Genomic DNA, 72,089 nt, shown 5'->3' on the forward strand with positions numbered 1-72,089 from the left:
CCGACACCATAAGTGAACAACTGTGACCAAGAGGCTGCCCATCCACAGAGATGGGATCAGAGCAGACACACAGAGAGAGCAGAAGACAGCACGAGAAGGCGACCGGGAGGCTCCTGAGGAGAGATGAGAAGGAGCAACTCTGGGAGCTGCCTCTTCCTTCTGAAGGAACTTAAGCAAGTCTTTGATTCTTGGAACCAAGAAAGCTGGCCTGTAATTCAGAGACAGAAGGAACCATGGAGGCTGTAGAGGCTCCTGTCTGGAAGGCCAGGAGGACACGGAACAGGCGGAGGGGCTGGAAGAAGGAGAGGGCAGTCACAGCGATGGGAAAGCGTGAAGAGCCGAGGATTAACAGATCAGAATTTGGAAACATTCAGAGAGCTATATTGTTGTATCAGTTAGATGGTTTCAGTTGCAGCTAATAGAAAACCCAACCAAACCGGGTTAAACTCTAACAGGAATGGACCGGCTCACATTTAGGAGAAGTCGGCAGGTGTAGCAGGCCTCAGTCAAGGCCCAATCTGGAGTTCAAAGGCCACAGTAAGGACGTTGCAATTACACCTTTCCACTCTTCTTCTGAAGGAGGCTTCATCCCAAGCCCACCAGCCTGCCTCGAAGTCAATCTGCCAAATGATCAATTTGCCAAAAGCATAATTTAAGGAATATTCTTTTTTAAAACAGTCAATGAAAATGCATATGTTTTTAATTTGATTCAGAAATTGGCTTTCAACTAATTGGCTTTCAGAAAATTGTTTTTAGGCAAATTGCCCTGCTTCCAGCTGTTCTTGAGAACCAAGATGGCTGGCAGCAGCCCCTAGCTTCTCTATTCATGTCCAGGAGGAGAAAGGGCCTCTGTGCCCCAGCCTGACCAGCAGAAGTCCCAAGGTTCACTCTGGTGGGTCATCTGGGCTCACATACCATCCCCTGAGCCAATTACACTGGCCTGGAGAATGTGCTGGCGGGTGTGGACCTAGCTCAGTGGCTTCTCCTGAACCAGTCACTAGGGCCAGGGTGATGGGATAATGTGGTGGGCTCAAACCATGTGAGCCCCACTCCTGAGGCTGGGGGTAGGTGAAATCACAGCCTGGGAACATGGCTGGGAGACTCCATGGAAAGACCTTGGAGGTCACAGATGCTGAAAAGGCAATTAGCAATGCCAATGACAGCTGGGGACAGTCTTGAATAGCCAGCCGAAGGGTTTGGATTTTATCCTATAGGCAGCCAGGTGACACTGGAGGTTTTTGGATCTGGGATGTAACCTCTTCCAGGTTTTTAGGTATTTTAGGAAGATTAGTCTGACTGTAGGATGGATAGGAGGAGGGGAGAGTCTGGCAAACCAGTGGGGTTATTAGAGAACGCAGGAGGTTAGGCAATGAGGACTGAAACTGGGGAACTAGAGTGAGAAAGGAAAGAGAGGGGCAACTAGGAAGTATTTTGAAAGAAGAAGTAAAAGGAATTAGTATCTTATTAGACATTAGGGAAGTGGGTGAATGGTGACAGGGGGAGGAGTCGAAAATGACCCCAAGGCCTCTGACCTGTGTGAAATTTTGGAGTATCTGCCCCACATCCTTAACCCCTTTCTCTGAGAGCTGTCCCCTCATTCACTGGGAAGGGTCTTTGTCCTGGAGCCTTGTTTTGGTGGCACTCCAACACTCCCTCCATTTCTAGGAATGGACTCTTCCCTCCTTCTGGGTATTGCCCACTCTCTACCATCCCTCCATGGTTATTGTGCAGGCCACTGTGCTAATACACAACCCCTGTCTGGGGTACCCGACCCAAGGTGGATCAATGAGAACTCTTCCTCAACTTGGCACTAGAACTGAGAAAGTGATGTCTGTCTCTCTCTGGGAGGTTGAAGATGGGATTGGTGACCTGCTACTGGCCTCCTTCTTCCACATGGACCAAGGAGCAGAGGAAGCCAGTCTGCAATATGGAGAAGAATGAGGCACATGCAGACACGGCTTCCAAGAGCAAGCCTGGGTGGGCAGCTGTCTGGATCCCCGAAGGCTTTCTGCATGTACATCCTGTTCTTGGGTTCTGTGAGGCACCCTCTAGCTTCTTCATATACATTTTAAGCAACTACTTCTGAAGTTGGGAAATCAGGAGTAGCCGCTGATTCTAAAGAGAAGCTACATCAATTTGGAACTTTTGTACACTACCAGTGAGTTTACTGGAGGTAACGAAGCTGGACCTCACTTGGGGTTGTCATAAAGAAATGCCAACACTTGGTGAGTAGACTCCTAAGTAAAGAAGGAAGCCGTGGGAGTGGGTAAGATCTCCCAGAGAGAAAGTATGGAGAGAAGTTCAGAGGAACCTTGCAGAACAACACATTTAGAGATTAGTTGGAAGGTGTAAAGGCGAAGAGAGGGATTTACCAGAGAGTTGGGGAAGCTAGGATGGTAGTGTCCAAAGTATCCAAGGGAAGAGCAAATTCAAGGATTTTAATGCACATGGAGATATGGGTGACTTTGGGCAGGCTTTGGGGTTGGTTGAGTCAGCAGCTCAATGATGCCACTTAGAACCCAGGTTCTTTCCACTTCTCTGCTCTGCTGCACTCGGCACTGGCTTCATCTAAGGGTTGACTCCTCCCTTGGTTGAGAAATAACTGCCAGTAACTGGCACGGTGGAAGAGAGATAGTGAATGTGTTCCCAGCCATGGAATCTAAACTTTCTTCAATCTGATTGGGCCACTTTAGATTGTGTGCACACCTCTAGCCCAGTAAGGTTCACAAGAGAAATGCCATTTACTGATTGGCTTAGACCAGTGAGGAGCTACTCCTTAAACTAGGGGTGGGATCAGCATCCCCTGAAGTGTAGATGATTGTGCTCCACCTGAACGTGCTCAGGGTTCTGTTGGAGAAGAAGAAAGGGGACTGGAAGCATCAGAGGCAATGAACAGTCCTGCACAAGGACTGCATGAGCTGGTCCTGCCTCGCCCAGTTCTTGCTCTCTGTCTTTGTAAAGTTCTTAGAATGGACTAGGTTTCTTTCTCCCTCTGATCTTCTCATATGCTGATCCCTCTGTGGGGAATAGTCTGCACAACATTTGTTGCCTAATTCCAGTTCTTATATTAAGTCTCACTTAAATATCATTGCTTGAAGAGAACTTTCCAATCCTTATAAACTAAATCAGGTCCCCCTGCACCCCACGACTTGTGTCCCGATTGGAATCTAATTTCCAGTTGTAATTATGTTTCTATTATGTTCATTTGTAGCTCTGTGGGGCAGGCGCCATGTTTGTTCTGCTCACGAGTGAATCCTCAGAGGTTGGCACACAGCAGATGCTCAAGAAATATTTGATGAATGAATAAATTAGATAGTTCACCCACTTCTTTTTCTAACTTATACCTATTGTTTTTTTTAAGCTCTTGAAATATCTTTGGAGGTTACTTGAATGCAAATATTTCTACAAAACAATATCTCTTCCAAAAGAATGATGACTTTAAATGAACGTAAATAACAGGGGATGCTTTGAAAGCTTACAAAGTCCAAGTAACGGGGGAGGGAGGTATTTTTATCATGTTCAAGTAATTTATGCTTCATGTCAGTTAAGCAGATAAAGATAAGACTAGTGAAAATTGGTGAACTAGTTAAACGCGGTCCTTGTTCTACTCCCTACCTCATTAGTTAATTACATTAACCGTTTATTGAATGCCTCCTCTGCACCAGCCATTGGGCTGGGTTATAAGACTTGGCCTTGTTTCATGAAAGTTTACCTTAGAGTCATTCTATCAAGTAAGGCGAGAACCAAATGAATACATTTTAAGAATGGTTTTCTACTACAAAGATTACAACAAATAAGTTTTCCTGGTTAAACTTTAGATAATTCAATTAACTTCTATTACCCAAACATTCTGGTATGCTTTGCTAGTCAGAGTTTCTACACAGGAGGGGCTTGAGGGCCAGCAATCTATCAGGAAGGGAGGCTGGAAGCTCATCTTGAAATCATGTTAACACAGCGAGCACGCTGTTTCTGCTCAGACTGTATGGATATTTGGCGTGGCTAGAGTGGCTTTTGGAAATTCTGGGATAATTCCACCATCGCCTCCTCCCAACCACCCCTTGGAGTTACCACCGATCCTAGTTAACTGAAGCATAATTGTATTTTGTTTCTCAGACTTTCAGATATCCCAGGCTTCAAAATCCACTAAGATTTCAAAAAGAAAACTTCAAAGGGAGGAAGCAGCAGTAGTCTGCTCTGATAACTTGTTTATTAATTTATTTTCCAATTGCCCTGTCCTCTTTTCTCAGAGGGCTACATGGGTAAGAACCTGACTCTCAGGCTGATGTCCATGACAGGCTATGAGATAGAGAATATGTAAATCTTTTTGGGGGGGGGTAGTTTTTGGCCTTGAAAAGAAAAAAAAGGAAAATGATTAGAATGCCAAGTTAAAAATCTGTAAATTAGCAATATGAAGCATACATTTGCCTGCTTTATAGGGATGTCATGCCAACAAAATCAGAGGAATGTGCTGTGCAAATACAAAGGATGTAATTTAATAGTTTCCAAATGGCCTTTCTTGTTTTATTATCAACCATCCACTCTTCACACATCAAAAAAAAAAAAAAAAAGACTAGTTTGCATTTATCCTCAATTATGCTGAATGAACACATTTCACTCAAGAAAGCAAAACTAGACAGGCCTGGTTTACTTGCACCATCAGATATTAATACACTGTTTTTGAAGATAAATGCTTTATGACCTCAGAATGAATCAGCTCTTGGGGCAAGGAGATGTTGAACGCACAGGCGGGAACGCCTGCCCTCCGCTGTACGTGGTGTGCTTGTAGCACAGAGGGGCTGAGCATCACGGTCACGCCATGTCTGTACAACATATAAGCTGGATTAGCAGGACTGTGTGAACTTGGACTTCATTCTCTTTCTCTTTCCTAAATTCTGCTCAGGAAGCCAGGTTTTGTGGTTATACAGTCCTACTGGGTGGAAGCTCATAATGATAATGACACTCCTAATAATAGCTAACAGTAATTGTGTACCTATCATGGGCCAGACGCTGGGCTAAATGCTTTTCGTCCTCATCTTTAGAACCCTCCCAACACCATTATGAGATATATTTTATCATCTTGTCATTTTTCTCATTTTGCAGGTGAAGACATGAGCACAGAACAGTTCAGTCACATGCCCGAGGTCACAGCTGGGGTTTAAACTTAAGTGTGCCTGGCTCAGAAGGAGATCTTCTGAGAAACTAATGAGCTGAGGTTTCAGGGCCCTTCACTTACATGGCCCCTTGCTAAGCCCCGTGCCTAATTTTGTGTTCGTAATTTTGTGTTCCTTTTCTTAAAGAATCCCCCCACGCCTAACCCCTACAAACTGTGTTAGTTGTAGTCCCCACAAAACATGGATCCAACCCTGGCTTGATTTTAGAGGCTTCATTCTTAATCTCCAAACCATAGTTTCTAACCAGTGATAAATAATCTGAATGTCAAGGACTATCTTATTTCCAACACAAAGTAGGTGCTCAACTCAACTCGAAGGTTGAATGAAACACAGATGACTGAATAAATGTCCTACTTGAAAACCCTGCTGTGGACTGATCACTACTGTAGGTCGAACACTGTGAGATGGATTAGAAAGCTGGGAAGCCAGGATGCCTTGTAAGGCCTTACGAGAAACTGGTTCTTTCCTGACATAGGGCACAGAGTAGCAGTCGAGCTTTCTCCAGCATATAAGAGCAGACAGAAAGTGTAGACTCTTCTCTGTGTCTGTCTACTATCATGGAGAATGCCACGTTGGTGAATTTGCAGTGACTTCCTCTTTGCAGGCACTTCCATAAGAGAGACCTCATTTCACTTGGCTTATCCAATTAACAAAGGGAGACAAACAAATTGAAAGGAAGTCCCTGAGGTGGCTGAGTCTCAGTGTGCTAAGCGGATAAACAACATAATTGGAATCGCCTACCCTGATGAGAGCACTGTGCTCAGGGCTGGCTTTGAACAAGTAGTTCTAGTTTTGCAAGAGCCTGCTAGTGTCATTTCAAGGAAAGGCTAGGAGGAAATGTGTTTAAAATGTGTTTAAAACAAGAGTTTTAGTTAGACACACAGATGGTGAGGATTGATACGTACTGGAAGTAACTATTGAAGGAAGCTGGAGAGTGCATATTCCTCATGCCGAAAAAGTAGTTGTCTCCAAGCAAGGAAACTGGGGAGTTCTCCAGGACTCTTCCAACCTGGAAATTCCAGTGTCCTACTGGGATGTGTTTTCCCCATGATTTACGCTGAACTATGTGTCAGAATGAGGAGATTCTAAGGAAGGTGGACCGTCCTTGAGAGCAGTTAGTGGTGGTTACCAGGATCACCTATGCTTTTCTGCACCTGACTCCAGGGTCCCCTGCCCAGGTTTCATGCGGGTATTCTCACCTGATTCAGAGGAATTTGGCCCACCCAGATCTTGATGCTTTGCATACAAAAGAAATGACTTGGTATTATACAAATTAAGGCCAAAGGTCCTTGCTCTTCTCTGTAACAGTGGAACAATTAGCAAAGTCACAAATTGTCTGTTTGTCAGATATTAGGGCTACTCATGGTTTAGTTTTAGGAACTAATTGCCTTAGTAAGAGGTGTCATGACTTAAAATAGGCGGCTTTCTGCACAAATCAATCAACAAATTTAATGCCACTCTAGTCAATATCCTAATGGGATAACAAGCAGAAGGAGGAAGAAGAGGAGAAAGAGAAGAACAAGAAGAGTAATAAGGTAATGAGGCAATTGCTTTCCTTTTCATATACTAATACACATTACAAATGTTCAGGTATATACATAGTAATTAAAAGTATGACTCAGAAATCTCACTACTAGGTATTTATCCAAGCGAAATGAAGCTGACGTTCACATAAAAATCGAATATTTACAGCACATGTATTCATCATCACCAGAAGCTGGAAACAAATTAAATGTCCCACAGCTGGGGAATAAATAAATGAACCGTGGTACATTCACACAGTGGAATACTACTCAGCAGTGAAAAGGAAGGAACCATTGATACATGCAACAACTTGGACAGATCTTAAAGACATTATGCTGAGTGAAAGAAGCCAGACGCAAAAGGCTACACACTGTATGATTTCATTTATAGAACATTCTGGAAAAGGCAAAACAATAGGGACAGGAAACAGATCAGTGGTTGTCAGGGGTTAAAAGAGAGGGGAGGTTTGGCTGCAAAGGGGCAGCATGAGGGAATTTGGGGGAATGAGGGAACTGTTTTCTATCTTACACAACTCTATGCATTTGGCAAAACTCAGAAGTATACACTCCAAAGAGTGAATTGTAGTGTACGTAAACCAAAAAATACAATAAACCAGTGTTACACTAGTACAGGTATAGACAGATCAACAGAACATCATAGGGAGCTAGAAATGGAATGAAGTATAAATAGTTAATTAGTTTTGCTAAAGATCGCATTTCAAACCCATGGGAAACGATGCATTATTTAATAAATGGTGCTGGGAAAACTGGTCTTTATCATTAAAAAAGTTACCTACTTCACACCTTAAATCAAAATAAATTTCAGAAGAATTAATTAAAGATTTAAATGGAAACAAAAATGAGAATATTAGAGGAAAATACAGATTTTTAAATAATCTTGGAATGACGAAGAACGTTTTAAGGATAATATAAAAGTCAGAAACCATAAAGAAAAAAAATGAATCGATTTGACATGAATCAAAAACTTTTTAAAAACTTGGTAAATGCTGGCCCGGTGGCGCAAGTGGTTAAGTGTGCGCGCTCTGCTGCGGCGGCCTGGGGTTCGCCGGTTCAGATCCCGGGTGCGCGCTGATGCACTGCTTGGCAAGCCATGCTTTGGTGGCGTCCCATATAGGGTGGAGGAATATGGGCATGGATGTTAGCCCAGGGCCAGTCTTCCTCAGCAAAAAGAGGAGGATTGGCAGATGTTGGCTCAGGGTCGATCTTCCTCTCACACACACACACACACACACACACAAAAACTCGGTAAAATAAACAAAGAATAAATATTAACAAGTCAATAGACAAATGACAAAGTGGGAAAAATATCCACAACGCATATGATAGTCAAAGATATCTGTAGTGGGTGCTGGGGTGCACCACCCAGATCCCACCTTCAATACTGGAGTGTTAATCCTCCAGCTGTTGGGAATGTTGGTGCTAACAGCTCACAGCTGGGTGCCTCTCCCGCAGCTGTCCACAGCTGAAGAGGGCCACTTTGCCCGAGGTCATTCCTCCTCCTTTGGGGCAGCCCTCATCCAAGGACTGGTCAATGAAGGGGTATAAAGGCCTGGCCCTCTCACCTCAAGGCAGAACTGTAAAGGGTCATCCCAGCTCCAGGGCTCCCCATGGAGTCAGCTGAGTGAGGCTTTCTGCCCAATCCTTTTTTCACTCCCCCTTAGGTGTTGATACCAAGTGTGCTCCCCCAATAAAGTCCTGCATGAGTCTGTTTCTAGGGAACTAAACCTAAGATAATATCCTTAATATGTAAAGAACTTTTACAAATCAACAAGAAAACAGAAGAATGGGCAAAAGACATAAACAACCAATTTTTATATGCACTATAATTAAAATTACCTGTACCTTTTGTTATAGCAACTTCACTTCTGGGAATTTATCATAGAGAAATAATCTCACAAATGTGTAAAGCTATATAGTCAAGGCTGTCCACGGAAGCACTGCTTATAATAGTGAAAAATTGGAGACAGTCCTAATGTCCATCAATTGGTTAAATAAATGTCACAATATGCAGTTATTAAAAATAATGACAGATATTTGTAAACATGATACAGTGTTCAACATACAAATATATTCCTTAAAATACATTCTGTAAAATAGATTGCACAGTAACACATGTTTAAAATAGAAAACCAGTCTGGAAGTTTATAGCAAATATTTTAGTAGTTAATATTTTTTAGGATTATAAGGGATGGTTATTCTCTTCCTCATACTTTGCTGTATTTTCTGAAAAAATTTTATAACAAGTAAGTGTTACTTATATAACCAGAAGAAAAATAAAGCTATTTTTAAAAGGATATTATTAGATAAGGCTTTAGTATGACATTCAAGCATACTGATTGAAATTCAAGCATATTTTCATTTTCTCATTTCCAATTATTTCAATTAAGGCAAAATAATTAACCTCAAAATTAACCTTAACAGCAATGTATAAAGAAAATCTTTATGGCTTTGCTGTTCATATTAATACATGAAAGTCACATATTACCTGTGTTGAACACCTGCTGTTTCTGTGTTTGTTTTGCCTGAGCGGTATCTAGTCTCCTTCTTCAGATAAGGGGTCCTGGGTTGTCTTTGGAGAACCATCCCTCTCTCTCCCGAGGCTGTGAGGTTCCTGTGAGGCTGACCGCACAGACCCTGTGAAGGAGCACATAACCCAACCACACCTCCCATCTGTCTGGCCACAAGGGCATTCAGGAGGTGCACATGTCCCAAATCAGTCCAGTGAGAGTCAACTGCAGAACTGTTGCTGCAACTATTAGGAGAGCAATACTCTCTTTCAACTGGGTTGCTAAGCTGGTCAAAGACAAGCTTAGAGAAATGCTGCTGAGTATAGAGTCAACACAGAACAAAGCAGAGAGAAGACATGGAGAAAGAGACATTCCTAAAGACAGTGTAGGTTCCTTTTAATCCATCTGTGCCCAAAGATTAATTCCTAGACTTCTCAGTTACGTGAACCGATAAACTCTCCATTTTTGCTTAAGCGTGTTTGAGTTGGGCATCCTTTGCATCTCAAAGGATGTGCTATTATACACATCCTATTACATCGTCATGAAAAGCAAAACCTTATTCACGTTTTCAATTTTTCAATCATTCAATTAAAATGTATTGAGCACTGTCTTAGCTCAGGCTGCCATAACAAAATATCACAGACTGAATGGCTTAAACAATGAGAATTTATTTCTCACAATTCTGGAGGCTGGGACGTCCAAGATCAAGGTGCTGGCAATGTAGGTTTCATTCTGAGGCCTCTTCTCTTGGCTTATAGGTGGCTGCCATCTCACTGTGTATCATAGAACCTCTTCTTTGTGCATGCTGAGGGAGAGCTCCCTGGTATCTCTTCTTATTAGGGCACTAATCTCACCATAAAAGCCCCGCCCTAATGACCTCCTACAGGCTCCATCTCCAAATACCATCACGTTGGAGGTTAGGGCTCCAACATATGAATTTTAGGGGGTCACAGACATTCAGTCTATAACAAGCACCTAGGAGCCACTATATGCCAGTAACTAAGCTAATCCTAGGAATACAGGGGAGAAAGACACAATCTCCACCTTTAACAGGAGGCATACACTTGATGGGAACTCAACCCAGACAGTGGTCCTCCGGGGTGCCAGAGTCTCTTCCCAGGATCCTTCCCAGCCTCTAAGCAGGAGGTGGACCATCGTATTTTTCTCTCTTTGGACACTCTCTCCTGCTGGAGAAGCAGTATCTGCCTTCTCTTTGGCTGTCTCTGGCATTCTTTCTTTGGACTCTTCCATTTGTCTGTCAAGTCAAAAAGGCTACAGTAGGTGAACATGATGTAATCTAAGCAGAAATAGAAGTATAATGATGTACACCTGAAATTTATACAATGTTATAAACCAATGTTACTGCAATAAACAAAAAATTTTTTTAAAAAGTGAAAAAATAAAATAAAATAAAATTGTTAAAGAAAAAAAAAAAAAAAAGGCTGCAGTTGCCCCCATCAGGGAGGCCTGGGGTGGGCAGTCTGGGCCAGCTCTGCTCCTGGTAGTGACACAAATGCCCTTTTGTCCCGGTATCCTGCTTCTTGTGCTCTCTTCTTGTTGCCTGGACCTTCCTCTCCGCTGGACGGAGTGAGATCCAGGACTTGGAGGTGGACTTAAAGAAAGAGGATAAAGGAAAAAAAGCTACCTCATGCCTAAGTCAAAGGGGTTCTGCATGAGCTCCATCCGGCCTAGACCATGGGCTCCACACTGGAGATCAGGGCCCATGTCTCAGAGTCACAGTCTTTGCCGTCACTCATTGTTCTCTGAGCATGGTTTCCCTCGAGGACCTCATGGAGAGGGGTTGCTGACCTGAGGACAGGGTCTGGGCCTTCCTAGGCTTCCTGGCCAAATACTATCTTAGTCTCACCACCATTCTCAACACACAGATGTGTATAAGATCTTCTAAGGGAAGTGCTCAGAATGAGAAAATAGCTGTGAGCGTAACTCCTCTTAATATAACCAGCTCAGCCAGATGGCTCTCTCAGAAGTCCCTCTTAGAGAATTTACGAGGTTGTAGATCACATCTCCAGAAGGGGAAAATAAGCACCCTCAGCAGATTCCATTAGAATAAGGGTAACTCATGAGGTCATGTCTGGTAATTATAGAATTATCTTAATTATTTTTTAATGTATTCAAGGCTTGAGAACACTGGTATTTTCATTATATAGTATAAACTTTCAAAACCAAGCCCAAACACTACTGGAGAAACTGCACAGATGAGCAGTGAGCCCCTGACCACACTTTTGAGACTGAGTGCCCTAAACTGGACTAAGTGATAACTGTTGACTTTACGGAGCTACCGACTGAATTTTTTTCTTTCCTCTCAATCCTGGAGAATCATAGAATTCAGCAACCTCTTAATCCAGTGGTTCTTCTTTTGGTGTACACATCCGAATCTCCTGGGGAGCTTTTGCAAACTTCACTTGTGCAGTACCCACCTCTGGAGCCTGGTTCAGTAGGTCTAGGGGAATGACCACTGATTAATCTCTAAATTAGCGGATGGGGAACTGAGACCCAGAGAGAGAAAGCAATTTGTCTAAGGTGACAATGAGCATTTATGAAAGGGCCAGGACTAGCACCCAGGTTTCCTGACTCTGATCTAATGTTCTTTTCACCATACAAGTAGAAGTGTAAAGAAATAGGTATTCTTACCCAAACTGCCTAGTTACCCTAAATTACCCAAGTGCCCACCTTGAAGAATGGAATGTGGCTCCCGTCTGTTTGGGAACACGGCTCAGTGATTTATACCGCTGCTAAACAGACAAGCCTGCTATTTGTGTAACAGCTGCCAGACATATCTGTCCTTCATTTTCAAAGACAAGGCCACTTGGCCTTTGTATTCCACTGTAGTAGATGAGATAGTGAAATGTGTGACACATGTCTCCCCGTTTCCTGTACATGTACTCTTAATGCCCTGTGGTTTGTGGTTGTGGTCGCCTGTTTACAAAACCTGGCTCTCAAAGTCATGGTCAGCCCAAAGTCTTTGTTGAAGAAGAACTCACCATTTATGTCATACCTTCCCAGAGGGGCCTCTCTGCTGCTGTCCTTTTCTAGTCGTTTCTCCCAAAGCCATCGAGTTTGAATGTGGGCATTTTCATTGAACGCAGGAGATACACCTCACAACATCAGTCGAGAAATAATTATTTGTTGGGAGATTGTACATACCCAGCATCATGCTTATGTTTAACTCATGCTGTAGTTAGAAGGCATTTCAGGGTGTTGGGGAAAGGAACGTAAGCCACCTCAGAACTCACTTTTGGAAAAAGAAGGTATTCACAGCACACCTAAAAGAACACTAAAATGCATTACTCCTGCAGGAAAACATCCTTTGGACACTCTGGGAAACTTCTGTCCCATCTCTCTACACTGGGCCTGTCCATAGGAGCTTAGCCACACAACATTATTGACCATCTCAAAAGTGCCACCATATTTGGCACAAATCTGGCAACTGCGAGTCAGATAGCTTCCTGGACACTTGGACTTGCACCCGTTACAACCACCTGTGTTTTACAGTTGAGGAAATCTGGAGATTGAGCGATTAAAGCCCAGCCAAGGTTACTCACATGGAGTTCAGAGTTCAGCCAGTGCAGAGGGGAAACTCGCCGGGTTTCTAGAATCAAAGAACACTGTAGCTGGAAGGGATTTCAAGAGGTCATTTGGTTCACTTATTTCACTCCAGGTGAACAATGAAACTGTCCAAGACTAATGATTGTCTGGGGACAAAGGCTTCTTAATGCCTCCAACCTCTTGGTTCAAGTTTGTACTTCCCTGCAGTTCTCCCTAAAGTCTAACTGAACTCTCTCTTGCTGTTACTCTGTCTACCTTCCCAACCAGTGTTTAATGGAAAGAACAGTGTTTCTCTATTGTGAGGACTCACTTGTTCTATTGAAGAGTCGGCTCCAGGGATGTCTTGAAAGACCCACTCGGAGAGGCTCTGTGGGGAGCTTCAGCAGGCAAAGGCAGACTATTCTGTATTTTTGGCTCTTTTATGCCCTGCCTGAATGCCAGGCAATTGTACTTCCCTGATCCACCCTCTCCAGGGATTATTTTCCCTGGAGGAGAGAAGGCTGAGAGACAAATCAATGGAATGCAAATATAGAAGATGTTGAGCAACAGCATCCATGACCATAGGAAACTGCAGAGTGAAGGCTTTCAGCTCAGGCTGATGGAAGGGATTTTTCTGATTCTGAGGGCTATTATTGAAGTAAAATCTGATGTAAAGGGAGGCTGTGGTGTCCCCTCCCCAGGGTGACTTACAGATGGGAGAAGGTCTCACCACAGGGATGATTTCCCTAGGCTCCCCAATGGGAGAAGAAAGATGGAGAAACTTTTCTTGGACTCTTCCCAACTTTGCAGTAGCTCTTCCCTTGGTCTGAAAAAGGACCAGTTCTAAGCATTTCGAAAGATCAGTGTGTGTGAGGAAACTAACAAGCTAACGGCAGCTCAATGAGATTCCCTTTGAATTCGGCTCTTGCCCTGCGTTAAACCAGCATGGACAAGCCTAAAATGAGATGCTTCTTATATGGCTCCCTGGGCAAAATTTTGAAAGCTAACAACTGACATATTCTTCTTGATATTTTCCCACCCTACTGCCTCCTTCAATTAGACTGTGCAGTGGAAGGAGATGCAGAGTTCTGAGATTGTTCCCATGTAGATAGGATTTCATTTCGTTAAGTCTCCTTCAGGGGTAAACTCTCTACTAGTATTTACATCAATTGCTCTTGAATCACTACCTACCATGAAATGCTTCAGTTGGGAGAAGAATTTCTCTTAAGCCAGTTCTCCCTAAAGGTAAAATGAGATATTTCAAACTCTGTGCAGAAGAGCTTTAAAGAAAAAAAAATGACAAATCTACAGCCTGTAGATCAACTTTGCGGAACACTTCACCAATCTCTTCCGATCTACCAACAAGCGTGTCCATCAGTTAGGAAGCATTGACTGAGCCCAGCTTTAGGCCAGGCAACGTGGGGTTTACCCCAAAGTATAAGGTTTAGTCTCCACTCTTAACAAGTATCTAAGCTACAACACTAACTCAGGCTAATGCAAGGAAATACACGTTTCATTGCTAAGTGGTGTTAGTGGAGTAAAGTAGTCGAGAGGCTTTTATTAAATGGTGCACAGCCTAAACTGCCTTTCAAGAAAGGGCAGATTTGGGAGAAGCAGAGTAAAAAACAAACAAACAAAAGGAAGCAAACAGGAAAAAAAAAAAAGTAGAAAGCAATTTATGAAAATTTAAACTAGCATCTAAAATTTTTTAATTATAGATTATAGATTATTTCAATCATATAAAAATGTGCAGAAGCCCCATGGACTCATCACTCTGCTTCAAACTTTACCAATTCATGGCCAATCTTGCTTCATCTATCCCCCCATCCACTTTCCCAACATCCTGGGTTATTTTGAAGCAAATCCCAGGCACTGTATCATTCCATCTGTAAATATTTCAGTATTTTAGTAGCATTTTGATGTAAGCAGGATCAAATTATACAGGTCAGAGCCTGTTTCAAAAAAATCTGAAAATCTTAGCACAATAAAAAGATCCCCCAAGCCTCAGCCAATGGCACGTTTATTCCCAGTTCTAATATCCCAGCACATCAGAAGAAACCTTGACTCTTTTTTTTCAGAGAAAATTGAAATAAAATATATATGTCCAGGGCCGGCCCCGTGGCTTAGCGGTTAAGTGTGCGTGCTCCGCTACTGGTGGCCCGGGTTCGGATCCTGGGCACGCACCGAGGCACCGCTTCTCCGGCCATGCTGAGGCCGTGTCCCACATACAGCAACTAGAAGGATGTGCAACTATGACGTACAACTATCTACTGGGGCTTTGGGGGGGGGAAAGAAAAGGAGGAGGATTGACAATAGATGTTAGCTCAGAGCCGGTCTTCCTCAGCAAAAAGAGGAGGATTAGCATGGATGTTAGCTCAGGGCTGATCTTCCCCACAAAAAATAAAAAAATAAAAAAATAAAAATAAAGACATCTGTAAGAAATCAGTCACTTCAACATAATCTTAAAAATAAAATAAAATATATATGTCCAGAAATACTCGCTTTTTGCTATAATGCTTGGACCTTAATGGAATGTCAGAAGCTTGTGGACAAACACTTGTCCCTGTACATCTGCTGCAACTTAAGTATATTCCTTTATTCTATTTTCAACATAGATCAGAGTGGTATTTCAGGAAGACACGCCTTTCTTAAATCAGGGTCCAACAAAAGTGGCCAGCGGAATCTGAGGATGGTGGGACAGTCTGGGGCCAGGAGGTGAAAGTGCAGCTGGGGAGGGGAGAGAGCAGGGTGGAGTGGGGGGCGGAGAGGGCACAGAGACTCTCAGGGCTCCGGCTGGATGCGAAACCGAGTGGGAGGCAAAGAATGAAAGTGGAGCATGTTAATCTTGGAACGAGGATGAGTCATGCAGAAAATGAGATGCTTTCCCACTGATGCCTTGAATAATACCACTTGACTGGGAAAAGAAGCCAGATGAATGCTGCTCTTGATCATGGTGGAGATGGAATGTGGCATACAGAGTGTGTAGGTCAAGGCTGGGCATCCTTCCTAGCTCTTCCACTCTTCCTGGGTGACCTGGAGCAAGCCAGCTAACCTCTCAGGATCTTGGACTCCTCATCTTCCACAAAAGGCAAGCAGAGCTAGGTTATCTCTGGTCCCCTGGAGACCCAGGATTTTCAACAATTCGGTTAACTGAAATGTATTGTAAAAGGGCAGATAGATACGAATTTGGGATGACCTCTGGATGGTGGCTGCTGGCAGTGGTAAACAGCAGTAGCAAGTGAGACAACCCAAACCATGTATAGCTCTAATATGGAAAAATAAAATAATGGCACTAGCCCACACGTACCAAGTACTTATGTGTCATTTACTCTACTAAGCAGTTTATATCATCCCATTTAATTTTCACAACAGCCCTATGAGATAGGTTCTCATATTATCACACAATTAGGAGGACGCTGAGGCACAGAGAGGGTAAGTAATCTGCCCAAGAAACACTGCCAGTAAGTAGGGAAGCCAGAATCGACCCCAGATCTGTTTCAATTCTAAACCCTTAACCCCTGTATGACATGCTCTCCTATTATGTTAGAGTGCACAAAATAATTATTAAAGTCTTGTACGCTATCTCTCAATTAAAATTCAGAAACATTCATTAAATATCTATCTGACACAGGAACCAGCTTGAAGAGGGTGTCACTGGCTAAATCTGGGACAAATTCAGCACCAAAATTAAGTACAGCGGTGAATTATAACCCACTGAAAAAATAGGATTCATGAGTCCCCTTACTGATAATATTATCTATCGATAAATAAGCAGAACACCGAGGGTTGACTGGTAAATGTGGAGGGACTGCTGGAGCTGGAAAACCATCATCTGGTAATCATCAGAGTCAAGATGAGATCAGGCAGGAACCATCAATGGATGCTAAACTTAAGGGGGAAATGTTAACAAGCAAGATATTCGCGAGGTCTTAACGTATCTTTCCAAAGACTGCTTATTAGTTCAAGGGAAGAAAAAAAATTAATTATACAGTGGAGAAATTGGGCAACACCTTGAGGGGTGAGAAAAATTTACATTACCAATAAGGGGCAGACGGATGTTGTGTGCCTCCTGCTGTGACACCCTTAGAAGGACAAAATGTTAATTTTGTAATATCCCAGCCAAGAATGCATAAACAAAACATCAGACAAATGCAATATGGGAATGTTCTACTTAAAAAAAAAAAAAAAACGGAAATGGGAACTGTCTTGAAAAACCTCAACATCATAAAAGACAAAGAAAGGCTGTGGAAATACTCCAGCTTAAAGAAGGCTAAAGGGTAAGACAATTAAACGCAAGCCTGACCCCAGACTTGATGCTGTGCAGGAGGCGGGAGTGTGGACAATGCTACAAAAGACATTGCTAGATCAACCAACAAAAGTGGAATAGAAACAGTACCAATGTAAATTTATAAAGTTGATAAATGTACTGTGGCTATGTTGAGAATATTCCTATTATTAGGAAATGCACACAGTATTTGGGGTGAAGGATGTTGATGTATGTAACTTACCCTCATATGGTTCAAAAGACAGAGAAGGACAGAGCGTGCAAATACTAAAGCAAATGGGGTAATGTGAACAACAGGTGAATCTAGGTAAAGGCTATATGGGGCTTCCTTGAAACAGTTTCTAAGTTTGAAAATATGTCCAAATAAGGAGATTTTTAATTTTTTTTTAAGTCAATCTGCTATCACATTAGCAAGAGGTGGTCAATCTCTGAGTTCTTAAATTGTGTGGAAGAAAAAGGAATGACCTGCGTCAAGCCATGAGAATAATTGTCATCAAACAGGAGATGCTCAAGGCTGAGCTGATTCCTTGCAGTTTAGGGGTTCACCAACCAACACGAGGAGTTATGTGGGTCACACAGAAAACAGGCTCCCAAGTGAACAAATTATGGAGTAATTCCACTGTGAGAAACACCAGGAAAGCCAACATCTTTGTATGTGTAAGGAAAATATTTTCAGGCATGGGTCTAGAGCCTACTTATTTCAACACAGGTCTACCCAGCAGAAGAATTAACCTGTTCAAGCTCATCTTCCATTTGCTGCTCCTTGAAATATACCGGGACTGGAAGGTTCTGTGTCAGTTGGGATAGGCAGTTACACAAGGAGTAAACTGCTAGCATTGACAAGGACACAATACACGCTAGGGCTTGAGGAAACTCTAGAATGAATGACAAATTAGTGGACAACTTTGACAATGAGATTATCATTATTGCCATAGACTTGAGTGAGTTACTATGGCTAGGCCCTGGGGATGCAGAAAGGTAAAAGAAATGATCCCTGTCCTCAAGAAGCTTTGAGGAGAGAGAAACGTACAAAGGTACATTACAGGGGAGCAGATGAAAAGAACCAAATGAGTATTCTTGTCACTGTATGCTCGAGTTTATGGAATAGGACAGACAGGAAAAGCTATTGTGGGTACGTGACGCCAACTAAGCGGTACAGGTAGGCTTTTCATTCAGTCAGTCATTCTTTCGTTCTTTCAATAAATATTTGTTTTGTTTTCTAATTGCAAGGTACTATGCTAGACACTTAAAGAGAACAGTGTGATAAAAAAATGATGCTGAGAGAAAAAGGAAAAGGCACATTTGGGGATTAATTACTACTAATAATACCTAAAATGTAATGGGTTCTGCAGTAGTTTCCCACAGCTGCCATAACAAATTACCACAAATTTAGTGGCTTAAGACAACAGAAATTTATTCTCTCACAGTTCTGGAGGTAGTAGTCCGAAATCAAGGTATTGGCAGGGCTGTGTTCCCTCCAGAGGTTCTGGGGGATGTTCCTTTCTTTGCCTCTTCCAGCTTCTGGTGGCTGTTGCCATTCCTTGACAATCTCTGTTTCCACCTTCACATGGTCTTCTCTTCTGTCTGTCTAGTCACCCTTGTGTGTCTCTTATTAGGACCCTTGTCATTGGATTGAGGGCCCACCAAGGTAATCCAGGATGTTCTTTTTATCTCAAGATCCTTAATTACACCTGCAAATGACCCTTTTTCCAAATAAGGTAACATTCACAGTTTCCAGGAATTAGAACATGGGCATATCTTTTGAGCGGGTCACCATTCAACCCATTACAGGCCCTTTCCATGTGCCAGGCATTGTCCTAAGCATTTTATACGTATTAACTCATCTAATTCACAACAGCCCAATGAGATAAGTTATTATTTTGGTCCACATTGAGGAAATGGAGGCACAGAGCCATTTGGTAACTTGGAACCATAACTTAAGATAATTTGGCTTGAGTGGTGAGATTGTGTTGAGGAGGAGGGAGGGATAAGTTTGAATAGACAAGTTGAGGTCACATGCAGGATGCCTTAAATACCTAGATAAAATGTTGTGCCTTACTCCGTGGGTGATGAGCACCCTCTGAGGGTTTTGAACAAGAGCATCATGTAAGCATTGATGTATGGGAATATTGATCAGAAAGCACTGTGTTAAATAGGTTGGAGGAGGGCGGGAATGGGAGACCTATCAGAAGTGCTCACATAATCGCTATGAGAGATATGTAGGCCTAGACTGGAGGTCTGGCAACAGAAACAGAAAAGAAAACTTAATAGCTCATCCTTTTTTCATCCCAACATGTAAAGCCAGACTCTCTTTTCCATTAGACTTAGCTCTTCCATCTTCTTAGTTCCATACCAGAAGGCAATTGAGAGATAAGACAATCTCCATTTGCCCCAATTTAGTAGATACTGGTTATCCATTAAAGGATTGCTCTCAGATTTGAAGGCACCTGAGCAGCACCTAGAAATGCAATCCCCATTGTTTTGATTATGGTCACTCTTAAGACAATGGCACTTTGGGGACTGAATGATGTCTTTCTTGAGGTTAAGATATGGTCAACTCTGACCTTATAATGGAATAAAGCCTTGAAGCCAATGTAAAGCATAAATAAAGTCAATAACAAGCACTCATGGCAATGGTCTGTAGATGCAGCGACCATGAAGCTAGATCTTTGCCCTCTTTCTCCAGAATCAGCAGACAGGCAGAGGGAAGCATCTCGAGAATCAGCAGACAGGCTGTGGGAAGCATCTCTGTTCTCACCCCGCCCCCCAACTCTTCTTGGTGACTATTGCTGCTCCTGGTGCAACCTGAATGTTAAACACCACTTATTCATTTTTCAGTCTCAGACCCCTTGTGAGGATTCGATCAGTAACCCCTGATGGAAAAGGCATTTCCCATTGGATAATAAAAGGTTTGAGTGCAAGAGACCCCCAGTCATACTCTGAATCTTCAGCCCAACCTATTATTCAGACTAGTGTACTTCAGGGGCCATAAACACTAGTCAGAAGAACAAATGTTTCCAAAAGCTGTAAAGTAGTTATTTTTCTCTGACACAGTGAAAGCAAAAACTGAAATGCTTATTCACACCTGGAGTTTGATTAACTTTAAGGAGTGCTTTCCTACAAGGATAAAACATTTGATTTCATTTAAAATTTTTAATATAGAAGTGAGATCATTCATTACAATATAAAGTTCAAATATGGCAGATGAATATAAAATAAAAAGTAAAATTAAAACATTTTTAAGTTTGAGGATACTTCTTTTGATGGGAATATCTTAACTCCATGTAATATCCTCTTTATAGGGTTAAAAAAAAAATAAGCTTCGAATACCTTGGTTCTCGAAGTGTGGTCTGGGGGCCACCAACACTGGCATCTCCCAGGAGCTTACTAGAAATGCAGAATCTGTCCCCACTGCAGACTTTATTGAATCAGAATCCGCATTTTAACAAGTCACCCAAGTGAGGGATCAGTATTTTCACTAACGTAAGTCCTTTGGAAGGCATCCCAGTTGTTAAAGAAATTGAACGTAAGAAGTGGATGAAAGCAGTAGGCAGAAAAATTAACTAATTCATTCTACAGAGTTATGTGTGAACAGGACCCAATTTTGGAACACATCACTAGAGACTCAGACTTTGGAGTGACCTGTTAAAGAGGTGTCACTCACAAGTAGGCCACCTCCCCTTAGTCCTTATAGTAATTACAAATTAATAAGAAAAATCACAGAACTAGAAACTTTCAGAACTGATATGAATGACAGAATGTGTAGTAGTTAGTGCCTGTGAGACCTTGAGCCTCAAACTGCGTTTGTAATTTGGGCATGAAGTTAAAAATCAACATGTTGCTGGTGTGATTAGGGCCTCACAAGCCTTGAGTAAATTTCTTCATTTCTTGGAGTCTTAGTCTATAATCTGTAGAATCCGCCCTGCAAACTTCACAGGGCCATCACGCACCTTGAATAAGGGATTTGGAAGTACTTTGAAAGCTGTATGAGAACCTAGAAGGTTATCACGGCAGATTTTAAGGGTGGGTCCCAGTTTCATCCAATTAATGGTATCTTGTGTGAGATAACATCATGGCAAAAGAGTGGTAGCCTGATTGAAGAAAAAGGTGAGCTAATTAATAAGAATGTGTCACGGTGTTTTCTACACTATCCAGAAGAAAAGGGTCAGCTGATTCTCATGTTCCAGTGTAGACAGGGAACCATGGTGTTCAAAAAGGATCTGTTCAATGAATGCATGAATTACTAAGCTTGAAAAAGGTAATTTATCAACATGCATTCATTCAGCAAATATTTACTGAGCCAGGCTGGCTAGGGATACAATGGTGAGCAAAAGCACACACTGCCCTTGCCCACATGGAGCTTACAATCTAATCAAATATTCATGTGGATAAATGTTAATATCATCATTGCTCTGTGCCACAAAAGAGTAGGGCAAGGAACCAGAACTTGTACCAGAGCAATTTGACCTGGTCAGAGGGAATAGAGAAGAATTCCATGAGGAATGGCCCTTGAACTGAGAGCCGAAGGAAGAGCAAGAACTAAGGTGGGGAACAGGGGAGGGAAGAGTGTCCCAGGCAGAGGGAACAGTGTGCACGGGACTTTAGGCAGGAGGGAGCATGCAAACGCATGGTGGTCGGAAAGGCCAGTCCTGTTAGGTGGAGTGATGCGATGAGGCTGGGGAGGGCAGCCAGGGCCAGATCATGCCCAGCCCTGTGCACTCAAGTTTGATTCTTCTCCTCAGAGCACTAGGAGGCCACTGAAGGATCGCAGCTGTGATGGTGCTGGTGGTGGTGGAGGATGTGTATTTTGCAATCACCAGATCTGGGTTTTGGAAAGATCACTCTGGCAGCAAAATGGAGTATAACTCAGGGGCAGAAGGGCAGAGTACATGTATAGAGACAGGCAGGAGATTTTTACAGCCTAGGAGAGACAGTAGAAATCTCTCCTTCACGGAAGACCCAACTCCTCTGGTCGAGTTCTCGCCTCTCCGTGCAGCGTGGCTTCTGAGAGGCCCTGGCCACCAAGAGGGAGGCAGGCTCTGTGCAGTGAGCTCTCCCCTCTAGACAGAGAAAGTAAACAAACTGGGGATCTAACCAGCAAATTAGTCCATTTTGAGTCCATGTGAATCAGTTCCCCCCAGGTAAATGACAAAAATGCAGTTTCTGAATCTGCAAAGTTGAAAACTCAGTCCTGGATTAACGGTGACGCCAAAGAGAGGTAGCCTGAAAGGCCCCACCAGAGAGTATCAGCCAGGCAGCATCATCTCCTTTACTCACATCTTACTCACATCCAGTTATAGGCCATCTCCTACAAGCCCTCACTGAAAAGATGTGGAAAGTAAGGCCTAGAGAGGTTTAATACTTTGTCCAAAATTACACAGTAACTTTTAAGGACCAGTTCCCTGAACTTTCTAAAACTCATTAGGTGCATGGTTCTTTCAAAATGCTCTACTGATCAGCATCATCTTATAGAGAGTAATGGAGAGAGTCACAGAGACATTCTTTTAAATTAAATTTTATTTTTTTTTAAACTTCTGTATTTGGTACTTTAATTTCAATCTCCAGCCCGTAGAGTAGAAGAGCTAAAGAAAGAATGGGCATGCAGTCTCAACCTTAAACCTGACTACCTGAGCCTTCAATAATTCCTGGTATTACGTAACACTGCACCCAAGAAATTCACAAATGCTTTTAATGAGACTTTCTGTATAGGTGTCAGTGCCTTTATTTCAAGATTTAATCTCCAGGCAGGACTGGAGATTTTAGATCCAGTTTTCAATCTCCAAGAAAAATGAGTTTCCTTGGCTGCTCACTCTCACCCGCCATTCTGTAGCTTAATCAACAAATATAAAAAGCCCTGTGATTGTCCCGGCCTCTCACTGTACATTCTACGCTCTACACTGGCTGTTTCCCCTTTGCTTCCAAGTAGGGTTTCCTGCTCTGACTCTGTCTTTCTTATGGTTTCGCTTATACTTCGGAGCCCCTTTGTGATGTTCCTGGGCTTTATTACTGCATTGTTACTTGTTTCTTCATTTTTCTACTGCCTGTTCCCTCAGGGAGCAGCTAAAAGTTCAAACCTTGGCCCTCATGTTGTTGCTAGAGATTTTAGCTTATATTTGTAATAATTATTCAAGTACATTCCAAAACAAAACAAACCGATCTGATTTCCCCATCATTTCTGCTTTAAGATTGAACAAGAGAAGCGATTTACTGTCAACCAAAGTCAAATGTCATCTCGTTTTCACAAGTTTTCTTGTCTTTCCAAGGTACAGCTTCATACACATGATTTTTGATAACCCAGATTCAGAGGTGTGTCTGTGTTTAGCAGTTTTTACAAGAATCTTTTTAGACCTACACTTTGGATTGGTAATCTGCAGCCAGCTCCTCGAGCTCGGAAGCGCCAGGTTGGAGGAGCTTGGCATTGAGAGCAGGCAAGGTCTGGAGGGCTCTGATTGCAGAGTCTGTTAAACATTCGACTTTCACTCAAATTGGCAGTCTCTTTCCAAAAGGAGCATTATTCTGTCATCTTTAAAGTATGCTGAGTTGAGTCAGTTTGGATTTTAAGCCAATTATCAGGAGAGTTTTCAAGAATTAGGAAAAAAAACCCAAGCCATTTTACTCACCCCGGGGCCACATCCTCCAGGAGTATTGGTGAATAACGGTACAGTTTCCCTTCATTTTAACCCACTCCTGGATGTGTTAACAACATGCCAGGACAACCAGCTGAGAGAGGAGGAATTTGAGGTAAGCTACCAAAGTATTTTGACTACACAATGCCAGGGGGAAGAAAAGTTTATTTGACTGAAATGTTTTACTGTGATGTAAATGATATTACTCTTTTCACTTTTTCTGGAGTGCATGATTATAACTTTTCTCGACCTAGAAAATGTACCTCCAGGCTACCCCCACCCCTACTCCAGGTTATGAGAGAATAAAGCACATTGTCTGGGAAATGGCTTACAAGAGAAAAAAAATGCCTGGACAAAGTAGATTCTCATAAGTGACTGTGGAGTTGAATTGAACCTAACATCCTGTTTTCAAATGGATCTAAACATCTCCCAATTCAGTCTGTTACTTATTGAAGGGATTGCTACCCTGTCGCTGAGCATCCCTGCCTTCTACATCTCCTTATTGGTTCCTCTTTGGGCATTAAATTCTCACATTTGGAGGAATCTATTTTTTAAATGAAAGGACACAGCAGCTCCCAATAGGAAGCAAAATCGTCTTCCAACTGCCTCCTGGCCATTTCCATAGGACATCTTGACCTATAAGTGGTTCCTCAATTTCCATATACGAGGGGCTGGTTGGAAGGAGGTTTGAAGCTGTGTTAATGTCAACTGTCCATACCAAAGGAGAGGAGATTACGGAAGTCCCCAAACCCATCTCCTCACTCCTTAGCACTGCCACCATCCTGATTTCACTTCAAATTCAGCACATTAAAAATGGGCTCAATATTTTCCCCTTAAAATCAGCTCCTTGCCCCTCCCTTCCCAACTTCCTCACCTGTTTACAGCAGTATTTTCCTTGTCAGGTTAAAAACATTGGACCTATCTTCGTTAAATTCTCCTCCGTAGCTTTCACCCTCCCAATACCCCATTAATCATCAAATCGTATCAATTCTTCATTTGCACTGTCTTGGAAACTTTCCTCCATTCTTTTCTATCTCAGCAGAACAGAAGTAGAAGATGAGGATCTGGCTGTCTAGCCTGTATGGGGAGATGAAAAACGTAACATATACAAGTGAAAAAAATGTTATAGAAATATTTTTAAAAAAGCAAAATAACATAGCTCCAAACAAGCCTTATATACAGATCCTGAGGCACTGGCTAGCACAGCATTTGTCTTGTGGCAATCCAGAGCAGTCGCGGGTGCTTCCTCCTGTTCAGGGGCTGTGGTGAGGCCTCTGGGGGCCCAGCTCAGGCCCCTCTGATTCCGGCCATCCTTCCACCTTAGGATGAGGTAGCCTTCACTTCTAGACTAATCTCCACTCAGACCGCAGCGCATATATATCCAACTTAAACTAGTGGTAGCACAATTTATTAAGAGTATTTCATCGTAATTTAAAAACCTTATGTTTATATTTTACCTCCACCTGGACAGAAGATCATTCTTCTGTAATCTTACTGCCCCTCCCCTTCCCCATCGCAACCAGCACAGTGTTCCGCTGTTTGTAGTCTATAAATAAAATGTTTGTTAAATCACAGAGCCTTAGAATTTTAGAGTCAGAAGGAATTTTGAGCTCCTCTTGCCCCATCCTTTACCTTATAGATGAAGAAACAGGTCTAGAGAGATGAGTTGATTTGCCCAAAGTCACACAGCTGGTTAGTGACAAAGCAAGGACCAGAACCCAGGTGTCTCCTGCTTGAAGTCTGTATCCTAAATTGTCCTTAGATAATCAGCGGCAGAAATCTCTGACTTTACACAAGGTCTCCTGGGGATGCTGGCGACAGGGGTGATGTGCTTTACTGAAACATTTACAAAGATTCGGTTCACACCACTCGCAGGACTAACTCCTCAGCTTGGTGTTGAGCAGTCACAAGTTAAATGCAGCACTCGTTTACGAGTCTGTCGGCCTAACCTCGGTTCTTCTGAAAGGAGGGCTCCCCCTCCGGGCCCCTCCCTGGCTGCTGTCTGTCACATACCGGCCGCGCGGCCCGCCCCACGTGGACTCGACTCGGCGGATCAAAGTCTGTTTGCTGTCCGGCCCCGCAGGTGTGCGGGGGTCTGCGAGGACCCGCAGCGCCTTAGCCCGGGCCCCGCCACGCCGGGGGCGCCCCGCCTGCCCCGCCCTGCCCCTCCCCCTCCCGCTGCACGCGGCCCGCGCCCCTTACCCTCCCCCACGACGCCCGCCGCTGCACCCGGCCGCGGCCCCCGGCCCACGCCCGGCTCCTGGAGGGAAAGGCCCCGCCTCCATCTGTTGGAGCCGCGACACCGCCCCCTCCCGCCCCGCCGAGCCCCCATCCAATAGCGCGCGCGGACGGGCGGGGCGCGGCAGCTGTCGTGAGGGAGTTCTGACCAATAGAGAAGCGTGCCGGGCCGAGTGGGCGGGGCGTCGAGGCCTTGTCACGCTCGGGTCCGTGTGAAAACGGGGGTTCCGAGTGCAAAGCAAAGTTTTTTTGTAAACCGTCTGCAAAGGCGGGGGGGCGAAGAAGGCGCCCGAGACCGGGCCGAGTGCAGCTGCCGTGGCCGCCGCCTCTGTAGCTCCTCAGGCGTCGGCTCCTCGGCCCGAGCCACAGCGGAGGAGACCAGCGCGGAGAAGACCAGTGGGGAGAAGACCCGCGCCCAGAGCCCGCAGATGCTTGGAGCCTTCGCAGCGCCGAGCTGCCCGCCGCCCGCCTGCTCCCGCTCCCGCTCCGGCTCCTCGTCCCCGGGCTCCGGGAGCCTCAGCTCCCCGCCGCCGCCGCCGCCGCCGCCGCCGCCGCCGCGCTCTGGGTGGGGGCGCTGCCGGGGCTGAGCCGGGCCTCCGCGCCGGCTCCGAGGACGCACGCCTGAGGAGCTGCGCGCCGCCAGCCCGCCGGGGCCGCCCGCAGGCGCGGGGCTCGGAGGCTTGACCCGGGCTCGCCCCCGTCCGGCCGCGGAGGCCCCGCAGCGGTTTCCCGGCGGCCGGGCTCGGGCGGTGAGAGCCGTGCGCCGCCCTCCCTCCCCTGTCGCGGGGTCTCCGCCGCCTCGCGAGTGGCCGGGCCGCGCCTGGCGGGCCCCGGAGCCGCAGCCATGGGGTGCTGGGGTCGGAACCGGGGCCGGCTGCTGTGCATGCTGATGCTGACCTTCATGTTCATGGTGCTGGAGGTGGTGGTGAGCCGGGTGACCTCGTCGCTGGCGATGCTCTCCGACTCCTTCCACATGCTGTCGGACGTGCTGGCGCTGGTGGTGGCGCTGGTGGCCGAGCGCTTCGCCCGGCGGACCCACGCCACCCAGAAGAACACGTTCGGCTGGATCCGGGCCGAGGTGATGGGGGCTCTGGTGAACGCCATCTTCCTGACCGGCCTCTGCTTCGCCATCCTCCTGGAGGCCATCGAGCGCTTCATCGAGCCGCACGAGATGCAGAAGCCGCTGGTGGTCCTCGGGGTCGGCGTGGCGGGGCTGGTGGTCAACGTGCTGGGGCTCTGCCTCTTCCACCATCACAGCGGCTTCGGCAACGACTCCGGCCACGGCCACTCGCACGGGGGTCACGGCCACGGCCTCCCCAAGGGGATCCGCGGCAAGAGCAACCGCACGGGGGGCAGTGACAGCAGCGTGACCCCGGGCGAGCAGAGGCCTGACCAGGAGGAGACCAACACCCTGGTGTCCAATAGTAGCAACTCCAACGGGCTGAAACTGGACCCGACAGGTGAGGAGAGAAAGTCGCCGCCGCAGGTGGTTGGGTTTGGGCAGCCCCGACCCCAGCCCGGCCCCCGGCGGGATGGCCCGCACGCCCCCTGGTGCCCGATCCGGCCTGCGCCGCGCCGCCGCCTGCCAGGTCCCGCGCGCGCGGGGAAGGACGGGGAAATAGGACCCCGTTGCAGCTCAGGTGTTGGGAGCCGGGGGGGCGCGTCTGGGGGTGTAGGTGGGGACTGTGGATCTGAGAGTGCGAAAAGGGTCAGGGGGTGACTGTCAGCCCGCTGCAGTCCGCAGCCGCACTTGGCTGTCTTTACAGGCTGTCTTTTCAAGAGACTGTCTAATTTTGGTTTTAACAGAATCAAAAATGCTGCCTAATTAAATGTCTTGGCCCTACTGGGAAACGGAGAGAATCCCCAATTCGTCCTTAGTTGTTGGCTGTTTGAAACCTTGCTCTGCCCAAGTAGTTCTTCTGCCCTTTAAACAAGTTTCTTAATTTTGTATTCAGAGCTATCTAGCTATTAACTGCCCTGAGTTCAAAACCCTGGTTAAAGGTTTCTTTTATGAACTGCAATGTATGTTTCAGTTAATTGTCTAAAATCTGAACCCAATCCTGAAAATCCTAGACTTAGGACTTGTCTGGGCGTGTTTAACATTTCACTGAAGACTTTTCATAATCATTTTAAAATGAAAGTGACTTATTCATCTTGTATTTTTAATGGATGCTGTTCATTCTGAACATGAGTGCTCTTGAAGGAAATTTGGAAAATAAATGTTGAAAGGAAGGAGACAAAAAGGAATCAGCCAGTGCCCTACTACCCAAGCTCAATGATGTTAACAATTTGATGTATTTCCTTACAGTTTTTTTCCATTTATATTTATTTACCTAGTAGTACGATACCACATAGACAATTTTCCTTTTTTCAAAATGCAGGATATCGTGTTAATGAAATTCAAGTTGTACATTGAAAAAGTTTAATAAACAGTTGAATTTCCTCTCACTCCCGCTCCGCAGCATGTTATTCCAGAGAAAATTAAGCTGCTCTGGTGTGTGTAATTCCTTTAAAAGATGAGTACTAGGGTAAGATATAGTAGGGTAGATAGTGATCATTTAGTTCCAATTTTTCCTAAAGTTTCTGGTTATTGATAGGTTTATATTGTTGATTGGTCAGTTTCTAACCCCCCTCCACCAAAAGACTGTCATTTATATTCATGATAAAAGTTTAAAAGGTAACCATAACAGCTTAATGACAAAGAGTGGCTAGAGCTCTGTGTCAGATCAGGCTTTTGTTTTAGACTTATCCATAGTTGCATTTAATTTTGCGTGGTAGCATTCAATTTTATGTTTTCTTTTTGGTATATGCCAAAAAGTATAGCAGAACATTCACAGGCCCACACCCTCACAGAAAAAGATGAACTTTTTTTGGAGGAGGAGAGGTAGGAGAGTAGTTAGGCGAATGGGGAAGCAATATCATCTTAATGACTTAATTTAGCCCTGGCTCTTAGGTCCTGGCTTGTTCCTAGTATGTCAATTTATATTAAATTGCCCTGAGCACATTTTTTATTATGTTTTATGAAAAATTTTTGCCTCCTTCACTTAAGTGGAATTAGACAAGGATGTTTATATAAACACTTTAAATGTATTTGATACAGAATTTTTATTTCTTTGTAGATCCAGAAAAGTCCAGAAATGATGCAATGGAAGTACAGGTGAATGGGAATCTTATCAGAGAACCTGACCTTATGGAATTGGAAGATGAGGATAAGGCTGGACAACTTAACATGCGTGGAGTTTTTCTGCATGTCTTTGGAGATGCTTTGGGTTCAGTGATTGTAGTAGTAAATGCCTTGGTCTTTTACTTTTCTTGGAAAGGTTGTCCTGAAGGGGAGTTCTGTGTGAACTCATGTACCCCTGACCCCTGCCAAGCATTTGTAGAAATAGTTAATAGTACTCATGCAACAGTTCATGAGGCTGGTCCGTGCTGGGTGCTATATTTAGATCCAACTCTTTGTATTGTAATGGTTTGTATACTTCTTTACACAACTTATCCATTACTTAAGGAATCTGCTCTTATTCTTCTACAAACTGTTCCTAAACAAATTGATATCAAAAATTTGATTAAAGAACTTCGCGATGTTGAAGGAGTTGAGGAAGTTCATGAATTACATGTTTGGCAACTTGCTGGAAGCAGAATCATTGCCACTGCTCACATAAAATGTGAAGACCCGGCATCATACATGCAGGTGGCTAAAATCATTAAGGACGTTTTCCATAATCACGGAATTCACGCTACTACCATTCAGCCTGAATTTGCTAGTGTAGGCTCTAAATCAAGTGTAGTCCCGTGTGAACTTGCCTGCAGAACTCAGTGTGCTTTGAAGCAATGTTGTGGGACACGGCCACAAGCCCATTCTGGAAAGGATGCAGAAAAGGCTCCGCCAGTTAGCATTTCTTGTTTAGAACTTAGTGACAATCTAGAGAAGCCCAGGAGGACTAAAGGTGAAAGCATCCCTGCTGTTGTGATAGAGATTAAAAAAATGCCAAACAAACAACCTGAATCATCTTTGTGAGTCTTGAAAAAGATGTGATATTTGACTTTTGCTTTAAACTGCAAGAGGAAAAAGACTCCATTGAAATTCTAAGTTTGCCAAGTAGTGTAATTGAAGTCCTTGTCTGGTCACTCAGTTTAATTCTATTTTTGTAAGAACATAATGGGACTGCTTAACAGAGTTCTGTATTACAACTTTGTGACTATTAGTGCGGAGTACAGCTATGCTGTAACAATTTTGGAAAGCCAGTTTTAACACTATGTTACATTTTTGTTTAAACTAAGTATAAATCTTATATAACAATGACATTTGATTTCCAGTTTTTCCATGGTAAAAAATTAATTAGGGGGATAAATAAATTAAAATTGTTACTGGAATTTCTTTGCTTTTCTTTTCCCCCAGTGTTATACTTTGTTTCTTTGAATTATGATCACTAGAACTTTAAAAATCATCAAGTTTGTTGCCTTTGACATTTTAGGTAATATTAACTTGACCTTTGAGATCTAAATTACATAGCATAATGGCAGCATATTTTAAGAATGACTCATGAATATTATTAGGAAAAGTTCCTTTTTTCATCACATGGGGTATTCATAATACTAAAAGATCAGTTACTATTCTGTATTGCTGAGTATTCTAATAAACAGTGAGATAGTTAACATTGAACTATAGTTTACACATAAAAGGGCATTTGGGGAGTAAGAGCAGGGAATAAAGTTTACCAAATTAAATATTTAGATTATTGTAAGTTAATATTCAGACTGTATTTCTAAATTATTCTGAGAATTTGAACCCATGTTTTCTCTTACCAAAGTTAGTCTAAAACATGGACATGTTCACCAGCATTACTTTCTTTGAAAGATTGGCATTAGAAACATTGAGCTGAAAGTTTACTCACAAAATACCTACAGTAAATATTTTTAAGGACATTAAACTTAATCTAATGATTACATGTTAAATGCAAGCTTATTAATGTAATCTTTTAAATTGTGGGTGTTTAAAAAAACTTTTCAGAGTTAAAGTCATTTCATGGTGACCAATCATGAATGAATTCAAACAGAGCTTTATAAGCACAACCAGCAATGCTTGTGCGTTGCCAAGAGCTGCTGAATTGGGAGAAAAAAGAAATCTGAAGATTAACGCAGTTTGGATATTAAATTCTTAGAAAGCAAAATTAGTTAAGGCAAAGTCAAAAATTTAGATTCAGTAAGTCATCCTGTCTTGACATTGCTCAGATCTTCCCATGGTGGCTTATTTTGCAAGATGCCACAATATCTACACAGGAAATTATTCTTGGCTATTTCATTGATGCTGTGGATTTCAAATCCATATGCAAATATTATTTAAGGGTATTTAAGTTATATTTTTCTTGATAAAGAAGGGTTATGCTTTGTGAAGAAACTGTAGATTTTTGTCCTTAAAAGGATGGATATTAATATCAGTTATCATGTATAGCTCTATTTTTCTAGAAACAAGGTATCCTGACTACTTCAGTAACTTTTATAGCTGACTACTTTGGGGATGGCTACCTTTTGGGATTTGAAATAATTCATTGTTTAATGGGTCTTAAGACGAAAGCTTGGCCTTTGACAGTTAACTTTTTAAAGGGATGATCTTTTGTGGTAGATGGTGTTTTTTTCCAGTATAAGCCTATTGCTGGCAATGGGCCTATTTAAGAACAGCCAATTTTTCCAATGAGAATGAGGTAACTCTAGGAACATAGTTTGTAAGTTCACATTTACGATAATGGGCCAAAACCATAACCTGCCAATTTGCAATACATCTTGATCTTTTAATACTCTTATCTGGTATTGTATAATTCAATTCCTAAACTGGTAGTTACTTTGGATTTTGCAAAAAAATCTTTTTTTAACATGAAACTGGGGCGTCTCATATGGGTGAATAAGAGAGAAAGTTTCAAATTGTGCTGTATCATGTACATTCCTGGTTTAACACTATAAACTCGAAAACATTAAGATCTTAAAACAGTTTGTTATAGAAACATTTCAGTAATGACACAGTAGGATAACTGGTAAAATATATTACGTTCAGTGGGGTTTTCTTTATAAATGCTCTATTGGGTCTATTTCTTAAAGGTTGTATAACATGTAAGACATCAAGTGAATGCGGATTTTTTAAAATGGTGTATAAGCGTGGGACAAGGGCTATTTTTTTTTTTCAAAAGTGCTTTGAAGGTTGCAGTCTTTAGATTTCAGTTATTTCACTTTTCATAATTTTTAAGTAGCTTATATGTAACAAAGTGGTACCATAGGATTCTCTTTTGTCAAAAGACTTTGTCATAATAGCAAAAATCAGTGGGCACTGGCTCACCTTTTGAGTTTTAGCAGAGAATTATTTATTTCTTTACAATGCACTTTCTAACCCATTTTTAGCTATATTAGCATTATCTTTTTAAAAAACGCTTTTATATTTAAATATTGTGGGATTTAAGTATCTTTTCCAAAATAGCTTATTCCTTCCTGAAAGAAAATGAGGGAAATACCCTGAATTATTAGGAGACTTAAACCCAATATTTAAATATGCTGTTTTATAACACTGCATCAGTTTTAGGAGGTGCATCTCTCCTGCTGGCTCTTTTATATTTGAGCACGATCAGTGTATTTAGAATATGTGTTTAGAAACTTGTCTGTTGTCTCAGTTTAGTGAGAAGGAGGTGCTGCCTGTGCCTGAATTAAAAGCAACCCAGAAATTTTCCCAAGCCAAATGCAGCCTTAGTGATGAGAGAGATTTAATTCTCCATTGTCACCTTTTAGCTTATATGATTGTCTAATTAATTTTTTGAAGGACATCTGCATTGTAAAAGTATGGACTAGAACCTAAAAAAAAATCAAAAACTTACAAAAACTTTATGTACTTTAACATTTTAGAAAACAATGTGTTTGAATAACTAAGGTATGAAATTTGAATAGGAAAAATTTCCATCAAGAGCACCTTGGAAAATCACAATAGGTAGAAGACTATGTTGACATCTTTATATCTTGTTAACATCCTCAGTTAATTTTGAATTTTTGAAAGTTTTGAGGGAAAAGGCCTCTGGCACCTAATGTGAAGTATTTAATAGGCTAACTGGTATTGAGGTGAAGATTTTTGCTGTTTATAAGCAGATATCATTTGAATGATATAAATGTCATTTACCTGCTGTCTTAAGATGTTCACACGTACACAGATACGGAGAATAATTCTACAATATGAAAATATTTATTTTAATAGAGTTTCAGTTAAGTCATAAAACAGTGTTAAAACTCTTGGGAAGGTGGAGGGGTTTTTTGTTTGTTGTTTTTTAAATTGAAACTTGTCAAATACAGTGTTTGACCATCTGAAATGGGAATTGTAATAGCACTATTTTGCTGTAGCTCTATCGATACTATGTGGCAATGCTATTTTGTTTTTCTAACAAGCTCTGGAATACTTAGCAGTCATTTTCACTGGCACAGGAGCCTTTTGTATGTCATTCAATTTAAACTTTTAAACCAAAAATTTTATGGTCTAGTGTCTTTGGCAAAAAGATGCTGAAGGGAATGTAACATAGAATTAATATGTTGTTATATATAAAAAGACACAAATTGCCATGTTATGGTTCTGCCTTGAAACAGCACAATGAAGTATACCAGTGTATTCTGTGATTCTTTATGAAACTTCCATGTTGTGTTGTTTTGTGTCTGCCATAGCTTGTCCTTTGGGTCAGATGTGGCACAGTTAAATGCAATTATCATCTCATTAAATGCAGATGCAGATAAAATGTCTTTAGTGCTGCAACATTTTACCTAACTTTTGTATGTTTTATGACTGTGTGTTGTTTTCGAAAGCTGTTCCTACCTCACCATGAGGCTTTATGGATTGTTATGTATTATAAATGTTCTTTATGAGACAGACTACTGTGTTTCTTCTCATTTATCAAAAGTTAAGTAGAAAAATAAACTAATTTTAATATCTACTTCATTGTTTTGTGCATATGGCCTCCTCTCCTATGCTAGGCTGGGTTGTGTAGAAGAGGGTTGGACTTCACGTATTAAAAGGGAAATTGCAGCTTAACATGAGTGTTGCTAGTGTGCAGAGTGAGCAGGTTACCGGACAGTAATGTGGAAGAAAACAATGTGGGCAAAAGTTGCAATAGAAATTGAAAGGGCAACACTGCAAAGGCTCAGTAACATGAGCTCCTTAATGGCTGTGAAATTTTTTTGTTACAAGCATTAAGCTTATGAATTATGTGGTTATAGGTTAACCAGCTTCTTTTGGTACTTGCTGTGTTTTATTTGTAAGCATAGTTACTAACAAGGATTATTAAATATTTTACAATTATATAATCATCTGTAACTATTAACCCAAGAGTACATTAGTACATTAGTTAGATTGTATGAATTTAGGACTGTCATAGTCTCTCATATAAAGATTTTCTTTGAAGAACTTGTACTTTTGACTGGGAGATAAACTGGAAAAGTCAATTGACAATAAATGGCGGTAGATAGCTACTGGAATTGATAAGTACAGTAGATATTCCAAAGCAGGGACAAAAATCTTTGGAAAGGATTCATGTTGGTTAAAATTAAAAGGAGGGGTGGGGGTTGAGAGACAAGCGTGCGGGCAATAGTATAGAGGCTTGAGAGTGGAGAGGTAGGAGATTGTAAAAGGGAAGGTTGAAAATGCTGTGTCAACTGATTTGAATTTGGCTTTATAGGAGTGGAGGAAGCCATCAATAAGTTTTGAGTGGGTAAATGAGAAAGTGGGAAAGGTAACTGTTCAGGATAGATTTGGAAGGGGAGGCAGACAAAGTGAGAGCAAGACGAACTAGTTCCCAAATACACATGCCCACATCTACATATACCACATTGCGATTGATCCCACGCACATTCTTTTTTCATACTTGAACATTTCTGAAAATAGGAATGCATAGATACAATCAGTGGTATTTTACAATTGCTGTTGGCCAACTTTTCTTATCTGGGTGTGTCTTAGTATTAAGGATTCAAAGAAGAATTCTCAGGTAATAGGATCTTTCAAGAAGTGTTTGCTGACATTCCCTAAAACAATTTCATGTACTATGCATTGCAGATCCGGATGAGAGCTGTTGCTTTTGAGTTAGATGAAAATAAGAAAGTCAGTGACAACATTGTTTTTAAAGAAATTTCATAGACATTTCTGAGCCTTCTGAATTGACCATCATTTTGCTCCCCTCCCCCACTGTAGCCTATATAGCCTTTTTTCTTTTAAATCAAGTAACTTATGACACTTCATTGCATTTGCTTATTTACAAACTTATTTCCCTTTTAGATTATAAACTCTATGAGGTCAAGGCTGTCATCTGTATTTCCTGAGGATCTAGCACAGGGACTAGCACACTGTAGGGACTCAAAGATGTCTGAATATTGAGCAATGGTGGGAGTGGAAGAAGATATAGTAATAATTCTGTTAATAGCTAAAATATACTGAGCACTCATTACACACCAGGCACATAGCTTTTCGTTTAATCCTTACAAACCATTAGGTATGTTCCATTCTTCCCATTTTACAGATAAACAGATGTTAAGCACCTTATGCAAAGTCACCTCGCTAGCAAGTGATGGTGCCAGAACGAATTCAGCAAGAGGTCCAGGACACGGCAAGCAGCTTGCTTTCTCATCACTTTGAACCGTCAACAACCTACTTCATAAGTAAATTCAAAATGGAGAGTTCTTTTTCATTTTCATCCAGTGAGCAGCAATAAACAGGCAAAAAGAAATGAGGAAAATAAAATTTAAAGCATTTGATGTTTATGAAAAACATCAGAGTAGTCACTAGATAAAAAAATCAGAACTTTCTTACCTAAGTTGAACTTTCTTACGTTCTGGTTTAGTGTCATTTTTATTTTGAATTATATAAGGGAGAGGAATAACAATCTTTTTTTAGAATCTAGGGCCTCAGTTTATTCCAGCCCTGTGGACAAGTGCCAATCTTTACAAACTAGAAGTGTTTTTACCTAAACTAGGTATGGTATTGTTTGAGGTATTAACTGCTTCTACTGGAGCACAAAAACTGTGGCTTCAATATCCTTTTAGGCTGAAAACAGTGGGTCTTTGGGAGAATGAGGAGCAGAGGAGAGTGAAGTTAATGTGGATGAGGAGACGCAGGGAGAGGACCATCTGCTTTTCAATCGGGATGCCATTAGCATTTGGGTGAGACAATTTATCTTAGTATAGAAGTGTTCTGTGCATTGAGTTTAGCAGCCTTGGCCTCCTCCTACACAAATGCCTGTAGCTACTCCCCTCTCCCGCCCATCATCAAGACACACCAACTGTTTCAGATGTCCCCTAGGGAGGCAGTATGGCCCTATGGGAAACCACAAAAGCCTAATGCATTGGGTACTCCTCCAGTCTCTCCCACGTGGTCCTAACGCCACAGCCAGTCTCCACCTTTTACCCAGACAGGTAACACAAATCCTTTGTGTTTTGTTTGAACTTCAGTTTCATCCTCAAGTCCAGGAACTGTGCTTCCGTGCCGGCGTAGTCAAATAGAAAGTCTGAAGGTTTGATTTCTTATGCTTATAAACATTGATAGGACCAGGGTGACAAGAACTTCTCTGACATGTTAAGACGATTGTTCTGTTCAAGAAAGCAGTACCGATGCGGCCATCTGAATTAGTCATGGAAACTTTTGGCTATCTCTTTTGAAGTATAAAGTAAAAATGGGTTTCTGGCAATATAAAAGACCAGTGCTTTTTATTAAAATACAAATTTGAATATTCAAATGGAAAGTTAGATGGATTGACCCTAATTTTTCTTTCTAATGGTGAAAATGTCAAAGACAATATTGGACAAAATTTTTCAGGACTTTTTATAGCCTGGAACAAGAGTGACCTTCAGTGACACCTCCCTGGGCTCTTGCATCAAGTTTTAGATTCCTCTGGAGGGTGATGGTAATGAGGTAGTATTTATTGATAAAGCTACTAGGTCTTGAGTTTCTATACATTATTAAAGGTCAAAGAGCTGAAAAAAATTAGGTAGCATATTATGGTAGAATAATGACCTAAAGATGTTTGTGTCCTAATCCCCAGAACCTATGAACATGTTACCTTACATGGCAAAGGGACTTTGCAAGTATAATTAAGTTAAGGATCTTGAGATGGAGGAATTATCTTGGATAATCTAGATGGACTGAATATAATCATACGGGTCCTTATGGGAGGAGGCAGGAGGGTCAGAGTCAAAGAAGATGTAATGACAAGAGATGTGGATGACAGAAGTAGGGGTTGCGGTTAGAGAAAGAGATTTGAAGATGCTACACTCCTGGCTTTGAAGATGGAGAAAGAGGCCAGTAGCCAAAGAATGCAGGTGGCCTCTGGTAGCTGGAAAAGTCATAGAAATGGATTCACCCCTAGAACCTTCAGCAGGAACACAGCTCTGCTGACACCTGTATTTATTCCGTAAGACCTATTTTGGACTTATGACCTCCAGAAATGTAAAGTAATACATTTGTCTTGTATTAAGCCATTAAGTTTGTGGTAATTTATTATAGCACAAATAAGAAACTAATACATATATACATATATATATGTATACATGTGCATAAATATAATTTATATGCTAAATTTATATATTTATTATTACAAAGCCTTTGCTCTCATGGAAGTTAAATGACAGACTAACTTGTAAATAAAATTTTATCAGAAAAGGGCTGGACACTATAAATTGTGGTATGCCTCTTTGTTTCATGATTATGCAATAATTTACATTGGATAAGTAAGTTAATGAAACATTGATCTGTGGTTCTAAGATAGGAAGGAGATGCTAAGGTTGAATACATGAAATACAATAAGGGATTTTCTTTAACTACACATGTGGTCTGAGTTTGTATGTTGAGATATCAAGCTTAAGGGATAAATAATTCCTTAAGGGATTTGGTGGGAGTCCAGACTTCCTGATGTGTTACAATGAGACCCAATCTGAATGGAAGGAGAGCTCATGGTGAGTGAATCAACCTTGCATGGACTAGAGACGTCGTCTTGAAAACGCCTGAGGCCCTGCGGTAACTATAGAGTGGCAGTCACCACAGCAGGCTCCATTTTCTTCTGCTTACATTTCCTCCTTTTGTCCCGCTTAGAGCCTGCTCCCTCCTCCTTTCCTCCTTCCTCCTCTCTCTTTTCTCTCTATCCTCTTCTTCCTCACTCCCATCCCTTATTAGGCATATGACCTTGGCAGACTGGATACCTCTTGGAGTCTCAGTTTTTAGACTTGTGAGATGGGGATAACGCATCCTTTATAAGGTTCATGTGAGGATTACATGAGACAAAAACTACAACTGATCTACCTCATTCTGTGTTCTGGCCCTGTGCTAAATGTTTTAGCCCATGTAATCCTTACAATCACTCTATGAACTAAATGCTATCTCCAATTTAGAGATGAGGAGACTGAAGGTGAGAGAATTGAGTGACTTCCATACATCTAGTAGGTGGGGGACCCAGGATTGAACCAGCTCTGTCTAAGCAGGGTCTGTGCTCTTAACTATGACATCAGCTCCGCAGAGTATTGAGCACAGTGTCTGGTCCATGGGAGCTCTTCAAGTCCAGCAGTGTGCAAAGTGGTTAGCTCTGGAGTCAGACTGCCTGGCTTCAAATCCCAGACTCACTGACTGTGCGATGTTGGGGAAGGCACTTCAACTTTCTGCCTTAGTCTCCTCATCTGAAAAATGAGGGTAATAATAGTATTTCTCTTAGAGGGTTGTGAAGAGTAAATAAATCGGTAAAGCGCAGTGCCTGCTCCTTATTAAGTGCTCAATAAATATTAGCCAGTTATTTTATTCCCTTCCTATTTCTTACTTTCCCCTCTCTTTCCTTCTTTCTCTTGTCTCCTCCTTTCTTTCTCTTTTTTTTCTCTCTCTCTCTCCCTAAACCCAATAGACCCTTAAGACCTTGGTTAATCCCATTCTTGACTCTTGGGTTTATACTGTTCTCTTCAGTGGTATTACATTTTTCTCTCTTTTTCAAAATCATTGGACCTTTTTTTTTCAGATAACTTCTGTAAGAAAGCACTACCTGCAGGATACAGCAGTATCCTGAGGACAAACAGATGTCTACCTACTGATCTATTCTATGACTTATACCTCTATAGGAAAGGGCTTAGGGGAGGAGGAGAAATGGTTGAGGCTCAAAACAAGAAGACAATTCCAACAATCTGTGTAGGCTGTGGAGGGAACGGGTGTGAGGTGTTTCCATCAACGACTGTGTTTGAGTGCACGCTGTCTGTCCTCTTGTTGCTGGGGAGTCTGGTGGTGATTTCTGCTAAGGGCAGGGCCTGGACCCAATATCTCCAAGACCATTCTAGCTGAGATGCGGGGATTTTATGAGAAGTCCTTTTAAGGGACAGTGGCATAGCACAGTGGAAAGAGTCCTGGATGTGATTTTCCACTGCACTGACCCAGCAGACCTGGCCCCACCACCTGCAATTCCAGGGAGGCAGGTCCAAAGGAGACAATGACATCCATTTCTCTTCTTTTTCTCCTCCTCCTCCTCCTTCTCCTTGTCCTCCTTCTCATCCTCTTCTCCTTATTTTTAAATCAATGGATAATATAATTTTCTCCTCCTTTGTTTCAAATTGAACTGTTTGAGAACCTCTGAGTGTGCAGACAGTGAGCACGCCCGGGAAAGGTCTGGAGAGCAAACTCCTGAGTTAGCGTTTCAGGTATTTGTACTGAACACCACTAGCTGCTGTGGGGAATTTGGCTGCCTTGGAGTTTTAAATTGCATTTTCCCTCTCTCAATTATAACTTAGAGACAAGTCACATAAGGAACACCTGTTTGAAATATAAGTTAATGAGCAGCAAAAAAATAATGATTCTACGGATTTGCTTCAATATCTGCTTCCTTGGATCACTGTGTCACATCCATTTGTTAACTATTATTTTATAGGACATTAAAATGTCTACACTCCTCCAAAATCCAATGCACAACAGAGAAAAGGTGGTGCTGATTCCATCGCGTGTGGTTTTTCATTTATTAGAAGTCAAGACTGCTCTGGCCCACAGTGTGGGATTTGTGAAGGACTTGCAAAGAGTAACCTGAAACCTTCCCTCTTACCTCATCATTTAAAGAAAAACACTAGCATTTTGTAAGTATTAAAAAAAAAAAAAACCAACAGCTAATTTTGTTAAGTGTATAAATTAGGTCTTGAAAGCACTTTTTGTCCATTTTTGATTCTGGAATACATGGTAATATATCAACTTATATTTTAAAATTACATATGTGTCTATGTACATATATGTGTCCACAAATATTTTTTCTTGCTTAAATAAATGTCAGTTGAACAACTTATGCCACTTGTTAAACAGCAAAAAGTTGAAATGTGAGATCCCATTTAAAAGGGGCTTATAGAACAATTTTAGTTATATATTGATCTAAAGTAAAAATATTATTTCCTGGGGCCAGTCCAGTGGTGTAGTGGTTAAGTGCGTCTGCTCCGCTTCCGCGGCCCCATGGTTCACAGGTCTGGATCCGGGCGCGCACTGATGCACCGCTTGTCAAGCCATGCTGTGGTGGCGCCCCATATAAAGTGGAGGAAGATGGGCACGGATGTTAGCCCAGGGCCAGTCTTCCTCGGCAAAAAGAAGAGGATTGGCAGTGGATGTTAGCTCAGGGCTGATCTTCCTCACACACACACACACAAAAAATGTTTCCTTATAAATCATTTATTCTATGGAAAAGTGACAAAGTACCAGAGCCTGGTGCCAAATAATATCCTGGTGGTGGTGGCGGTGGGGGTGATGAGATTATACTCGAATGGGAAAGGCTGTGGCGAGTCACCAGACCGGGAAGGGCGGAGGTGGGGCTTGTCCTTCAGGTTCTTGGCTGTCCCTGCTCTCTTTTAGCGCAGGAGCAGGGCCTCGGCATGATTGGTTGGGAGCAACTCTGTCGAGGGGTCTGGCAGGAGGGGAAGTAAAGGACACTGTGGGCACCTTTCCTCCCTCAGAGCCCAGCATTTTGTGTATACAAACCCACTCTACATCTGGTGTGGTAGTTAGGGTGTAGGGTTTGGAGACAGACAGAGGAGGGTTGGAGTCCTGTGACCTGTCCGTTTCCTGTCTTGAACTTGTCACTTCGGTCTCTTTGGGGAGAATGGCAGTACATGCTTTATGGGACTGTTGTGAGGATTAAAGGAACGATGCAGGTGCTGTCCCTGGCACGGGGCCTGGGATTAAATAAACGCTCAGTAAATTATGATTGGTCCTCACTCCAATCCCAGGATGCAAATATTCTGCCTTGACCAACCACAAAATGATGCTTAGTGAGATTAAGTATTAATCTATATTAATTATTGAACTAGATTAAGTATTCATCTAGACTAGGCCTAGACTCAGGCCTCCAAAGCTCTTGATTTTTCCCTTCATGCCACACTGAAACCTTGTGGGGTTTTCCAGGATTTCACTCTTCTCCTCTGCAGCACAGATGGATTTATTCATTCAGCAACTATTTATTGAGTGCCTACTATGCAGCAGGCACTGTTCTAGATGCGAGGGAGATAGCAGTGAGCACAGACACAGACCCTTTCCTGTGACGCTTACATTCTAATAGAGAGATGAAAAGATAAAGAAGTAACATGTATATCAGATTAGGTAGTGGTAAATTCTAGGAGGAAAAAGTAAAGCAGGGAAGAGGGCTAAGTGAGTGTGGGCGTGTTTGTGTGTACATCGGAAGGGAGGGTTGTCGCTGATATCTAGATATAAAGATGAGGAAAGCCTGAATGAATGAAAAAGAGATACTTGAGTAGAGGGCTAAAGGGGATGGGAAAGCAAGCCCCTCTTCCCTCAGGTTTCAGGGGGAAGAGCCTTCCAGGCAGAGAGAACAGCAGGGCAGGGGCCCTGAGGTGAGAGCTGGCCAACTCTTGGAGGACAGAAATGGATGTCATTGGGGGAAGTTCTGTGTTCCTGGAAACAACTTCTTTATCCATTGATCAGACTGAGAGTCAGCTTTCTTTCCCAAAGCAAGTTTTTCTGACATTTGGACTTCCCTTGAATCAGCCATCAGCCCTTGGTTAGGTCACTAAAGCCTGAGGTTGAAGCAATCCCGAGGAGCAGGGCTGGCTTAGCGGCATTCTGATTTATTGTGTAAGAGCAGTGGCTGCCTTGGTGACTCAGCAGAGTTGTGTGCTTGAAAGTCAACCCAGTGGATAACCAGCTCCAGCCCCAAGGCCTGCCATGTTCCTCAGATCCTCCGCAGGGTGAGGGAAGGGGCCATTTCTCTGAGCGTGACCTTGATGTTATCTCGCTGCCTGGACCCCTGGAGCTTTGAGTAAATGCTTTATCACAGAAGTAGGGATCTTCCAGCTTGATTTTGACTCCCTGGGAAAAAAGAGCCTGCTGAATGCAGCCGGTGAGAACGTGGACTTTGGAATCAGAGAATTGATTTAAGTGCTCGCGCTGGCATTTACAGTTATGTAATCTTGAGCAAGTTATTGACCCGCAAAATGATAACATTAGAAGACTGAGTTCAAGTGGGGTGATGTAGGGAGTGTGCCTAGCACAGGGCACTTAGTAGAAGCTCCATAAATGGTCACTATGATTATTTTCACCCTCTTGAGTACTCCCATGCTAGCAGACAGCCACCACACTACTCTGTCCAGTTCCTAATCCTTATGCAAATATTGATAAAACTGTGGTCCCTGCACATCCAGAGTCGCAACCGAAAATGGGTGGCATGATCTCCATATAGACATTCATTGGAGGAACTAGACTGGGAGTGGGGGGTGGAGCCGTATCAGATAAGCTAGTTAAATTCAGTCAACTTCTGATTACCTGCCCTTACCTTACATAGAAGGGATTGAGTGTCTTTCCCATTTGACCTTGGAATGTGGTATTCTCCTTGTGCCATTCTTTAGGCTCCTCATTTACAGATGGACTCTGGTGAATGGAAACCTGTTCTGAATGTGGCAAGAGGGATCCCTATTTCAAGAAAATCTACATTGTGTGTGTTTTAAGAATGCAGATTGACTATCTCCTAATGGTTTGGTTTGCTAATCCAGATTTTTCATGTTTTGATATGTATATTTTTGTGTTTACAGAATCATTTGCTTTCTGTCAAATGCTTCTGCGGATATCCATGGAGTCGTAGATTCAAAGGCTTTTCACTAGAGTTTTACTTTTCCATATGTAAGGGGTTTGTAGGGGGTGGAGGGATGGTCATTGGCCTGGGGCTGCACTTTCCTTGGGGAAAACCCACTTAGGGCAATGGAAGTCACTGAGTCAGTGCTGATCACAAGCACTTGAAGGGCTGCAGAGACGAGGAATCTGCGTCCCCGCTGCCTTCCCCTCTGTCCTAAGGCACCTCTGGTCCGTGTGGCCCAAACGATCTACTCAGCTCTGGGGTTTTAAAAAATGAACTAATTTTTAATTACACAATTTATACCCTGATGCATTCTCATAGTAAACAACTAAAATAATGCTGACAAGGCTCAAAGAAGTTTTCCAAGGGTTTTAAAAAAATAATGGATTTTGAATTTATCAAAGCTTTTCTTTTCCTATTGTTATGATCGTACATTTTTGTCCTTTAATCACCATCCCCCTATGATCCTCAATTTGGTATGTATCATTCAAGACCTTTGCCTGTGTGTGTGTGTGTGTGTGTGTGTATGTGTGTATATATATGTATTAATACCTATGTATATGTATACATATATAGGTATTAAATTAATATGGGTATTATATATGTATTCAATTATACATATACATATATATGTATATATTATTAATATATATAATTAATACCTATATTAAGTTATGCAGGATTATTTTTTGTGGAGTGTGTTTCCCAACTGAATCATTTGCAACTTGCTTTTCTACTCAACGATACGTAGATGATTGAGATCTACCTTTTCATTTGTATGTGATGTGTAGTGTTCCCCGATGAGGGGTGTATTTGGTCAGGCTCCTACTGATGGATATTTAGGGTGGTCCAGTTTTTCATTCTTGGAGGCAATGCTGCAATGAATATCTTTAACTGTGTTTCCTTGTGCACATGGGTCTGCCTTTTCTTTTTAGGAGGTTGATTTTAAGAAGTGCCGTGGGGTATATGCAATTTAAATTTAACAGATACTGCAAATTGCCCTTCAAAGTACCAATTTAAATTTCCACCAATAGTGCATGAGAGTACTTGAAAACTTTTCATATTATTAAACTAAGATTTTTTTCAAAAGTTTGTGGTACTTCAGTTTTGTTTTAATTTGTGTATATCTGAATACCAGTAAAGTGGAATATCTTTTCATGTCTTTATTGGCCACTAATGTTTCCTCTTCAGTGAACTTTTTTTCAAATTCTTTGCATAGCAAATTCTTTGCATAGCTTTCTCACTTGGGTTGGTTATCTCTTCTATACTAATTTGTTAGAGTTTTAAAAATGTATTCTTGATATTAATTATTTGTTTCTCCTAGGCTGTTGCTTTTTTTTTTTTTTTGGTGAGGAAGATTAGACTTGAGCTAACATCTGTTGCCAATCTTCCTCTTTTTGCTGAAGAATACTGGCCCTGGGCTAACATCCACGCCCATCTTCCTCTACTTTATATGTGGGACGCCTGCCACAGCGTGGCTTGACAAGTGGTGTGTAGGTCTGTGCCCAGGATCTGAACCTGTGAACTCTGGGCCACCGAAGCAGAGGGTACGCACTTAACCACTATGCCACTGGGCCAACCAGAGATTGCTCCTTTTATTGATATAAAATAATCTTTTTTATCACTTTTAATGCCTTTCATTTTGAATTCTATTTAGTCTGTCTGACATTTGTATTGTTATACCTACTTTCATTTTCTTTACATTTGCGTGATGTATCTCTTCCATTTCTTTGTTTTCTATTTTCCTGTGCCATTTTTTAAAAAGTATATCTCTTGCTCAAAGTCTATGGCTGGATACTTTTTAAAAATCCAATCCTAGATTCTGTTTTTAATTGGCAAATTTAACCTATTCATATTTATTGAGGTTACTGATATGTTTACACTTGGACATGCCATTTTGTGTATATTTTATATTTCCATACTTTATAGTTTTGCTTTTGCTTTCTGCTTTTTGTTCCATTTTATTTCCTTTACTTATTAGAAAGTTTTACATTCCATTTATATTCCTGTAAGTACTTCAACCTCTTAAAATATTTAACATATATTCTTAAGCATACTATTTTCTAACAATGTCTAGAGTTCATTCTTATCTATATTAATCCCCTTGAACAAGATAAGAAACTTAGCATGTCTTTACTTTTCTCCTCTCCCTTTCCACTGCATATCCATCTATGCTGATAATTTTGTACAGTGTATTTTTTTATTGTGATAAAATATACATAACATAAAATTTACCATTTTAAGCATATAATTCAGTGGCATTAAGTACTCTTACATCGTTGTGCAACTATCACCACTATCCACTTCCAGAACTTTTCATCATTCCAAACAGAAACTCTGCACCTATTAACAATACTTCTCTTTACCTCCTTCTCCCAGACCTTGGTAATCTCTATAATATTTTTGGTGTCTATGTATTTGCCTACTCTAGGTACCCTACATAGATGGACTCATATAATATTTATCCTTTTGTGTCTGAGATTTCACTTAGCATGATGTTTTCTAGGTTCATCCACATTGCAGCATGTGTCAGAATTACATTATTTTTAAGGCTAAATTATATTCCATTGTATTTATATACCACATTTTTTCATCTGTTGATGAACATTTGGGTTGTTTTCACTTTTTGGCTACTGTAAATAATGTTCCTATGAACATTGATGTGCAAGTATCTGAGTCCTTGCTTTCGGTTCTTTTGGGTAAGTACCTAGAAATAGAATTGCTGGATCATATGGTAATTCTATGTTTAACTTTCCGAGGAACTACTATACTGTTTTCTACAGTGGCTGTACCATTTTACGTTCTCGCCAGCAATGCACCGAAGTTCCAATTTCTCCACATGCTCCCCAATACTTGTCATTTTCCATCATTTCGATGACCCCTATCCTAATGGTGTGAAGCAGTATCTCATTGTGGTTTTAATTTGTGCTTCCCTAGTTACTAGTGATGCCGAGCAGCTTTTGGTGTGTTTATGGCCAATGTGTATCTTTTTTGGAGAAATATCTATTGAAATCCTTTGCCCATTTTTTATTTGGGTTCCTGTTTTTTTGTTGTTGAGTTTTAGAAGTTCTTTATGTGTTTTGGACATTAATCCCTTATCAGACATACGATTTTCTCCCATTCTGTGAGTTGTATTTTCACTCTCTTGACAGTATCCTTTGATGCACAAAAGTTTTGGGGGAATTTCATCAGAAAACTTCATCAAAAAAACGTTTTGAGGGGCCAGCCCCGTGGCTTAGCGGTTGGGTGTGCGCGCTCTGCTGCTGGCGGCCCAGGTTCGGGCCGCACCGACGCACCACTTGTCCGGCCATGCTGAGGCCTCGTCCCACATGCAGCAACTACAAGGATGTGCAAATATGATGTACGGCTATCTACTGGGGCTTTAGGGGGGGAAAAAAAAGGAGGAGGATTGGCAATAGATGTTGGCTTGGAGCCGGTCTTCCTCAGCAAAAAGAGGAGGATTGGCATGGATGTTGGCTCAGGGCTGATCTTCCTCACAAAAAAAAAAAAAACAAAAAAACCGTTTTGATGAAATCCAAGCTATCTATTTGTTCTTTCGTTCCTGAGCTTTTGGTGTCATAGTCAAGAAATTCTCTCAAATCCAACTTCATGAAGATTTTCCCCTGTTTTTTTCTAAGCTAGTTTTAGGTCTTTCATTTAGGTCTTTGATCCGTTTTGAGTTAATTTTTGTATGTGATATTAAGTAAGGGTTCAATTTCATTCTTTTGCATGCAAATATCCAATTTTCCCAAAACTATTATTTGAAAAGACTGTCTTTTCCCTATTGAATGGTGTTATAGGCTGAATTGTATCCCCCTCCAAATTCATATGTCGAAGTCCAAACACCTAGTACTTCAGAATGTAACTGTATTTGGAGATAAGGCCTTTAGAGAAGGGATTAAGTTAAAATGAGGCTGACAAGGTAAGGCCCTAATTGAATATGACTGATGTCCTTATGAGAAGAGAAAGAGACAGTAGGGATGTGTTCTCACAGAGAACAGGCCATGTGAGGACATAGCGAGAAGATGACCATGTGCAGGCCAAGGAGAGAGGCCTCAGGAGAACTCAACCCAAATTTAATAATATTAAATCTTCCAATCCATGAGCATGGGATGTCTTTTCATGTCATCCATGTTGATATTACCAACAGCAATTACCAAATTTATCAAGGGTTTAGTTCTAGAAATTTTTGTTTGTTTTTGTTTGTTTTTTACAGTAAACATTTGTGTACACCTAAGTATAGATACAACACAAAAATATATGTACAAATAGATATACACACATATATACATACATGCACTTTTGTGAACATACACACACACAGACACACATATACACGTATGTATTTCAGCTCACTATTTCTTGAAACTCACTTATTCCTTGTGGATTCATTTTTCTTCTTATTGGAACATACCTTTATTTCAGAGAGAGTTTAGTTTGGCTGGACAAGGAATTCGAGGTCCTGTTATTTCCCCTTAACATCTTATTTAGTTTTTGCAAAAGCCTTGAAGGAAGGTACCATTATCCCTCTTTTACAGACACAGCTACAGAGGCTTGGGGAAGCTAAGTAGCTTGCCCAAAGCCACATGGTTAACACAAGGTCAACTGGGATTTGAACCCAAGTCCCACTTTTTCCAAGCTCAGATACTGAGGCACATTCCAAAATACCAGGCTAACATATGAAAGTGGATAGAAGGCACTCAAACATTAGTTTCCTTCTGTCCCATCTTCCTCATCCTCCCTTCCCCAAAAATGGACAGAAATTTTGCTCCCCACAGGTGAATCTATAACCCGATGAACCAAGTTCACTGTATTTAGATTTTCATGAGTAGGAACTGGGAAAAGAGGAACTTTTCTCAGGTCAGGAGAGAGTGGAAATGGTGGATGGATATGACTGCCAGGCTGGGAGATGGAGGGGCCAGAGACGGGCTGCTCTCTGTCTGAACTGCTGACTCTCTTGTCTGGCTTGTGATCTTTCGGGGAGTTCCATCCTGTCTGCTCTCCTCTGTCATCAGTAGCCCTGCACTTGTAGGATGCCTGACCTGGAATTGGCCTGTAACCTGTGGTTGGTGACAGAGCAAACCCGGCTCCCCCTGGCTTAGCCTTGCACACTCCATGAAGCCCTACAGCCTTGTGAAGTGGTGTATGCCTGGCAAGGCCACTAGAGCAGGGCCTGGGAGGTCAGCAGCTGGCAAGAATCTTGCAACCCAGCACGTGAGAAGGTAGGAAAGAATCCTGAACCTCTGAGCGCCTGGGGATGGAACATTCTGCCTTGCTAGCTGTGATTTCCCTCCCTCTTTCCTTGGCAAAGCTAAATAATTAGGTGCATCTCAGCAGCAAAATCAAAATTAATTTTGCTTCCCTCTGCCGTGAAAGTCCAGCTGAGTTGGGAAGGGAGGGGCCCTTGAAAGGTATTTCCACCTTGGCTTGACTTATTAGGTTAATAGAAATGGACTTGTTGTTCTTACTGGTAGGTTATTAAAACCCTCAAAGAATGTGCAGAAGGCAAATTTAGTTTGAGGAGCCCAGTAGGCCAAGGAGACGCTGAATAAATAGTCTTGCTGTTTGGATAGCTGGAGTATTGGTAAGAGGGAGCTTTTGACTGAGGGCTGCTCCAGGGCAGATCATCGTGGCTCCTGGGAGCTCCATCCTGAGAGGGTCTGCAGGCAGCGGCTGCTTACCACTCACCCCAATGCCTTTCTGGGCCTAGGCGGCTCCTCTCCTACTGTCTGGGGGACTGAGAAGCTCAGCTGGCACCTCACCCCTTGCACTTGATCTCCACCGAAATCTCTTCAGATGGAGGAGTGCAGGAGGAAAAGGAGAGGTAGACTGGGTGACAGGGGAGGTGGGAGAATGCCACATCAGGCATGATCCGATGCTCTCTGGAGCAGCAAGGCCTCAGCAGGGTGGAGCAGGCTCCCAGCGCGGGAGGTTTGGAGGGAGGAGGCGGTGCTGCATCCCGTCGCTGTAAAGGACTTGATTGAGCTGCTGACTCAGAAGCATGGGGCTGATTACCCATAATTACAGCTCCATGTGGCACTGAGTCCTGTCAAAATGCAGAGACCTCCTTAGTCTCAGAGCCCCCTGCCCCTTCTAAGTGGGAGAGGACTTTCTAGAAAACAAATCCTCATACCGCCCCACACTCAACCCCACAAAGGCAAGAATCACCTTTCTAGAAGAGGCATTCTCACTCCTGGAGCCCCGGGGAGTTTTCCAAACACAATTGTGATCATGTCAGCCCTCCTCCAGATCTTTAGCAAGACCTACAAGCCTGCTGATCTGGCTCCTGCCCACCTCCCAGCCTCATCTAACACCCATGACCTCCATACCCAGTCATTAAATTAATGCAACAAATAGTACTGAATGCACCATGTGCTAGGCATTGCTCTAGGCATTGAGGATACTCCCTTGAACCAAATAAAGTCCCTGCCCTCATGATGTTTACATTCTAGTGGGGAAGACAGGTAAAATGCATAGCAAATCAGCTGGCATTTGTTAAGGGAAAGTGTTAAGGGAAGTGTTAAGGCAAGTGTTAAGGGAAAAACAAAACATGGAGGGAAGAAGGGGGTCCTTTTTTACAAGGGTGATCAAGGAAAGCCTCACTGATAATGTGCCATTTAAGCAAAGGCCTAAAAGAAGAGAAAGGGCAAGTCAGACATCTGGGGGGAGGGCATGACGGATAGAGATACCGGCAAGTGTAAAGGTCCTGCAGTGGGAACATGCTTTCCGTGCTCGAGAACAACAAGCAGGCCAGTGTGGCTGAAACAGAGTGGGGGATAGAAGATGAGATCAAAGAAGTAACAGGGCGTTTGTACTTGGGCTTTTATTCTGAGTGAGATGGAGGGTTCTGAGCTGAGTAATATTATCTGACTTGTTTTAAATGGACCCTCTGACTGCTTTGTTGAGAATAGAATGAAGGAGGGCAGGGGCAGGATCAGGGAGACCAGTTAGGAAGCTCTTGTAATGATCCAGGAGAGGGGCGATGGAGGTTTGCACAGTCCTAGTGGTGTAGGTGGTGAGTGGTGGCCTGGTTCCAGACACACTTGGCAGAGTGTCAAGACTGCCTGAAAGATTGGATGTGGGTATGAGAGAAACTGAGAGTCGGAGATGACTCCAAACTTTCAGCCCAAACAAGTGGCAGGATGGATTGGCCACTTACAGGGATGGGAAGACTACAGGAGAAGCAGGTTTAGGAGACAAGATCAGGAATTTGGTGTTGGACATATTAAACTGGAGATAACTATCAAACATTCCAGAGAAGGTGTCAAATAGGCATAGGATGGTTGAGTCTGGAATTCAGGGGAATGATCTGGCTGAAGATATAAATTTAGGAGCTGTCAGCTTTAGGAGGTACTTAAAGCCACGAGCCTGCTTGAGAATTGGCCTTATTTAAATTCATGACGACAAACCTCAATGGGCTTTTGAGGAGACAGAGGAGAGAAGTCCAAGGACAGGGCCCTGGGACACTTTGATATTTGGGGGTCAGAAGATGAGAAAGAGCCAGCACAGGACACAGAGAAGGAGCAACTAGTGAGGCAGGAGGGAACCAGGAGAGGGTGGTGTCCTGGACGTCAGGGGAGGAAAGTGTTTCAAGGAATGAAGATCAACTGGGTTAGAAAGTCCTGAGGGACCAAGTGAGATGGGAACTGAGAATTGATTGTTTGGCAAGTAACTGGTCACCTTGAGAAGGTGTGTACTATGGGGAGGTGAGGGAAAAAGGCAGAAGTGGAGGCATGAGAGAATGGAGGATAGGAATTAAAGACAGTGAGTACAGGTTACTCTTGTGAATAGTTTTGCTGTAAAGTGAAGCAGAAAAATGTGGCGGTAGCTGGCGGGGGACATGGGATTAGGAGACGACTATTTTTAAAAGATAGGAGAAATAGCAATATATTTGAGGCTAATGGGAGTGATCTGATAGAAGATGAAAATTTGATGATAAAGGAGAAAGAAATTGTTGGAATAAGGTCCTGGACAAATACATGAGCTTTGGATTCATAGATAGAAGATTTGCAGAGGCCTCTGGGTGCCTTCCTAGAGGAGTCAGATCACTGTGGGAAGTTTCCTGTGCCTCTTGTCACTTCCTGACTCTCTGAAAGCCGGCACCAAATTTGAATTCTAGTGGCAGCTTCCCTGACCTGTTCTTTCAGCCAATCCAATTTTTTTTTAACATTTAATTCGCTATATTGAATACCTTTGTGCTTGAAATACCTGGACGGGTTTTTGGTTGCTTGCTTTCTTTGTTTTTTTTTATTGTACCAGATTCTTTCCACCAGAGGGCTTTTGTACCTGCTGTCGCCCCTGTTTCAAATGCTCTGCCCCAATGTCTCACTCTTTACCCAGTTATCCTTCAGCTCTGAGCTCCATTGATCCTCCCTAATGGACGTTGTTCCAATTATCTATTGCTGCATAACAAACCACCCCCATATGTGATGTAAAGAACAACCATTTTAGTAATGCTCAGGAATTCGGACAGGGTACAGTGGGGATGGCTTGTCTCTGGTCCACATATCTGGGGCCTCAGTCTGGGAGACTTGAACAGCTGGGGGTGACTTGGATAACTGAAGACTGGGGTCATCTGGAGACATCTTAACTCACATGTTCGGTGCCTGGACTGGGATGGCGGAAAGGCTGGGCTCAGCTGGGAGTGCCGACTAGAGTGCCAACACATGGCCTCTCCATGTGGCTTGGGCTTCCTTACAGCATGGTGGTGCCAAGGCAGTTGGACTTCATACATGGTAGCTCAGGGCTCCAGAAATGAGAGTTCCAGTGAACAAAATAGAAGTGCATGGCCTTTTATGTTCAGGCCACTGAAGTCATATACTGATACTTCCACCGGACTCTGTTGGCTAAAGCAGGCACGAGCCACCCAGATTCAAAGGGAGGGACATAGATTCTACTTCTCTGTGGGAGAAATGTCAAAAATTTGACATTTCTTTCTTTCAGTATTCTTTTTTTTTGTATAAGGAAGATTAGCCCTGAGCTAACATCCATTGCCAATCCTCCTCTTTTTGCTGAGGAAGATTGGCCCTGGGCTAACATCCGTGCCCATCTTCCTCTACTTTCTATGGGATGCCACCACAGCATGGCTTGACAAGCAGTGCGTCGGTGCGTGCCCGGGATCCGAACCTGTGAACCCCAGGCCGCCGGAAGCGGAGCACATGAACTTAACCACTATGCCACCGGGCCAGCCCCCTTTCTTTCAGTATTCTTATCTTTGTATACGTTCATTATGGTGAGAACTTGAATCAGGGCTTGCAAACTCAAATAAATGACTACCACAGCCAGGGTGGGGAGTGAAGCTGACCAGGTGTAAGGGACAATAAGAGCTAGTGAACCAGAGGATGTTCATGCTCTCTTAAGTAAGCAGCCACCTTTTGGCACTGGCCAATTGTTGTCCCATGGGAAGGCATGCCCAGTACTACCAGAGCTTCTAATTTTTCTAGAGAGTCCAGAACTATGGGTGTTTATGTAAAACTTTTCAATTTTAAAAAGGCTGTGCAGGCCAACTGTTGCATCCCACACTATGGCTGGCACATAGTAGGCTCAATAAATAATTGTGGAAGAAATGGATAAGTATCCCTGAGGTCCTCTCATACCCACTCCCATGTCCACTGCCATTCCTATCCTGGGTTTCTGCTGACAAAGAGAAAAAGGAAAAATACATCATAATGTGAGGAGTGCGGGTGGGGTGTTCCCACACCTTGGTCAGCATGTTGTAGGAGATGAGGGGGTGAGACAAGGAACTAGACTCCTACAGTGGACCTGGCATTTGACATGGTCCACACAGCAGCCCAAAAGGCAGGTCACTGTGCCCCTACTTTGCTTATTGTTCTTCTAAATGCATAAAATGATCTGAGATACGTAACTGATTGTCTGGTCCCCACACACCAGGTTAAGTCTCATTTGTTTTGTTGACTCTGTGCCCAGGCCCTAGAGAATTGCCTGCCATGGATGGTGTTCAGTGGATTCTTACTGAAGGAAAGTCAAATGGGTGTTACGGGTGAGGCTCTAGGGCCAAGAACCTTGTGCTAGGTCCCCAGGTAAGTGAGGAAGCTGGGTTAAAACATACATGAACACACACACACGCATACACAATTTGGTGCAAAAGTATGACTACAGTTGACACTTTGGTATGGAACATGTTCTTTGACATACTCTAGAGCCATGTTTTTGAAAACGCTTGTGCAATTTAAAAATGCATTTGTCAAAGTCAATTTCCCTATACAATATTATAGGAAAGAAGGGGATTAAGGGATTTTGGTAATCCTTGGGAGACATTACAAGCTTTATGATTCTAGTCTATTTCAAGCAAACCTGTGAATATCTAAATATGTGATTTAAATGCAGAGGCTGGGGATGGAAAGAGTGAGGAGCAGAGTTTGGGAAGCCGGGCGGGGGGCTGGGGGTGTTGTGGGGGAGGTCAGTTTGGCCTTCCTAACTTTGCCTGGAGGTTCATAGCAGCAGAGACTGTTCTGTTTTCTCTTTTTTTGTTTTAAAGACATTCGGAAGCATCGACATTCTCCAGGTGGAGCTCACCTAGTTCAGCTAGCTGGGAAGTCAGAAGTTTTATAGTGTAACAGAAGAATGGGGTACGGTGCCAGAGCACAGACACAGAACAAAGGCACCTCTAGGGATGACAGCCTCAATATGCAGCTGCTCACGGTGACCAGCCACCCTCCCACACTGCCCACTGAAGTCAGAGATGCTGGGGACGCAGAGGTGGCAGCCTACTGTGACGCCATTGCCAACAGTATGTTGATAAAAGATCTGGGGAGAGAAAGCAAGCCCTACACAGAGAAGTGCATATCTTTCCTGTCTTTTTTCTACAGAGCTGGGGTTTGAACCAGAGTTGCCTGACTCCCAAACCCTTTCTCTCTTCCACGGGTTTTGCAAATTAGCCTCAAGTCTTTTTACACCAGTTGATATTTCTCCCAAATAAATGTTACTCATTTCTCAGACAGCAAGAAGTTAGGACAGTTTCTGGGGGTCTCCCATCCCACCCCAAGTCACACATGCCATGCCTTCTATCTGCTTGACATCCAAGGCAGAATTTCATTAAGAGGGACCATGGGGCTGGCCGGCCACCCAATGTGGCACACACAGGACACTCAAGAAGTGGGTGTTCACGAGAGTAGTAACCATTATTTAGCACCCACTGGGCGTTGGTACAGTGCTGGATTCTCTGCAAACAAAATCTCTTTAACTCTTGCATCAGGCCTAAAAGACAGCAGCGTTTTTCTCCTTACAGATGAGGAAATGAACGTTTGGAGAGCACAGTACACTTGTCTACACTCACAAAGCTGGTTAGTAGTGGAGTTAGGATTTGAATGGAATCAATCTGCCTCCATAGCAGTTCCTGTGGTATAAAACACTCCGGGGTATACGTGTGTGGGGGTGGGTGGGGGGGACAGTATTTACATTACCTGCACCCAGTGCTGAGGGCGTCCAGATCAAAGCAGACCTTCTTTCATCTGTGTGCGAGTGGAACTGGGAGGCAGCTTCCCCTGGCAGGGAGGTGTTTGGAGAAGCTGTGAGGAGTGAAGGAGAGGAAACAGGTCAGGGCGGTGGGTGGGGCACACTGGAGGCTAGGTGACATGGGTAGACTGGGTGATGAGGGAGGGGCTGTGTGCAGAGGTCACAGCTGGGCCCATCAAGGCTCAGCCCAACCTGAGCAGTTGTTTATTTTAGCTGGACCAGCCAAACTAGCCCCGGCATCTTCCTGACTTTCTAAGGCCTTCCCTTCCTTGTTCCTAGGTCCCTGGGCTAAGAAAATACGCACGTCTTCCTGGCCAGATAGATCCTCACGGAGTTTCAGCACACAGAGATGTGAAAGAAGAGAAAGGCCTAATCTGTTCATTCTGTCATCCGATATTTATTGAGCACCTACCATGTGCTAGGCACCATCACAGGTGCTTGGGATACAGCACAGATCCAAAAAGATAGAGACCCCTGCCCTCAGGTTGCTTCTCATGGGGGATCGGGAGACAATAGGTAATAACCATAAGAAATAAGTAAATTAGGTCACAAAGATTTGAAAAAAAGACAGAGTGGAGCAGAAAAAGGGGGACCAGGAGGGTGTGTGTGGCTGGGGCTGGAGTTGATTCCGGCAGCCTCTTAACAGGGCAGTCAGGGAAGTGAAAGAGTTAGCTGTGTGATTCCGGCGGAAGACTGTTCCCAGCAGAAGGAATGGCCAGGTCAAAGTGCTGAGGCGGGAGGGCAGAGGCTTGTGTGTTCGAGCAATAGCAGGAGAGCAGGAGCTGGAGTGAGGGGGTGATGGGGAGAGTAGAAAGAGATGAGGGTTGAGGGGGATCCAGGGGCCGGAGAGTGGAGGCCATTTCTGAGCAAAGTGACGTGATCTGACTTCTATGTGTAAAGCACCCTCCCGCTGCTGTGCAGGGAATGAAGACCAGCTAGAGCCTGGTGGGACAGCCAGACAAGAGAGACGAGGGATGCTTGGGGCAGAGTAGATGCAGTGAAGGTGGATTTGGAGAGCAAGAGAGCAACAGCGAGGGCGAGAGAGACAGAGAGAGACAGAGAGAGAGAGAGAGAGAGAGAGAGAGAGAGAGAGAGAGAGGAGGCAAAGAAGACCTCAGGGCATTTGACCAGAACAACTGATAGAGCTTCCACAGCTAAGATGGAGAAGATCAGGGAGGAGCAGATTTTGGAGGGGGCGGGGGCAAAGCAGGAGTACAGTCTTAGATCTACATTTGAGATGTCTGTCACTCCAGCTGGACACATCAGATTGGCAGCTGGGCTCATGAGTCAGGACTGCAAGAGAAAGGTCTGGACTAGAACTATAAGTTGGAGTGTTTTCCTACAGATGGTGTGAGCCTGAATGGGATCATGAAGAATGTGAGTACAGACAGAGAAGAGGACAAGGGCTGGGCCCTGGGAACTCCGGTGTTGAGAAGCCCAGGAGTAGAGAAGGAGCACGCAGGACGGTTGGAAGAAAGCCGGGAAGGCTGGTGTCCTGGGAGCCACTGGAAGAGAGAACTTCAGGGAGGGGCCAACCGTATCAAGTGGTGCTGCCGAGTCTAGTCTTGCTGCCTTTGCTGTGCCCGGAGCTGCCACTCCTCTCCCCTCTAAAGTAGGAGTTACAATGTCCACTCCCCAGGGGTGCGATGAAGATTACATGAAATAATGTTCCAGAAGCACATGGCACTTTGAAAACTCTTACCAAATGGGAATTTCTTTCCGTGGGAGAATTCGTGCAAATAATAATGATGATAAAAATAAAATCATAATAACCATGATAAGGATGCTTATTTATATCTCAGAAAAAAATGTCTAAGGCACGCCCTTGTGGCTGGGCAGTGCAGCAGTGGTTGGCGAAGATCCACGGGGAGTAACAGGCAGCCCTCAGTGCCTGCAGGCACAGGCTGCAATTGAGGGGCCGGGGGACCTGGGAGGGCTGCCCACGGTTGGGGGACTTCATGGAGGGCTGGGCTGAGTCCTCAAGGATGTGGTGATTTGGGTGGGCGGAAGGGAAAGGACATTCACGTGAAGGGAAGGAAGTCACAGAGGTGCAGAGGTGACTGACAGGGACCTGCTTGATTAGAGTGGCATGTATTGGTGTGTGTGTTGGGGGAACAGGGACAGTGGGCAAGAGGCCAGCAAGGGAGGTAGGGCGGGATCAGATTACACAGTGACCATATTCTGTAAACCAACAACCAGGCCACTAAAGCCTGGCTTAGTGCCCGGCCCTGGGCCCCGCCACACCCTGTACCTTCCTCAGTGCAGCCTCCATCTCTCCGAGTTGCAATTGCCTGGTTAGTCAGTCCTCTGTCCCCCTGGACTGTGAGCTCCGTGGAGGCAAGACGAGGCCCTGCTTGCTATTGAACTCCCCTGCTTAGTGCCCTGTTTGAGGGAGGCACGTGTGTTTGAGGGAGGCACTATGATGCACATGGAGGCTGAGGGAGAGGGTCCCCTCGGGCCATCCAGACCAACAACACTGTGTCTAGCTCCCGGCAGGCACTTGGGAACTGGGAAGGGGATGAATACATGAACCCAGGTCTGACTGTTCTAAGACCTGCCTCAGTGTCTCTGGGGCCCGTCACCCGTTCTTGTGAACCCCAGGTAGGGGTCTTGAGTCCAGGTGTCTGGGAGGCCCCACTGCCGACCAGCTGCAGGTCCCAGAAGGGAAAGCCAGGGCCTCCCTGCAGAGACCTGCTGCGGGCACACACAGGTGGTATTCTCTTCGTCCTCTTCTCAGGCCTCTGGGCCTGGCCGTCCTGCTCCTCCCCTGCTCTGGCCTCCCTCATGCTCAGATAAGGAGCTATTTTTGCTATCCGCCCCTCCCCCACCTGTCCCCCCTGTCCCCTAGGCCTGAGTGTGGCTCTCTCAGAAGCGGATTCCTGAAAGGCCCTGCACTTCAGGGGACTGAGAGGGGACCACCAGCTGCCAGGCAAGGAATGGAGAGCAAGGAAGGAAGTGACTCGGAGCTGGCAAGATGGGGAGGGAGAAACAAGAAGGAGCAGGTGCTGCAAGGGGTGGGAGTGGGAGGGGGGGAGCAAAACCAGACCCACAGGGTCAGAGGGGGGACCCCAGCAGAGAGGAGGAGAAAATGGAGGAGGGCCGAGAAAGAGAGACGGAGCGAGGCAGAGTGCAGGGCCCCCAGCAGCGCCAGGCCGAGCCCAGGACTGAGAGATGCCTGCGTGCCCGGCAGGCCCCGGGCGGGCGGCTCAGGCCAGGCCCCGCAGACCTGCCCAGATGCCTCGAGCAGAGGGCGCCTCAGCCCTTGTTCTGAGTGCGTGTCCTTCTGACGCTCTCCCCTGGTGCTCGCAGCTCACAGGGCCAGCGAAGCACCCAGAGACGGCAGGGGGCCATGCAGAGCCTTTCTGTGCCCCCCAGCCTGCCCTGAGCGGGGCTGGGGGTGTGTTTGGGCCTCCCTAGTTCTGGACCTTTGAGGGTGTTGATGGGGTGCAAGAAGCAAGAAGTTCTGGGCTGAGAGAGAGAAAGAGCAGAAGGGACGCAGGGGTCTAGAAGGAGGGGATGTAGAGGGACAGGGATGATTTGAAAAAGGGTGACAATAGAGATTTTTAAAACTTCAATGCCCCCACTAACTGGGGCTCCTAAGCAGTAAACAACTTTTACTACAGCATGTGCTTTGTGGGTTTGTCACATTGTAGCTTATCTGTGAGCTGCTGACAGTGAGTGAATCAGGAGGGGTGAGGGTGTTAGTGTGTGGCGGGTGGGGGGGGGTGTGAGTGTGTGTGTGAGTGTGTGTGTGTGTGTGTGTGAGACTGTGAGTATGGAATAGTGTGTTTGAAAGTCTGAGGGTGTATGTGAGTGAGAGTGTGCATGTGAGGGTGTAACAGTGTGTGATTGTGTGTGAGGGTGCGTGTGCAGAGACTCCTTGAAGTAGCCACAGCAGGGGTCCCTCATGGGCCTAAGGCAGGATTTAGACGTGCCTGGCTGCTGGCTCTGACCTACAGAAGTTTTGCTCCCAGTTCCTGGAGCCACTATGGAGACGACTTTCCCCAGAAGGTGGTGGGTAACCAAACCCTCCATGTTAGAGAGGAGAAGTGACCTGTAGCCCATCAGAGGAGGGGACAGCCCAACCCGATGCTGTCTGAACCCTTGGAAGAGGACTCCACATAAAACAGGAAGACCATTCCCATGAAGATTCTGGCCCCTCCAACCTAGTGTGACCCTACGTGGAGACATGTCCACTCTCACAGTCTAGAACCCCTGATACCTAGCTCTGAAAAACTGGTGGCAGTGGCTGGTGACACCCAGTGGGACACACAGGGGAGGCAGAAACCCTGGTGGAGGCATCTAGGGGTGGGGAGAGGGGTTTGGAGGGGTCTTGAAAGCTGGCAGGAGTCTGAGGCCTTGTGAAAGGGGGCACAAAAAAATAAAAGTCTGTGACATTTTACTGTGGTCCATCTGCTCCCATAGCATGGGAAGGCCTGAGGGAAATTCAGGAACATAAAATAGGAACAATTAAAGACTATCCACTGTTTTCACCAGACTAACATTCACTGAGTGCCTATTTGTCCGTGCCAGGCGCTGGGACCACTAACATGAACTAAACACAGGCCCACCCAGTCCGTAGGAATTCACCATCCAATGAGTAAGATGCACATAAAAATGGGTCGTCCTGTGTCATTCATAAGTAGTGACAATGGAGATAATAACAGTGAGTGTACTGAGCGCTCACATGTTTGGACTCTGTTCTAGGTAGCTTCACACGTACTAACTCAGCACTGGGACAGAGGTCTGCATGGGGCATGGGGGGTGCACAGAGAAGAGCCCCTCACACAGCCTGGGGCCCAAGGGTGGGAGTTCATTGTCCTCACTGTTCACCTCAATCCTGGAGAAGCTCCTCCAGAAGACAGAACAGTATTTTCCACAGGGTTCTACAAGGGGTCAAGGAGAGCATCTGAACTCTCTGCAGCCCTCACTCCCATCTCCGCCTGGACCAGCTGCCCTCAGGCTGGCCAGTCTCTGACCTTCCCAGCTTGGAGCTGGCTGGATCAGACTTGTCTAGACCAGAGCAACCATTACCCAATCTCCCCAGCCCCTCTCCGGGGCCCATGCCCTCTGGGCCTCCTGGGAAAGGCAAACCTTGGGAGGGGGAGGCCACAGAGATAGAGGCAGACAGACGCTTGGGGGAGTGTTGGGATAGGGAGGGAGGGGCCGTGGGGCTGGTGTCCAAGGCTAGGCCACTGGAGGCCCCCCAGGTGGGGGGAGGAGGAGCCAGCCAGCTCCCTTCTGTCCAGCTCTGAGCAATCCCTTTGGGGGACACAGGGCTGGCAACCTAGAGGTGGGTGGGGAAGGCAGAGATACTTTTGCAGGGCACAGTGCAGGAGAACAAATGTGTTCCCATATGGGGGCCTGCCCCCTTCTCTTCCCACTCCTGGCTCCACCCTGTATCTTGAGGGGCCACCAGTGCCACCAGTGCCTATGTGGATACCCCTGCCCGCACATCCATATATCACCAAACAGCAGCCTCTGGCCACAACTTGGGCCTGGGGAAGGGTTACAATATTTGGGACATATACTTAAAAGTCATTCTTTGTGTATCTGAAATTCAAATGTAACTTGCATCCTGTATTTTATCAGGCAGCCCTGCCAGGGGGTGTCCTTACCTGCCATAAGGTCAGGCCTCGTTAGGCCCAGGGTAGGGACCCTCACAGGCCCTGCAAGTGGGCTCAGGGCCCTCAGGGCCCACTGGGCAGGGACTTCCAGGGTCCCAGTACTAGAGTGTGGTGGGGGACACAGGCTCTAGGTGGGCACATCTTGGCCCTGCAGACTTTTCTGTCTAGAGGAAGGTCAGATCTGGGTCCCCTAAAGCTCAGAGCTAGAGCAGGGGCCCCTGGGCCTGCATACTGGCAGATGGGACGAGCCCAGCCCACCTTCAAGTGAGAGCTCATCTCAAGCAAGGGGGGTGCGCGAACTTTCTTGGCCTCCTCAGGGCCTTGACCTCTGGTTTCTCCAACATCCCCGTGGGACAGTGACCTCCGAGGCTGGAAGACAGACGGCAGAGTGGCTGAGAGCTGGGGCTGCCAGATAAAACACAGGACGCCCAGTTACATCTGAAGTTCACATGAGCAATGAATCATTTTTTACTAGAAATATGTCCAATGCAATATTTGGGTCAGACTTTTATACTAAAAACCGATTTTTTGTTTATCTGAAATTCAAATTTAACCCAGTGTTCTGTTTTTTATTTTGTTTTTGTTTGTCTGTTTTTGGTAAATCTGCCAACCCCACTGAGAGCTGGGGCATTGGAGGCCCCCAGGCTAGGTTCAGACCACGGCTTCTCCACCTTCTAGCTGTGTGACCCTCTCCGAGGTTCACTTTCCTTGTCCACCTCCCAGGGCTGGTAGAAGGATGGAATGATGAAGTGCCTGGCATAAGTGACAACTGTTATTATTGTCCCTGGCCGAGATCCCACAGCTAGAAGGCCACGGGGTCGGTATTCACCCTCCAACCTCCGGGTTCAGATTCCTTGGTCTTCCCAAGGACACTCAGCAGCCAGCTGCGCACTCCTCAGATCCAAGCCCACCCAGCCCGCGACGGGCCGGGGCAGGGGCGCAGAGGCCTAGAAAGGTTTGAGGAGGAAGCTCTCTCTGGTCTGGACTTCCCAAATTCTCTAATAACTGGAGAGAGAGCCCTGTGGGATAAAAGGGGGAAGGGAGGAGCTAAAATGTATTCTGTGCCTCGCATATGCCTGGCATTTTGTTACCTAATTCAATCCTCACAAAAACTGCTCATCTCTCTTTTGCAGCTAAAGATGGATTCATAGCGACATAGGAGAAGGCGCTCGCTGCCCCTCTGTTTGGACCACGCTTCCTCCAGACGACTTCGTGGCTCCTTCTTCCCTCCTCCAGGCCTCTGCTCACCTTGGCCTTCCCAGGGAGGCCTTCCTCGACCACTGTGCTTAAAATAGAAACCCTCTCCCACAGCTCAGGGGTTCCTCATTCCCCTTTTCTGCTTCCTTTTTTTTCAAAACACTCTCATCATCAAATATATTAAATAGCACGCTTATTTGGTTTATTGTCTCCCTCCCCTTCCAGAATGTAAGGTCCACGAGAGCAGGTTTTTCCAGTCTGCTATGTTTACTGACATATTCCTCATGCCTAAAACAGAGCCTTGTAGATATTTGTTGAATGAATTAAAGATAATAATGATGACAATAATAACAGCTAGCACTTATTTAGCACCTACTCAGCCCCAGAACTGTTCTAAGCACTTTACATATGTTCATTTACATAACCTCCTCCTGGCAACACCTCTATGAGGCACAGAGCAGGCACAGAGAGGGTAAGTTACTTGCCCAAGATCACACAGCTATTAGGCAAGAGTTGCCATCTGGTTGGCCTGAGTTCCCAGTGGATAACCTTTTACACACTCCACAGGTGTCCACGACCCTGCATCTGCTCCTCTCAAGTGCGTCATGACCTGTTGGTGGCACTCCTCCCACTCCTCTGTCATGCTGTATTATGAGTGTCTCTCTGCTGACTCAGTCTCTTTGAGGGCGGGGACTGGTCTCCATCTTTATGTCCTCAGTGCCCTGTATGGTGGCCAGCCCATTGCAGGGCCTCCTCTCCATCTTCCTGGTTGGCTTGGACAACAACCTTGAGAGGCGGGAAGCACCCCACCACCCCCATTTTACCAATGAGGGGACAGGCTCAGAGAAGCGCAGTGATTCGTTGCAGCAGGAAAAGCAGACAGTAAACAGACCCCAGGCCTCCTGAGTCAGCATTTGCCTGGCCACGGCCTGCTGGGGTGAGGATCCACACTGTACAACCCCATGGGTTCTGGCTGCTGGTTGGGCAGGACCACCACCTGCTAGAACTGGGCAAAGGTAACATACAGGCATGGGGTGGGGGCGGACCCGGGGATCCAGCCAGGCTCTTCAGTGGAGGCCCATGAGGGCTGCTTCTTGGAGCTGGACTTGGTGAGCGCGCGAGGCTCGATTCCCAGCCTGTGATGCGTGTCTGCCAGGTGTGCTTCAAAGCAAACAGGATGCAAAGCAGCGTATATTTAGCCTGTGGTTGCTGTCGTGGTATCAGCCCACTGCCCAGTCCCTGCTGGTGGGGGAAACCCTTTGGAGTGCTTTCCTCTGCTTGGAGACTGTGTTCCTTGGGGACGGGGGTGGTGGTAGTTTGCAATGTACAGAAAACCTGGAGACTCATGGCTCAACCAAGAAAAGGCAACAAGTTCCCAGGAAGAAATGTCCCTCAGCTGGAAGCAGAAATTCTTTGTCTTCTTTGTTGGCCCCTGAGCGTGTTCTGTGGACAGATTCATGCTGGGACCTGGGAGTGGTGGGGAAAGGCTATATTCATTCATTCATTCACTCACTCACTCATTCATTCAAGATTTTATTGCGCTTCAAGCACCAAGCACTGAGCCTGAGAATATACTTGTTGTTAATATATACTGAGAATATATGGGGGGAAAATAGTATACCTGTCCTCACTGAAATTTCAGTTTAATGGGGGACAACCATTAAGGATCCTTGCTGTTACTTCATTATCTTCAGCTCTCAGTGCTCTGAAGGAGAGTTACTGGATGCCATGAGAGGGTAAAATAAGGAATTTCAGTTTGGGAGTCAAGGAAGGCTTCCTGGAGGAAGTGGTGTTTAAGCTGAGTCCTGGAGGGTGTCTAAGAGTTCATCTGGCAACTTGCTGGGAGTAGGAGGTGAGAGGGTCTGAGCAACAAGCATTCCAGGTCCACGGAGTGGTACATGCTGAGACCTTGAGGTGGAAAGGAGTGTGGTTTCTGCATGACGGTCATGCACGAAGGGCTCCAAAGTGGCTGGCGTCTGATCTGACCCTGAGACACAACCCTACCCACAAGCACCTCCTAGTCTGATGGGGAGAACAATGGAGTTCAACCGTGACAGTGGCATTCCACTAGCAGCAGAGACATGGTGGTCTAAAGTGGGGATGTTTGCCGTGAGTGACAAACTAGTTCAGGAAGGCTTGCTGAAGAAGGCGCATCTTGGGTTTTGAAGGGGGGAAGCGTCCTGATTTGGCAGAGGGTGTAGGCGTTTGAAGAGCTGTGTGCAAGGCTGAGGAAGTGGGAACAAGCATGCTTTAGGTTGGAGTGGGAGGCGGATAAACGACTCCATTTGGATGTATATGTTCTGTCTCCCCACTCAATTTTAAGAGCTATTATTTATTTCACAACCACTGTGCGCCAAGCCAGCACTGATGTGACTCCTTAATCCATATGAATAGCCCTTTGAGGTAGGTAGAGCATCCCATGTTACAGATGAGAAAAAGGAGGCTCAGAGGAGTAATTGACCTGCCCACAGTGACACGGAGATGAGGCAGTAGGACCACGAATCAAACAAAATGTGTCCGCTCTGTAGCTCATCAACCTTCCCTCACACTTGCTCTCTAATGGCCCAGCGTCTTAGGGATTGTCCCCGCCTGCTCCGGGGAGATGATCAAGCTTACATATAGGTTAAAGCCATGTTTAGTCATTTGCAAGTGTTGATTGGTAACTAACTGTGGTAAACACCTGTTGGCGTACATCCCATCTTGCTCTCCAGCCCCACAAAGGAGCAGCGTGGGGCTTTTTATTGGAAAAGGCAAAGCACAGGAGGGTGCAAGGCCTGCCCAAGATCCCAGAGCAAGGCAGAAAGAATCCAAATCCAAAAACAGAGTCTTTCCTCCATCCTGTCCTCCAGCCTTCACTGGTCTCAGTAGACGGGGATTTTTGTCTGTTTTATTCCTGTATCTCCAGTCCCCAGAATACTGTGTGGCATATAGTAGGCACAACACAAATTTTGTTGAAATAAGTCTCTCTGTGGGTGGTGCATTGTTAAGGGGAATTTCACACATACAATCCCAGCGCTCTGGCAGTTCATCATCTAATGGAACACAATACAAAGGGTACGCACACACGTACACACACACGGGCACACACTCACAGGAAGCCAGTCTCTGACTTCGCCAAGACACTGGAGAACAGCTCTTCTCTACCTGGGCCATGTATGATGAAGTAGTGTTCATCTATAATAAGATGGACTTAGGTTAGACTTGAGCCAGCCCGCTAATTTTTCCCAGCAGTGAAATCAATCAGAAATGAAAAACAAACTAAACCAAAACAAAACCATCTAATAACTTTTTTTTGGAGTTTTTTTGGGGGGGTTGGTGAATAGGCAGGTGGATATAACTTACATAATAAAGTTTACAAATCTCGAGTGTACAGCCAGATGGATTTTTACATATGTAACACGTGTATAAACTTGTGAAACCCTAACCCAGATGAACATCTAGAGCATTTCCGGCACCCCAGAGGCTTTCTCGTGCAATCCCCCAGAAAATACCCCTCCTCCAGGCAAAGGTTACTGTTACATTTTAGTTTGCCTATTCTTGACCTTCATAGAAATAGAATCACATCATAAGTACTCTTTTGTGTCTGGCTTCTTTTGCTCAACAGTGTATCTGTGAGGTTCATGCTTAGTGCTGTATGCAGCAGTTCACTCTTTTTCACGGCTATATAGCAATGTATATATACACAATGTGTATATATATATATAGACACAATGTGTATATATACAGCATATATACACAGTGTATATGTACCAACATAGCATAGATATACACACATACACATATATATTATATATATATAATCAATTCATTTATCCATTCTATCGACAGGTATTTGGATTATTTCCACTTTGGAGTTACTATGACGAAAACTACATTGAACACTCCTGCACATGTCTTTTGGCAAGCACAGGCACTAATTTCTATTGATTATATATATATATAAAAGGTGGCTTTGCTAGGTAGGCTTAGGTTTAGCTTTAATAGATTTGTCAAAGTTTTCCAGGTTGTACCAATTTATACTTCCACCAGCCATATATATGAGAGATTGGAGAGTTTTTAAGTCAGGAATACGATGCCTTACCCGCCCACCCCCAACTTTCCTGGCCATTTCCTACAAGACAGGACTGAAATATTGGGTATTCAGGATCTCCAGGTCCTAGTGAAGCTCTCACTAGAACTTAGGGATCAAGGATTCCTCGTGGAGCCAGGGGGGCTGGAAGTGGGAGGTTGGGGGTAATCAGTAGGCTGGGTGGGTGTCTGTGGGGTGGGGCTTCTCCACGGTTGGCCCACGAGACAGTCCACGTGCTCTGAAAGCTGCTCCATGGTGCCCCAGTGGACTGTGCTGGTGTCAGAGTGACATCTCCAATCAGCCCACAAATGAAAGGTGGGAGGTGCTATTTATTCTGGAATGAATTTCTGGCTGGAAATCCACCTGCCACAGTAGAATCTAATCTGTCCCTCTTCCTCAATTCTCCACTCAGCTCCCTACTTCCTCCCTTCTATCAGAATTAATATCTACTTTGAGGAGATGGGTCGAGCACTGGGCGAGATATTCCATGATGTCTGTTGCCCCATTGAAGAGGCTGAAGGACTAAAAATCTTGGACTCCTGGGAGAGGAAGCAGTATCCAGGCAGGGAAGGATTATGGAGAGGGGCGAACAGAAGAGCAGCTTGCCCCAATTCACTTGCAGAGGTGTCTTCCAGGCACACTTGCCACTGATGTGTTGTGAAGTTGTGATGGTGCCCATAATGTGTCCACAGTCAAAAAAGGAAAGGTCAATGTAGTCCTTACTTGGTGGGCTCAGCTCTGCCACCCTGACCTTGGAGCACTTGGGGAGAATGAAGGAAAGGGAGCCCAGAGTAGTCAGTAAGGGATCAGTCAAACCTGGATTTGGGTCCTGGCTCTGTCCTTTGCTAATAGCGAGGCCTTGAGCAAGATATTGGAGCTTTCCAAGTCTTAGTTCCCTTGTCAGCCAAATGTGGCTGGTAGGAGCATACACCTCCCAGGGATGCTCTGCTGATTGAACGGGAGAGGCTCGTAATGACATTAGCAAAGGGCACAGGGTCAGCGCTCAGAGTTGCTCATTCTCCGGGAGTGAGGAGAAGTCAGGTGTGGGCAGGCCAGATCCCTGGGATCCCCCGCCTGGGTTGATCCAGGAGGCACGATGTGGGGCGGGGAGACCATCTGCCTGACTTTATCAAGATCCCTTTCAGACTCAGTATTCTCTTTCCTGAAAACAAATAGGAAAAAAGGACTTAGACTGCAGCTGAAAGGATTCAAGTTAGACATAAATTGAAGGGTGGGTACCAAGGTAAGCTGCAGAGTCACTGAACTTGAAAATCTTCGAAAGAAAGAGAGAATTTCACCCTTGGGGGTTTGGGGATGGGGTTCTACTTGGTGTCACAGGAACGATATACCGAGGTGGGGGTCACTTGGAGCCACTTGTCTCCCACCCTTGGAGGCCAGGCCATGAAGGTGTAGCTAGTGTGGAAGCCACAGGTTCAACTGTCCATGAGAGCTAGATTTAGGGGCACATCTAGGTCCTGCTCACTGCTCCCTCTATAGCCCAGCCGTGGGCAGGTTCTGGGACCCTCTCCCTGAAGCTCCAGCCTGGCATTCTCATTTATTCCTCCCTCTGGAAGGCCTTCCCTGCCCTGGGGACCCACCCCCAGTGGCTTCCTTCCCTTGGCCACAGAGCCTTTGAAACTGGCTGAAGCATTTCCTGTCCCAGGCCGAGTCGGGCTAAGAGGTCTGGTCGCCAGGCTTCCCTCCCTACCCCACAGCTGTTGCCAGGCCCAGTTTGAGTCTGGGCCAAGCTCGAGAAGGCAGTGGATGTAGGGCCCTTTCCTCCAGTTCAGGGAAGGGGCTGGGAGGAGGCAGGGCCCGGCTGAGCTTGCATTGCTGGAGTCAGTCACGGACCAGGTATGGGGGCAGAGGCACCCCATCTGGCACTTTGAGAACAGGGCGCACAGAGCTCCATTTCTGTCCCTCGAAGGCAGCCTGAGACAGCTCCCTATGGGCGCAGCGCCAGAGGCGACCCACTGAAAAGCCAGTGTAGGTAGCTTTAGGCAATTGCTTAACATTTAACTCTCCAAATGCTAAGTTTTAAACTCAGTTCAGGGCTGATATTCACTCTGCTGCTTCTTCTTTTTTGTTTTTGACAAATGAAAATTGTACATATTTAATGTATACAGTGTGATGTTTCGTTATATGTATGCATTGTGCAATGATAACCACAAACTCCACTCTGCTTCTTTGTCACAAATCCCACTCTCCGGCACCGGGGGCTCCCTCCCTAATGATAAAATAGCAATAGTAAAGGTAATCATATAGTAGGGGTCTGGCCAGGTGACCCACCAGTGGCAGAGCACACCCTTGCCACTCCCCGCCTGGAGAGCCTAGGGAGTTGCCAGCGAAGTGCCTAAGGGTCTAAAGCTTGTATGCCCAGGGGAGGCCCCTCCTCTTCCGCTCCACCCATCACTGCTTTAGGGTCTGAACCCTCCACGAGGCCCCTCCTCAAGGTGCCACGGCCAAAGCCACAAACACCCTGTGTCTCAGACCACCAAAGGTCAGGCAGTGGGCCAGGTGGGATGAGGATGGGGAAGGACTCAGGGGAGGGGTCGGGGAGGGCAGGCAGAATAAAGACCCCCTCCCCCAGGCCATTAGGTGGAGAATAAGAAAGTCTCTCCCTTCAGCCTAAAGGGTCATGGGACCCTATGGGAGGAGGGGCAGAGGATGACTAGGTGGAAGACGTGCTAATTTGCATGCTATTTTTGCATGGTATTTGCATGCTTTTCTAGTACTGTCTAGAAAACAGCCCAGGGAGATTCCCCCAGGACCCACACTCTCCCCTCCCTCCTCTGAGGTGCTGGGGCCTGCAAGACCTGGTCAGGGAAAGGTGGACTGGGCTCCCCCTCCGCGACAGCCCTGTCGGGGCAGGGGCTGCAGGGGTGGGGACATGTGCCCTGAGTTTGAGCAGAGGATGGGGCCCCCATGGTAGGGAAGCCAGGGGTAGGGGAGGGTGTGTGGGAGAAGGGGAGCCCCCTTGCTTGGAGGATGGGGGTGGAGGGATGCCGGGTACCTGGGGATGACGATCTTTCTGGCTCCAGGCTTTTTTCTAGACCAGGGCCCGGAAGGAAGGAAACCAGATAAGGTGCCTCCTCCTGAATTCTTGTGACATTTTGTTTCCTGCTGCAAAGCAGGCTTTGACATCAAATGCTGTTCGTTTCCAGTGGCCCTGCACTCCCACCCATCCTGCCCCACTTCAGCCACAGCCCTGGCCCACATCTGTATTCACCTCGGGGGAGAGGAAGCTCTGGGCAGGAGGGAGGGGGCCATCTGGGAAAGGGCCCAATGTCCCTCCCTCGTGTACTCACAGTGGCTGGCTGGACTCAGGATCAAACAAGAACAGGGGTTCTGAGTGGACTCTTGGGTGGGCCTGGGGTGCCTGAACCCTAGCTGGCTTCTGATTGGTCAAGGGTGGCTAATCCCAGAGTGCCCTGGGGCAAGGATTCTGTGTAACCTGGAGAGAATTCATCTCCACCCCTGGCTGTGGAGGTCCTACCTCTTTGCACTTTTTCTTGCTGTCTCTCAGTTTTCTTTGCTCACTCTCTTGCCATCTGTGTGATTTTTTATCATGAACATATAATTATGACCCCGTAGCCCTGTTAGCCTTTCCAGGGCACTTCCCCACTGATTACCCAGTGTTCCCCATTGCTGCTGCCCTTTCTGGGTGGGGAGTTGACATGCGCCTTATGCTCCTGGAAACATGGCTCCACCACCTGAGGAGCAGACAGGGGGCAGTGGGGCAGCTGGAGGGCAATGGGAGGAAGCGCTTTGGCCTGGGGAAGGCTTGGCACACTGGTGAGGTCTCCACACACCCCAGAAAGCAGGAATAGCTAGACAGAGCCTGGTGAAAGCAGCCCAGGGGCTGTTGATTCAACTCCTGGCAAACAGCTTTTCATTTCTCCCAAGGAGAGGCCAGCCTAGAAGAGGCAGGAGACAATTTCCAGAGCCAGAAAACAAGCAACCTAGCTGCCTGGCACACCCACAGGCTTGGCAGACCCAGGAGCTCTTTGCACACGCACAGTCTGGAACACTCACAGGCTGTGTGCACACTCAGAGGAGCTAGAAGACACATACGGGATCTGTGCATACACACCGGGGCTCCATGCGCATCCACAGATTAGAAAAAACCAACAGATTCTAGCTCAGTGTATGCTCTGGTGCCATTTGCCTTTAGGTACAGCTCCATTTTGTCCTAGTCTGTACAGTTATGCAACATCTGTGCTATGCACCTTGGAGTTCAGGTGGCCCACCCCTGCCCCCATTTTACGCTTGACAAAACTGAGACCAATTGGGGTCAAGTGATTTATCCAAGGTCACACAGCTGATAAGCAAAGTTTCTTTTGTAATCAAGTCTGGAACTTGGAGATGACAGAGATTTGAGAGACTTGAAGCCCAGGAGCTAGCAGGAGAGGGAGACAGGCTTTCAAGTCCTAAAGGCCTGAGTTCACATCCAGGCTCTGCCTCTCCTAACTGTGAGTCCTTTGACACATTACTGAACCTCTCTGAGCTCCAGTTCCCTTCTCTTTAAAGTAGGAGTAATCAAATTCACTCTACGAGGTTGTTGCAAGGCTTAGGAATGATACCCGTTAGAAACCTGGCACATAGTAGGTCCCCAATAAGTGGGTCTACGACTTTTTGATAAGTGGTAAAGCAATGGACCACAACACTATGTCATGATACCTACCCTGGGCCAGGCTTGATGTTCGTTGCTGGGGATACCAGGACAGAGGGGGTGTCTGAGGGGTGGAATGTGGGATTAAGACAAGAAAATACCGCTGTGTTATGTTACTGGCGTCACGGGGAACACAGAAGAAAGGCAGGACCCCAGATGGTGTGTGGGGGAAATCGGGGGGCGGGCAGTGGGGGCACTCAAGAAGACTTCCTAGAATTTAAAGGATGAATAAAATTTGACCAGGCAAAGAGGAAGGGAAAGGAAATTCCAGCTGAAAGAACAGCAAAGACAAAGACCCAGAGGCTAGGGAAGATCTGATGTCGACGTGGCTGGAGAGGACTGGAGGGTAGACAGGGATGGGAGTGGTGTGTATGAAGGGGTAGGGGGCTTTGACCTGAAGGGCGGGGGGCCTTTGAATACAGCCATGCCAACATCGAAAGTTCTCAACAGAAAAGCAAATTTAGAAAATGATGAACTTTGCTTCAATTTACTCTTTCCTTCTGAAAAGTGTTGCTTCATTATTTGCTAAAAGCCTTTTGCCTTTATTAAAGGTCACTGGCACGTGAAAGTGTATTGGCACAGAACTAGGCTCCTCAAGTAAAAGAAAGAAATTCAAACATACCTGAGAAATGCAGGTACCTGTCCATTTACTGATGGCTTCATAAACCACTGCTTTGGGCGTTTAACCTGGAGGGTACCCCGAGCCCCCCAGCTAGAGATTCACTCTCGTCAGATTATTAACGTACTTAATGCATTGCAGGTGACAGTTGTCAAAGCTGAGTTTGATGACAGCGGGTGGGGAGAGAGGTTTTCAAAGCGTTTCATTCATTCAAATTGATTCAACAAATGTTTGCCAGGCACTGTTCTAGGTGCGTGGGGGTGAGGGCTGAATAAGACAAGGTTCCTGCCCTTCTGGGGCCAACATTCTAATTAAACTGGCACTTTGTGGCTCACACCAAGTTTTCAGGTGAGAAACACTCAGCCATCCTGACAAAGGTGGCGGAGTAGAGGGCTGAGAGCCTGGCATTGTCAAGTCAGGCTACACCTGGGTTTGAATCCCAGCTGTTTGAACTCAGACAAGTGACTTCATCTCTTTCGGACTGTCAAGAGTAAAGTGGGAGACGCAGAACCTACTTCACAGGTTGTTTTGAAGATTCAATGAGATAAAGAATGTGAAGGGCTTGACATTAAGACTGGTACGTAATAAGCCCTCAGTAAATGATAACTACTACCATCAATGATCTTTGGGTCAAACTCAAAAGCTAAGTGAGTGAGCTGAAAAGACGCTCTCCTGTGGTGGAGAGACTGGTAATGAATTTAGACCACACTTCAAAACCATTGGAAGGATGGTTTCTCCGGGTCCAGGACTGGGTTTTGTTCATTTTATATCTCCAGTGTCTAACCACGTAATAGACATTGATAAGGAGCCCTGAATGAATGGTTCTTAGCTCTTGGCCAGGGCTCAGCAGAGGGAGTTGAGTGTGAAACAGTTCCAGGAAGACTCTATTCCATGGGCTACTCTGGCCAAGAAAGGTTAATAGAACCTGGGACGTTATTAGGAACTGAGTGGTTTGTGAAATAAGCAAACACGGCATGGAAACCCAGCAACACATTTTTGCAAAGAGTGCAGAGAGCAGAAAGTTTCAGGAGAGAGCAGGCTGGGGGCAAGGAAGGAGAGAAAAACCTTGGGGGAAGTGCCCTGGAGGGTCTGTGGCAAGAAGTGTCCTTGTTCCACAGCTCACATCTTTGACCTTGACCTTCCTCAGAGAATCTGCCTCACCATGCACCACAGCAGCTTATGCAGTTCACTCTTCCAATCAAACAAGGATGAGGAGCCTGGGTTTCACATCCAAGAATAGGAATATAGGATGCTCAGGATGGTCTATGATCTGACAGGGAAGGGACAGCTATGGTCACAACAAGAACATCCCAAAAGCCAGTCTAAGATAGCCAGGAACACTCCCAAAATTGGGAGACTTCTTTCCCTGGTTTTGGTGGGGGGAATTCTGAGATGTTTGGGCCATGTTTTATCCTCATATGCTCACCGATTC

At 44.9% G+C, this 72,089-nt stretch overlaps 1 protein-coding gene and 1 long non-coding RNA gene across 2 annotated transcripts; one reads left to right on the plus strand and one right to left on the minus strand.

Moving 5' to 3' along the window:
* Positions 1-23,824: 23,824 nt before the first annotated feature.
* Positions 23,825-25,806, minus strand: LOC147917776 (uncharacterized). Its single transcript, XR_015554374.1, has 2 exons — positions 25,312-25,806; positions 23,825-24,756 (listed from the first exon to the last, which is right to left on the minus strand). It is a non-coding gene; the product is annotated as an uncharacterized LOC147917776 (long non-coding RNA).
* A 379-nt stretch (positions 25,807-26,185) lies between these two features.
* SLC30A1 (solute carrier family 30 member 1) lies at positions 26,186-33,869 on the plus strand. The gene is made up of 2 exons (XM_004424883.3): positions 26,186-27,377; positions 29,037-33,869. Exons 1-2 carry the CDS (start codon positions 26,762-26,764, stop codon positions 29,933-29,935), a joined length of 1,515 nt encoding a protein of 504 aa, XP_004424940.1. The 5' UTR covers positions 26,186-26,761; the 3' UTR covers positions 29,936-33,869.
* The last annotated feature ends 38,220 nt before the right edge of the window (positions 33,870-72,089 follow it).

The sequence above is a fragment of the Ceratotherium simum genome, chromosome 2, assembly GCF_057802395.1.
Source record: "Ceratotherium simum simum isolate JZ-2026a chromosome 2, ASM5780239v1, whole genome shotgun sequence".
In the NCBI taxonomy this organism is placed as follows: Eukaryota; Metazoa; Chordata; class Mammalia; order Perissodactyla; family Rhinocerotidae; genus Ceratotherium; species Ceratotherium simum.

Bases quoted from the DNA above. Each gene is read 5' to 3' on its own strand.
- SLC30A1 (XM_004424883.3), top strand. From the start codon at position 26,762: ATGGGGTGCTGGGGTCGGAACCGGGGCCGGCTGCTGTGCATGCTGATG. The intron at 27,378-29,036 runs GTGAGGAGAGAA...ATTTCTTTGTAG, and splicing joins GCTGAAACTGGACCCGACAG to ATCCAGAAAAGTCCAGAAAT.